The following is a 71,936-nucleotide window of genomic DNA, read 5'->3' on the forward strand; positions in this document are numbered from 1 at the left end:
TAATCTTTTTCTAGTTTTTGACTTAAAGTTAGAGATGTGCAACTTTTTCTTTCACTTGAACATTAAGATTCCATTGTAGGGTTACTAACTGACAAATTTCATTATTGTTGTGTTTGAGGGAAAAGGGGAGGTCTGAAGAAAGAGAGAGGGAAATGACAATTTGATAAGAGAAGTCAGAAAGTACACCTTTATCAATTATTTACCATCTTTTAAAAAAAAAATTCTTTAAAAAATATTTATTTATTCCTTCTTGTTGCCCTTATTGCTTTATTGTTGTAGTTATTATTGTTGTTATTGATGTCATTTTTGGATAGAGAGAAATGGAGAGAGGAGGGGAAGACAGAGGGGGAAAGAAAGATAGACACCTGCAGACCTGCTTCACCGCCTGTGAAGCAAACCCGTTGCATGTGGGGAGCCATGGGCTCAAACCTGGATCCTCACTCCAGTCCTTGTGCTTCCTGCCATGTGCACTTAACCTGCTGCGCTACCTCGCAACTCCCCGCTGTTTACCATCTTATATAGGTATGATGCATAGAGCCAATTACAATAGTAACATCAAAGATCATGGGCCATATGTCATCATAACAGATATGATAAGCATAGAAAACTTTGAAATAATGCAAAAATCACCAAAATGTAACACAGTGACATAAAGTGAACACATACTGTTGGAAAAATGGTACCAATAGACTTGCTGGATGCAGTTACCACAAACCTTCAGTTTGTATGAAACATAATATTTGCAAAGGGAAATAAAACAAAGTATGCCTGCGCTTTTTAAAAAAAATTATTTATTTATAAAAAAGAAACACTGACAAAACCACAGGATAAGAGGGGTACAACTCCACACAATTCCCACCACCAGAACTCCATATCCCATCTCCTCCCTTGATAGCTTTCCTATTCTTTAACCCTCTGGGAGTATGGACCCAAGGTCATTGTGGGATGCAGAAGGTGGAAGGTCTGGCTTCTGTAATTGCTTCCCCGATGAACAGGGGTGTTGACAGGTTGATCCATACTCCCAGCTACTTTTTCCCTCTTTTATCTTTGGGAATGATATTCATGACTTATTTATTATTTCAGATGATGAGACTGGGACTTGGAATGTGGAGCTTTCTCCAAAGAAGGAACTTTCTAAAGAAATAAAATCTCTTGTGAAAGTACCTGGTAAACTGAATAGTGAAATTATTCAAATGCCTGAATCTGGAGACACCTGTGAACGTGAAAGTAGACTAGAAAGGCAACAGGTAAGCTCTTCGGTGGAGAGACCCTATATCTGTGGTGAATGTGGGAAAAGCTTCACTCAAAATTCCATCCTTATTGAGCACCAGAGAACACACACTGGTGAGAAGCCCTATGAATGTGATGAGTGTGGGCGGGCTTTCAGTCAACGCTCAGGCCTGTTCCAGCACCAGAGACTCCATACAGGGGAGAAGCGTTATCAGTGCAATGTTTGTGGCAAAGCCTTCAGCCAGAATGCTGGGCTGTTCCATCACCTCAGGATCCACACCGGGGAAAAGCCTTACCAGTGTAATGAGTGCAGTAAGAGTTTTAGTCGACGTTCTGTTCTCATTAAGCATCAGAGAATTCACACTGGAGAAAGACCTTATGTATGTGAAGAATGTGGGAAAAACTTTATTTACCACTGCAACCTCATCCAGCATCGGAAAGTTCATCCTGTCGCTGAATCCAGCTAGCTCCTGGGAACAGGTAGGGCAGAATTTCCTGACATTAGAACACTAGGCTATATAGTAAGATTCCTGGTTCTTTATTTGTTTTTGAGGGAGTAATAGTTTAATCCTCTCGTATAGAAAGCCCCAATCAAAGTCATGAAAATTCCCTTATTTTTATGCTGAGAGAAGTGTAAGCATCTTAAACATATCCATCAAACTCTGTTTGGTCAGTGACATCCATAGTTTTAAATACTGAAGACTGTAATGTTGACTTCATCAACATAGTTTCACAAAACTTGCAATAAGATTTCTAGGTGTACTCCAGGAAAACAACTTCATCCTAGTTTTTAAACCTTTAAAAGTTTGCAGCCAGGGAGATTGCTCCATAAGCAGAGGGCAGGACTTACATACACAAAGCTCTGAATTTGATCCTGTTGGGAAACTGTGCATATGTGGTTGAGTTTGGCAGGACTCATAAACCACCATATTTCCATGTGAGTATTATTATTTACATATCAATCTTCTGCCTTGTTTTAAAAATGACTTCTCTGCCACCACATTATCCCTTCAGGGTATTGCCCATTCCCTCCAGCAAAAACTATAGCAACTGTAACTAAGGAAGTTCCCAGAATGCCTTTTTCTTTTCTCCACCCTCTTCCCTAGCCAATTCTGTCCCGACTTGCCACTTCCGTTTTTACCCTATAAAATCCACTGTTGTTCCTGGTTTTGCCCCTTCTTTTTGTCTTCTGTGTCCCGACCTGGAGACCTGGAGAAGGGCTGGTGTGCATAGCAGGAGGCAGCCATTTTGCTAGCTCCACGTGGCCTAAACCCGCTGTGCTCATACCCGACTCTGGGATGTCCGCATCAATAAAGAATTGTATTACCACACTGCCACGAGTTCCTGGTCTCTCTCTCCCATGATGCAACCCCAGCGTGATCCCTTGTTTTACTTTGGCCTCATTAAGTCCCTATCTCTCATGAAATAAATAAATCATTTAAAAAATTTTTATTTACAAAATGGAAACACAAGACAATAGAATCAAAAGTTCCTAGGGAAAGTCAGAATGTGAACCACTCCGAGCAAATAGGGCGAAGAAGACTCAGACATTATGCCAGACAATTGAATAAATTATCACACTGGATCCATATAATTTAATGAGCTAGAACAATCTTACTGTTGCACACTATCTAAGACAAAAACTTCCCACTCTACACCCACATATTATAGTTGCTTTAGGGTATTCACAGGTAAGTATGTAAAGGGTTTGACAGTTCCCACTACCACCTCTGCTTTCTCATAGTAATTCAGCATAGTTAGGAATCTGTAAACCCAAAACTTTTGTAATTAGGTTATGCAAAGGAAGTTTTTTAAAAAAATATATACTACATATGTTAATTTTTATTTATTATTTTATTGGGGGTTAATTATTTACAGAACAGTTGTTGACACATGGATACAATTTCTCATCTCCCTGTGATAGGTGTCTGCAAAATACTTCAAAAATGAGTTGCTGGGTGTTGGGTGGTAGCGCAGCAGTTTAAGTGCACGTGGCACAAAGCGCAAGGACCAGTGTAAGGATCCTGGTTCGAGCCCCTGGCTCCCCACCTGCAGGGGAGTCACTTCACAGGCGGTGAAGCAGGTCTGCAGGTGTCTATCTTTCTCTCCCCCTCTCTGTCTTCCCCTCCTCTCTCCATTTCTCTCTGTTCTATCCAACAATGAAAACAGACAATAATAGCTACAACAATAAAACAAGGGCAACAAATAAATAAAGGGAATAAATAAATATTTTTAAAACCAAAAAACAAAAAATGAGTTGCTTATAAACAGATTTCAAACAGTTGTCTCTCCTCTGGTGATGGTAACTATGTTTCTGACCTTTCAGGCATAGAAAAGGTAGCAGTAGGATCAAAGCTGTCTTAAATAACAATGAGGGTGACAGACCCAGATGACTGGAGTGCTAGAGAGCACAGGGCTTTGTGTCTTTAGTAGAAGAGAGGTGCACCCACACTGAGGTGCTATTGGACTCCAGAGATAAGAACCCCTGGTGAACTGCTCCCATGAGCCTCTGGGAGGAGGTCACTGAGCATTCAAAAGTGGCTAGTTGTTAGTCCCAACATAGCCACAGAGATGATGGATGCTCCAAGTGTTGTAGAAAAGTAGCCACAAAACTGGCTGAGACACATTGCATATTGTGATGTACTTCCGGGTCTGGTGAGAGCTGTGCTCCTAAAATTATGTCCCCAATTCTGAGTGGGATTAGGTGTGAAGGTTGGTTCTCTCTCTCCGCAGGTGCTCTGTGCCTATGCAGAACTGTTGAGACTTGGCATTAAAGGCGTTCCCCCATTTCTTCAGGCTTGATTCGGGTAGCTTTCCCTTGCATAGATCTTCATAATCCGCCTTCTTTATTCTGCACTGGTGCTTCTGGATGTTTCAGCAACTCAAGAGTTCTTAACCCAGATGTACAGCTGAGCTGGGTTTGTGCTGACCACACTTTTCAGACAGGAAGTCATTCCCAGCTGGGATACTCCTTCATAGTATATCAGCTAAGGAATCCTTAAGACTAAAAGTGATTTTCTGTTACTGTGCTGAGTTCTAAAGCCATCTTACTCAAGGTCTTTTTTTTTTTTTTTTTTTGTAGTTTTCATTAAAATCCCCTGTAGGAATGGTAAGGGTATTGCATGTGTACACTGTAAAGTTTTAGTAATTTTTAAAGTACCATTCTGAATGATTAAGTTGGACTTGGTCTCTGTTAACAATGATGTACTGTACTATACTGTACCTCAGTTCACTGTATTGGTGTATATTGTGTCAGTGTTAGCCTGAAGCACCCCTGCTGTTGTAGTGAGCCTGTCTTCAGAGTTGTTTGGCTTTGGAGTTACAGAAGAACAAAAGGCATGCTCAACAGTTTTTTTTTTTAAAGCTAGCTTCCACAGAAATGCAACTTCTGGTATGAGTTCTTCTGACAAAATAATAGGCACTTCTGCATCACTTAGGTTCAAGAGTACAACTCCAGGCTATTTGCTATCAGTGATGTAGACAAATGATAAACTCTGAGGAGCAGTTCCTGCTGATGTTGGAACAAAGATGTGCATGATCATCATCACTGAAGGCTCCTGACCTGACTGCAGGCTCAGCCAAGCCTATAGGGAAGAGCCCATTTCCATACTGGAGAGGATAGAAAGGAAGCTGGCTAATACAAGATAAAAAAATGAGATAAAGAAAAAAAAATAACCTATCAGAAAGGTTTTTTTAATCTACAGAAAACAAAAAGTTTGGATGTTCTTTCAAGTATAGTGAGAGAATGGCTAACATGTATCTACCAATTATATTCACCTGCACATTTTCTCTCCTTTTTTTTTTTTAAACCCCCTGCTCTTGCAGATTATAAATACTCTGCTTTTTTTTTTTTTTTTTTTTTTTTTTGCCTTCTCATACTGTGCTCCACGGTAGTGTTGGGATCTTAAATTCTAGCTCTCAGTAAATACCACCTCTTATCAAATGGTGTCTATCTCCAGATCCTGGTCTTCCTACAAGATAAGAAGTACATCTGTTCAGTATTCATCTAGGGTCGATCACTAGCCATTAAAAAATCAGCTTAACTCTGAATCTTGAGAGGATAAAGATGTAGAGAGTCCAATGGAGAAAAGATAGGAAATGCTGGTGTTCTTTATGCATGTTTCAAGATGAATTTATTATTATTAAAAGGGAATTGCTTTTTTAATGAGAGAATTCAACTATCAAGTATTTTTGGTGTTAGGAACTTACTGCATAATTTTTTTTTAATATTTACTTATTTATGAGAAAAGAGAGAAAATCAGAGCACTACTCTGATTACAGAGCACCTTGTGCTTGGAGAGTCCAATTATTATCATCATCATTATTATTATTTTACCAGAGCACTGCATAGCTCTGGCATATGGTAGTGCTAGGGATTGAACCTGGGACCTTGGAGCCTCAGGCATAACCATCATGCTGTCTCCCCAGCCAGTGACTCTGATTTAAAAAAATTTTTTTTTAAATATTTATTTTATTTATTTATTCCCTTTTGTTGCCCTTGTTGTTTTATTGTTGTAGTTATTGTTGTTGTCGTTATTGGATAGGACAGAGAGAAATGGAGAGAGGAGGGGAAGACAGAGAGGAGGAGAGAAAGAGAGACACCTGCAGACCTGCTTCACCGCCTGTGAAGCGACTCCCCTGCAGGTGGGGAGCCGGGGTTTGAACCGGGATCCTTATGCCGGTCCTTGTGCTTTGCGCCACCTGCGCTTAACCCGCTGCACTACAGCCCGACTCCCTGATTTTTTTTTTTAAAAGAATTTATTTATTCATGAGAAAGACGGGCGGAGAGAGAGAAAGAAGTAGACATTACTCTGATACATGTGCTGCCAGGGATTGAACTCAGGACCTCATGGTTGAGAATCCAATGCTTTATCCATTGCACCACCTACCGGACCACAAGAGAGTCTGATTCTTTATCCGTGGAGCCACCTCCCAGGTTGTTATATGTAAGTCTTGTATTTTAGTTCTGCACCACCTCCCTGACCATGAAAAGAGACCTCTTTGCTTATCTTTTACTTGATATTTAATAACTATTCAACTTTTTTACAAGCCTTTTTTATTTATTTGAGAGTAGGAGACAGGGAGGGAGGAGAAAGAGACACAGACAGACATGAGTAACATCGGCAGCACTTGTGAAGCTTTCCCCCTGCACCTGTTCTACTTTTAATTTGTTCTTCTAAGCATAATACTTTCACCTTGATTGTGACTCTTTTCTTCTATCCAATAAAATTGTTGAGGACCTTGGTAGGTGACTTTGCAGCCAAGCTCATACCTTTCATACTCAAGACCCTGAGTTCAAGCATAAAATAAAAATAGACAAAAGTATAAAGAACAGTGAGTGGAGAACAGTGCTTTTGTCTGTCATTAAGAACAGTTGTTGAAGGCTGAGGAGATGTGCAGTGGTAGTACTTCCATGCAACACAGTTTTGGTTCAACTCTTGTCACTACAGTATAGCCAGATTGATGTGATGTTCTGGTCGGAAAAAAAACAAAAAACTGCAAATTCTGGTTAACTTCTATCAAATGCTTCTATTTCTCCATTCTATCTTAATATAACCACCAATTTAATATTACACAATAGACTTATTTCCAAGAAAGCTACAAGTAATACATATAGTACAGATACATTTTTCTGTATGGGCATCAAATCATTAAATAAACTTAGTTTTTTTCCTCCCATTAAGATTATCACTGGGTTTAATGCCTGCATGACTCCACTGTTTCTGTTAGTCTTTTTTTTTTCTTTCCTCTAGTGATATGGTAAGAGAGATAGAAAAGGAGAGAGAGAGAATGGAGAGACACCACAGCACTGCTCCATCACTTGTGAAACACCTCCTCCAGGTTCTCTCATGTGGTGACCCAGATCTCAGATTCTGGTCCTTGAACATGGTAAGCCACCTGCCACCTTCCCACTTATCCACCCCCCCCCTTTTTTTAAATACTACCAACTAGTAGCCAGAAATTTTAAAATGCTTTTTTTTTTTATTATGAGAAAAATCTGAAAATCTAAACCAGTATAAAAGTGAAATTGTTCAAAATGCCAACTGAGAGCAGAGTAAATTAATGAAGGCCAACGAGAGTTATCGGTATGCTCCTTAGTGAGTGTTTTATGTCTATTTTACTTCATCTTTATGGTGACTCTTTGAGTCAAACCCAGTCACTCCTATTTCAGAGGAAGAAAGGTTAAGTGACCCATGCAGAAACTGATGAAGTACAAATTTAAACCACAACGGGACTCAGAAACCTGCACTCTAGCTCTGGTTCAGGAGGACATGAGTATCTTATGTAATACTACTACCCAGAATTTACTGGCATGGCCAGTTTTCTTTTAAAAACCATTATTTTAATGAGTGATATAGAGTGAAAGACAGGAGAGAGAGGCAGGGTGCAGGCACCAGATCACTGCTTAGTTCTGGTTTATGGTGGCAGTGGGGATTGAACCTGGGGCCTTAGAATCTCAGGCATGAAAATCTTTTCCATAGTCATTGTGCCATCTCCCTACCTCAGTACTCTTTTAATTTTAATATTCTAATAAAAACATATGCTGAACAAAGTTTGATTTTGTCAGAAGTGGCATTTATTTAGGACCGAAGAGATAACTCAGCATTAGAGAACAGGACTTAGATGTTTGAGGCTCTAGGAACCGCAAGTTTGATCCCTGGCACTGCCATATGCTAGAACTGAATAGTACTATGGTTTCTTGTCCTTTCTCATGAAAATAAATCTTTTTTTTTTTTTTTGTAACATGTGCTAAACCAGGTGTGCTACCACCTAGCCCCTATAATTTTTTTTTTTTTTGCCTCCAGGGTTATTGCTGGGGCTCAGTGCCTGCACCATGAAACCACTGCTGCTGGAGGCCATTTTCCCCCTTTTGTTGCTCTTGCTGTTGTAGCCTTGTTGTGATTATTATTGTTATTGTTGATGTCTTTCTTTGTTGGATAGGACAGAGAGGAATGGAGGGGGGAAGACAGAGAGGAGGAGAGAAAGGTAGACACCTGCAGACTTGCTTCACCGCCTGTGAAGCGACTCCCCTGCAGGTGGGGAGCGGGGGTTTCAAACCGGGATCCTTACTCTGGTCCTTGCGCTTTGCGCCACGTGCAGTTAACCCGCTGTGCTACCGCCCGACCCCCCTATAAATATATATTTTTAAAAAACACGCTATTAGTCCTATTAGATGCTAGATACTTTCTAGTTGCTTTAGAAATTGTATAATCCAGGACTTGGGACATGGCATATATTTATGTAAAGGCTCATGACTGAGGATTTGCGGTCGCAGGTTCCATCCCTGCCACCACCATAAGCTAGAGCTCAATGAGCAGTGATATGGTATATAAAAAAAAAAGGGGGACAGGGCCCTGGAGGTGGTGTGCAGAGTAAAGTGCACATGTTACCATGCTCTGGAACTCAAGTACAAGGCCCTGGCTCCCATTGGTAAGAAGGAAGCTTCACAAGCAGAATCAAGTGGCCGATGTTGTTTTCTTCTCTGCTCTATTTCTCTCTCTTAATCATAATCATAGTAAACATTAATAAGGAAGCAGGGAATTTATAATCCAGTAGTTATTCATTCATGCATATATTCGTGGGTCTGAACTCAATTTTGAAGTATCTTCCCTTTCCCTCTTCATTCCAGTGGCATACAAAGACCCTATGGGCCATTTTTAGTGATTGTTTATAAATGTCTATTTCTTAGATCCTTGGAGGTACTGTTTGGAAGCACTGTCTTCTGTTTTTATCCTGAATTTAGAAATCTAGGCAACTCATTTTTGATGAATAATAATAGTTCCTTAAAGATATCTTTATTGGAAGCTAGATAAGTGGCTCAAGTGATAGAGAATGTTTTTTATACTTTCTTTTTTTTTAAAAAAAATTATCTTTATTTATTGGATAGAGACAGCCAGAAATCGAGAGGGTAGGGGAGATAGAGAGGGAGAGAGAAAGAGCTTCACCACTTGCAAAGCTTTCCCTCCTCAGGTGGGGACTGAGGGCTCGAACATGGATCCTTGAGCACTGTAACGTGTATTCAACCAGGGGCGCCACCACCCAGTCCTGAGAACTGTATTTTCATGCCGGAGGTTCCCAGTTGTTTTCAGCACTGCATGGGTTGGAGTGATGATCTGATTTGTCTGTCTCTTTTTTCTCTGCCTCATGTGAAACTTCCTCTCTTTTTAAAAATATTTATTCATTCCCTTTTATTGCCCTTGTTGTTTTATTATTGTAGTTATTATTGTTACTATTGATGGCATCATTGTTGGATAGGACAAAGAGGAATGGAGAGAGGAGGTGAAGACAGAGGGGGAGAGAAAGATAAACACCTGCAGACCTGCTTCACCACCTGTGAAGCAACTACCCTGCAGGTGGGGAGCAGGGGGCTCAAACCGGGATTCTTAAGCCAGTCCTTGTGCTTTGCGCCGCCTGTGCTTAACCCGCTGTGCTACCGCCCGACTCCCCTCTCTCTCTCTATGTAATAAATAAAAGCTTTGCTTTTACAGAAGGAGCATGGCAGATAGGTAATTAAGGACATTGAAATGGGAGCAGTTAGTCTCAGTGAGTTCACAAGGCTCTTCTAAGAAGGAGTCTGAGGCCCAGTCTCTGAAGGAGATGGGACAGTGGAGCAGACATCAAAGATGCCGTTTCTGAAGGAGAGTCATAAACCAAGGATGCAGGCAGCCTCTGGAAGCTTGGAAGCAGGAGAACATTCCTCTAACCCCCAGAAAGGACCACAGCAATGAAAACATCTTGACCTTAACTCTGTAAGACCTATATTTAAACTTGTGACATTTTATAAATATTTTTTTTAAAAAGGAAACAAACAAAAAACTTGTGACTCCAGAATTGTAGGATATTTTTGTTTTAAGTCACTTGTATGTAATAATTTGTTATATCAGCAATAGAAAACTCAATCTCATCATTAATATTTATCATGGAATCTGAAGTTCTGTGTGACTACAAAATGAAATATAAGAGGCCAGGTGGTGGTGCACCTGGTTGAGTGCATATCTTCCCATGCATAAGAACTCAGGTTCGAGCCTCCTCTCCCCACTAGTAGAGGAGACTCTTCATGAGCTGTGAAACAAGTCTACAGGTATCTATCTTTCTCTTTAGTTTTGTCATCTTTAGTTTTTAGGGGTTTGTGATGTGTCTTGACATGGACTTTTTTGGATTTATCCTGTGTATATAGATATCTTTTCTTTCTAGAAGATATTTAGTAGCTTATCATGTATTAGTAATATTATTAATGTGAAATAAATTACATTACTCCTTTAATCTGTCTTCTTTATGGTATTATGTTATTATTTTAATTAATGATTTAATAATGATTAACAAGATTGTAGGATAAGAGTGGCACAATGCCATACGATTTCCACCACCAGAGTTCTGTATTCCATCACCTCCATTGGAAGCTTTTATTCTTTATCCCTTGGGGGGTGTGGACCAAAATTCCTCAAGGGGTGCAGAAGGTGGAAGGTCTGGCTTCTGTTATTGCTTCTCCCCTGACCGTGGATGTTGGCAGGTTGATCCATACCCACAGCTTTTGACACAGAATAGAAAAACCTGAGAGTGTACAGGTGAAAAGTACCTGGAGGCTGGGCTAAGCAAGTGTTGCAAGTAAGCAGATGAGTAATACAGAAGCAAAAATGAGTATACAGCTTTGGTTACTACAGAGGTGATTAAATACATTTACTTTCCATATTAGGCTTAGCACTTAACTATTCTTATCTGCTACTGCTGCTCAGTGAGGTTCAGTCTGGCCTTCCTTGTCTTGAATTCTTTGTTTCTACCTACTTGACCTTTCTGCCACCTGCACCTGCACAATGTTAAACTCCTGCATATTTTCACTCCCTCCTTTATTGACTCCATCATTTGGCTCTGAATCTCAAACCCACAACACTTGTCTCTAATTTTCTTTAGTGGGATAGGGTTCTGGGAAAGTTAGGTTCCAGGATACATTGGTGAGGTCGTCTGCCCAGTGAATTCAGGTTGAATCTTTATGGTACTTTTTGACGGGCAACACTTTTTTTTTTAAGCTTTGAAAATTATTTAATAGTGATTTGTAAGACTATAAAATGATGAGAGTATAGTTATTTTTTTTTAAATGTTATTTATAAAATGGAAACACTGACAAGACCATAGGATAAGAGGGGCACAATTCCCACCACCAGAACTCTGAATCCCATCCTTTCTCCTGATAGTTTTCCTATTCTTTTTTTTAAATATTTATTTATTTATTCCCTTCTGTTGCTCTTGTTGTTTTATTGTTGTAGTTATTCTTTTTGTCATCGTTGTTGGATAGGACAGAGAGAAATGGAAAGAGGAGGGGAAGACAGAGGGGGAGAGAAAGATAGACACCTGCAGACCTGCTTCACCGCCTGTGAAGCGACTCCCCTGCAGGTGGGGAGCCGGGGGCTCGAACCAGGATCCAGTTTTCCTATTCTTTAACCCTCTGGGAGTATGGACCAGGGTCATTATGGGGTGCAGAAGCTGTGGGTGAGCGAGCCTGTGCCTGGATGCTGCTGATCCTTTCGGGTCCTGAAGTGGACCGAGGTTGCCGTAGGTCTTCACCTGTCCTGCTGGATGGCGAGAAGCTCCTTCATGTCATGCACAGCTCCTCCTCCTCCCCTCCTACTCACCCAGGGCCCTGAAGCACATACTTGTGTGTGAGACCCTGGGTTTGGGCCTTGGCAACACATATGAACATCAAGGATGGCACAGAGAAAGCTTCATAGATAGTGGCCTGGTGCTGTGGTTTCTCTCCTCTTTGTCTGTCTGTCTGTCTCTAAAATAAAGAGTAGAAGTATTGGTCCCAGAAGGCTGCTCAGGGTTAGCATAGTGCAGTTGCAAAGCCCTGGATTCATTCCCTGGAGTAACATTAAAAAAAGAAGAATGAATGAAAAACTTAATTAAGCAATTTATTCTAGGTTAAGCAATATAGATTTCAATTTAGAAAGACTAATGCAGTGAGACATTCCTAACAGAGCTGAGGACTGTAGGCCAGGGGTGAGGAAGATCTGACCCATTTGGTTTGGCCTTGTCAATGCAACTGAAACTTTTATTATAGTAACATTATGTGTTAATTTTTTTAATTTAGCGATTTATGTATTAATTTTTAAGTTGATAGTTTTGTATAATCTGTGAATTATGTTATAAATACTCAAATGACCCTTGGCAGAAAACAGGTCCTCCACCCCTGCTATAGGTTTGTTCTGTCATGTACCAGACACCATTCTTTTATTTATTTATTTATTTATTTATTCTCTTTTGTTGCTTTTTGTTGTTTTATTGTCGTAGTTATTGATGTCATTGTTGTTGGATAGGACAGAGAGAAATGGAGAGAGGAGGGGAAGACAGAGAAGGGGAGAGAAAGACAGACACCTGCAGACCTACTTCACCGCCTGTGAAGCGACTCCCCTGAAGGTTGGGGAGCCGGGGGCTCGAACCGGGATCCTTAGGCCGGTCCTCGTGCTTTGTGCCGCCTGTGCTTAACCCGCTGCGCTACCGCCTGACTCCCACCAGACACCGTTCTAGACCATTCTTGACCTGAGGAATGCAGCAGTGGACAGAGCATAGAAGGTTGCTCTTATGTAGATAGATTCTAATTGACTAAGAGATAACAGATGGCAAACAAAATATCAATAAATAATATGCCAGACAGTCATACATTCTTATTTTTCTTAAATAACTAGGGTGGTCTAGGAGGTGGTGTGGGTAAAATATTTGGTCCTCAAGCATTAGTTCCTGAGTTCAGTCCCCAGCAATACATATTCCAGGGGGATACTCTGTCCTCACTTCCTTTTTCTCTCTAAAAAATAAATAAATGAAATTACAAACAAAACTTCCGTGCAAGAGCCTCCCTCCAAGGACTAAGTTTCAATCTCCAGCACTGCCATAAGCCAGAGCAGAGCAGAGTAGCACTCTGTTTAAAATAAACAAAAGGTAGCTGGTGGCCTGAGTGGTGGCACAGTGCATAAAGCACTGGACTCTCAAGCATGATGTCCCATGTTTCATCCCAGTAATGCTATGGTTCTCTCTCCATTCTCTCATGAGTAAATACAAAAATCTTTTAAAAAATAGTGAATGAAATGGAAAGTATAATATTTTTTATCACTCAGTGGGGGAAATAATGATTTACAAGGTAGTTGTCACATATATACAGTTTCTTATCTCCCAGTGATAGCTATTTGTATGCAAGAGTGTACTATTTTTTTATAGATGCATCAGGGAAGGACTTTCAGATAGAATAACATTTTTCCCCTTTTTTATTTTCTTTTTCTTTTTTTCAAGATGTTTATTTATAGTCAAGATAGAGAGGGTAAAAACTAGAACATCATTCTAGCACATGAGATGCTGAGACTCGAACTCAGAACCTCATGTTTCTAAGTCTAGTGTCTTATTTACTTTGCCATCTCCTGGGCATGTAAGATAATATTTTCATCAGAGGTCTAAAATATTTAACCACCTAGGATAGGAATATTCATAAAGAAGGAACAGTAAAGTTACTGGTCTCAAGGGGAAAATGTTCTTGTCTTGGTCAAATGCATCTATCAAGAGGTGATGAAATCAGGTAGTTATGGGGCCAGATAGTGGCGTATGAGCATACACATGATCTTACTTAGTTATGGGGCCAGGTGGTGGTGTATGAGCATACACCTGATCTTAGTTATGGGGCCAGGTGGTGGTGTATGAGCATACACATGATCTTAGTTATGGGGCCAGGTGGTGGTGTATGAGCATACACATGATCTTAGTTATGGGGCCAGGTGGTGGTGTATGAGCATACATATTACCTTACTCAAGGACTCAATTTCAGTGACGCCAGAATCACCTGCAGAGCTTCTTTAACACGTCTAAATTCCACTCAGATGTTATGTGCTTCTGGGAATGGGGTTGAGAATCTTCATTTTCACAATTACCTCTTATAAGCTAAAACTGGAGTGATACTGTTTTGAATCACAGCTGCCTTTGTGGTTGCTTGTGAATTGAGGAGTCCTGTTAATAGGGAACCACTGCAGATTTAACACAGTTGGAATGTGCCACCTCGTCTTTAGAGCTAATAGGTAACTAGACCCATACTGAGCCTCAAAACCAGGACTTTTGGTGTGGCATTTCTATCCCTTCAAATTTAAAAACATTTTTTCAAAGGGTAAGTGAGAAAGATCTACATTCCCAGGCTTCCAAGAAACTTCTAAATACATAGCTTTGGGGAGTGGTGTGTGTGTGTGTAGTGGAAGGGTACTGATGCTCTTTTTAAAAAATATTTATTCCCTTTTGTTTTTAATTGTAATTATTATAGATGTCGTCCTTATTGGATAGGACAGAGAGAAATGGAGAGAGGAGGGGAAGACAGAGAGGGGGAGAGAAAAACAGACACCTACAGACCTGCTTCACATGAAGGGACTCCCCTGCAGGTAGGGAACCGGGGCTCAAATAGGCATCCTTAGGTCAGTCCTTGTGCTTAACCTGCTGCGCTACTGCCCAGCTCCCGGTGCTGATACTCTTTTGTTTTACTCTTAACCAACCTTCCTTCCTTCCTTCCTTCTTTCCTTCCTTCCTTCCTTCCTTCCTTCCTTCCTTCCTTCCTTCCTCCCTCCCTTCCTTTCTTTTTATTTTTTTATTGATTTAATAATGATTGACAAGATCATAAACTAAGGAGTCCAATTCGCCACTAGAATTCCGTATCCCATCTCCTCCATTGGAAGCTTTCCTGTTCTTTATCCCTCTGAGAGTAGGGACCGAGGATCATTATGGGGGCAGAGGGTGGGAGATTTGGCTTCTGTAATTTCTTCTCCACTGAGCTTTGGTAGGTGGATCCATACCCCCAGTCTGCCACTGTCTCTCCTTAGTTGGGCAGGGCTTTGGAGAGGTTGGGTTCCAGACACACTGGTGAGGTTGTCTGCCCAGGGGCATCAGGTTGGTGTCATGGTAGCATCTGCAATTTGATGGCTGAAAAGCATTAAGATATAATTATAGGGGGCCCAGCGGTAGCACAGTGGGTTAAGCTCATGTGGCATGAGGACTGTTGGAAGGATCCCGGTTCGAGTCCCTGGCTCCCCATCAGCAGGGAGGGTTGCTTCACAAGCTGTGAAGTAGGTCTGCAGGTGTTTATCTTTCTCTGCCTCTTGTCTTCCTCTCCTCTATTTCTCTCTGTCCTAAACAACAACAAAGGCAACAAAATGGAAAAAATGGCCTGCAGGAGCAGTGGTTTCATAGTGCAGGCACTGAGCCCCAGCGATAACCCTGGAGGCAAAAAAAAAAGAGATAATTATAGCAGAATAAATTGTTTAATAATCAGGAACCTATAGGTAAGAATATAGCAGATGAGGGAGTCGGGCGGTAGCGCAGTGGGTTAAGCGCAGGTGGCATAAAACGGGAGGACCACCATTAGGATCCCGGTTTGAGACCCAGGCTCCCCACCTGCAGGGGAGTTGTTTCACAGGTGGTGAAGCAGGTCTGCAGGTGTCTATCTTTCTCTTTCCCCTCTCTGTCTTCCCCTCCTCTCTCCATTTCTCTCTGTTCTAACAATGACCACATCAATAACAACAATAATAGTAACTTCAACAACAATGAAAAACAACAAGGGCAACAAAAGGGAAAATAAAATTTTAAAAAAGTTGTAAAAAGAATATAGCAGATGAGAATTGGGGTCTTCATATTAGGAGGGTCTAGGAAAATCTATTTTTAGGTATATTCCAAGGGGGCCCATGACTTCACTAATTTTTGCCTAAGAGGAAAAAAGAAAGGAAAAAAACAAACAAACAAAAAACCAAAAAAAAAAAAACCCCAAAAAACTAGTATAGTCATAGGCCCTTTGGAATATAACTAAAATAGGCCTACTAACTATCTACAAAACAGAGACCCCCCAACTCTTCATTTGAACTATTCCAGCCTTTAGGTTCATGATTAGTTTCAGTTTGGCTTTATATGTTAACTCTTTTTTCAGCCACCAAGTTCCAGATGCTGATGCCAACCAGACCTCCCTGGGTAGATGACCCCACCAATGTGTCCTGGAGCTCCACTTCTCCAGAGCCCTGCCACACTAGGGAAAGAGACAAGCTGGGTGTATGGACAGATCTGTCAAAGCCCATGTTCAGTGGGGAAGTAATTACAGAAGCTAATAGTTCTGTACCCCATAATGACCCTGGGAATTGTGTGGAGTTGTAACCTTCTTACCCTATGGTTTTTGTCAGTGTTTTCTTTTTATAAATAAATATTAAAAAAATAAGTAAAAATAAAAAAAGAAAGAAAGAAAAACCCTGATAGTGTGATGACCCTGATAGTGTGATAACTTCAAGCAATAGTTGGGCTTTGGGTAAACATCAGTGAATGCATATGGGAGAGGCTCTTGTAAATGAGAGGATTGTGGATAGTTGTATGGACAGAAACCCAAGATTCAGTAACTGGGTATGTTGTATGGGAAGCGGATATTCCAAATTGCCCATTTTAGCTAGTAAAGATATTTCAGTGAATGTCTCATGTTAAGTAAAAGAAAGGTTAGAAGTTCCATGTGAAATAAGATATTAACCTTCTTCCTTGGATTTGAGATGCTATCCTCTGGATAACTATGTATTGGAGTCAGGTTCCCCATGCCCGCTTGCATCTTATATTTTAAATTCATTCAACAATAGTAGGTTATTGTCTACTATCTGATATTATTTTGTTTTATTTATGAGTCCAATAGGCTTGTTTTAAAACTTCAAGATAGAAAAAATAAGTTAAAGTAAATGTAATGAAAGGAGCTATAATTTGTGATTGTTGAACACTTTTCTAAATGTAATCTGAAACACATCTGTGTGTCTTTCAGAGGGTATGTTTTCCAATTTTGGTTTGACTTTCTTATTTTTTTTACCAGCACACAGCTCAGATCTGGCTTATGGTGGTGCCTGAGATTGAATCTGCTTTAACTTGTTTCTTAAAATTATAAATAGTAACAAGAAAGCTAGAGATATGAATTTAGAAATCAAGAAATCAGAACTGAATAGATGAATTTGGTAGTTAGAGGCAGAAATACATAATACAAATCCATAGAGGTGGATGTGATCACATAAACCATGAGTACAAAATTATAAACACAGTATTTTAGTTTCCAAGGGTCAGGAATCTAAGTATAGCTCAGTGGGCTTTCTGCTTCAGAGTCAAGACTGAAATCAAGGTGTTGGCTAGGTGTTGGCTGGTGTCTCCTCTGAAGGTGTGACTGTGAAGAATTCAGTTCTTTAGGTTTCTTGGGATGAGGGCCTCAGTTATTTGCTGACAGCAAGCGTCAGAAGTTCTTTGTCAGACACATCTCTTTAACATGGCAGCTTACTTCATGAAAAACCCCCAAAGAAAGCATCTGCTTGCAAGACAAAAGTCAAAATTTGTTGTAATTTATTCACAAAAGTAACACCCTCTCAAAAATGCTATATTCTGTTGGCTAGACACAGGGTTTTTCCACAGTAGCAGTGTTGAAGAAAATATGAATATGAAGCTTGGCATAAGTACAGAGGAATAGGATGAAGAAAATAGCAAACTGCTTTCTTTCTATTCTCCTTGCAAACAAGAAACCTGAACTCAAGCCGCTCTTGCTTATGTGTTGTTCTTAGATTCTCCCTCAGTTATGGTCACAAAAACATCTGCTTCCTGTGTTCCTGAGCAAAACAGCTTATTCTTGGTATAGATGCATTTGAACTTTTATGTGGCCATGATCCCAATCCCGGTCCCTGGACTGTACACTCACTAAATATGTACTGATGGCAGTCTTTTGAGCTAGTTTAATTAGGACGTGTGGACTTCTACCTACCTCCCCTCCCCGTTTGCACTCTTTCTTTTGCATCTTGGTCATTTTTTCCTTCTTAGTTGTGATCACACTCTCTCCAAGGCTCCCTTCTCCCTTTCAATACAGAACATCACATAGCATTATTTGAGAAGCACCATAAAAGTGGCCAGAAGTATCATAGGAATTAAGTATAATGGTGAAGAGGCAGGGTTGTCAAAAATTTATTCTGTTGGTACATATCTGCAGGAATCTTTCCCAAGGTGTATTTCTTCTCATTTATAGAGATACTTTCTCCTGCAGTGTAACTGATTTGTTTTACTAGAGAAACTGATTTGGTTTACAAAAAGAATAAAAACTAGAGAAAAAAATTAAGTGGATTTCTATCAGCCCCCAGGTCTGTATTTCTTTTTGTAAGGTTATGTGAATTTGGAAAGGATACTTAACCTATAATTATTTTACTGTTTCTAGGATGGGAGTATTAGTAACTACCATCCATACAACTCAGAATAAACAAGTAGATTTTTTAAATTTATAATTTATTATATTTATTTATTATTGGATAGAGACAGAAATTGAGAGGAGGGGAAGATAGAGAGGGAGAGAGACAGAGAGATACCTGCAGTCCTGCTTCACCACTTGTAAAGCTTTCCCCCTGCAGGTGGGGACCAGGGGCATGAACACAGATCCTTGTGCATTATAATGTGTGCACTTAACCAGGCGCACCACCACCCAGCCCCAACACTTAGATTTTTTTTCAGGTAAAGACATAGACTAAAAGGTGGGGGGAGAGAGAGACATCACAGCACTGAAACTTCCTCCAATGCTGTGCTTGGACCTGGGTTACACACAGTATGAAGCAGTGCGCTACCCAAGTGAGCTGTTTTGCCAGCCCAACATTGTTTTAGTTTGTATGTGATAACTAGGAGTCCAAAACTTATTCTCCTGTATTCAAGAGTCATCTCTTAGACTCCTGAAGATTTTGGAGATACAAAGGTCTTTGATCTAGTCTTGTGGAGTCACAGTTCACTTTTATTTTTGGCTATATTGGGGATTGAACCTGGGACCTTTTGTGCTTCAGGCATAAAAGTTTTTACATAACCACAATGCTAACACCTCAGCCCCACATCATTAAATTTTCCCCAAGTATTTCTCCTGGGGATAATATCCTGATGACTGTAATCCTGGACTCCCTTCTCTCTTTAGTTGATTTCAACATGGTTGTAATATCAACTTGATTGTTTTCCTTTCTCCTCATGATGATTTTGTTGCTCTGAATTGCTTCCTATTTCTCCAGTTTTCTTAACTTTTTTGGCTTTATGCTGCCAACTCTCTCAGTTACAAAAGGACATACCTTTCTCTTTATCTCCCCCGCCCCCACGATTTATTATCTTTTGTTTGAGTGAGAGAGACTAACACCAGGACACCATTCCAGTATATGTGGAGCCAGGGATGGAGCCTGAAGTCTCATACATGCAAGTCCTATGCATTACCAGAGCCATCTCCAGGCTACAACGCCTCTCCTTTCATTTCAATATTCAATGTTATTGAGATGTCAGGTCTCACAGTATTCTCCTTAAACATTCTCTCCAGCCCTTCACACCTACAGTCTGATCTAATTCAGCACTATCTGTGTTTAGACCATCCTTACCTCATGGGCTCTGAGTTTTAACAATGGATTAGTGTTGTTACTGCAACACTACCTCGAATTCTCAGTAGAAAAAATTACCCCAAAGGAGATGGGGAAGGATTTTATTATTTAAATATACAAAATAACCAATTCAACAAAAATGGTTTCTCATGTTTGACACCAAAACTATAGACATGAGAAAAGATACCACTTGGAGTTCAATATTTTTCACACATAATTTTAACATTATTTATTATAACAATCTTTAAAACTATATAAATGACTACTTCTAAAATTATTAATTACTTAATTTGACTACACACACCCAGTATGCTTTAGGAAGTTATATTCTGATATACAGTTGCAATTTTTCTTTCTCTCCTCTTTTTTTTTTTTTTTAGAGACATTAAGAAATTGAGGGGAAGTGGGAATAGAGAGATACCTGCTGCACTGCTTCACTGCTTCTGAAGCTTTTCTCTCATAGATGGAGGACCAAGGGCTTGAACCTGGGTCCTTGCATATGGTAATCTGTATGCTCTACAGTGTGTGCCACCACCGATAATGCTATCACCATGCCAATGGCACAAAATTATCTCATCCTTTTCTTCCACTTGGAAATCAAAAATCAAATACCCCTTCTTTGTTTTTTTCATATGTTCTGTATTCATAAAGGGACAATTTTCAGTCCTGTTTTCTTGAATTGTTCCTGTTGCTCTCACACCTTTCTTCTTCAAGGCTGACATTAATTTGACACTTGTAAAGAAGCTATTAAATCACAGGTGATAGGGATATTGACCTCTTTCTAAAAGAACATCAGCAAAATTCATAACTAGATTTCCACTTAAGCCAAGATCAAGATCCTTGTCTGTCATCATAGTTGACTGCTCTTGATAAGGCTCAAACCAAACCAGATAACCCTGTGTGGTTTTGCCATGCCACATTTTATAGCCAATTCTAATAGGTTTCCCACTTAGGAACTGGTCACTAGCAAAGCATTCACACACTGTCTTATCAAAATAAGAATATTCTTCTAGGGGAGAATACAGGAGGAAATGTTTATTTGCTTTATAAGAGGCCTCAATTTTGTAAACTTATCTCTTTGATCTAGGTGGCTATTATCTGCAAAACGCAAGTATGAAAAACATCAACTCAAACCTGTCTCTTTTAATTGCATCTCTAACCTGATTTTGATCAGCATCAGCAATATCCCAATATATCCCTCTTCTGGGATGTCTGACAATTCCACTCAAAAGCAGAACACCAAACACACACTGTATTTCCTGAACTGTGACTTCTAAATTGATATTTTTCTGAGAAGCGTAACTATTGGTTTCATTGACAATCAAGTTGAATGTCTCATCATCAAAAAATAATTCAAAGAGCTCTACTGGGTTCACCTTCTCATTCTTGAGATTCAAAAGTCCAGAATCCAATGCTGACCAGCTTGGAAAAGTTGGGTTTAATGTCTCTTTTGGCCCAGTTCTTCTCTTGGACATTTGACATCTTTAGTTTTTTCTGAGCAGGTTGGATCTCAGATTCCTTACCATCTTCCACATCTGAGTTTCCAGAAAATGTAAGGTCTTGGAGCAGTTGACTCACTCGAGTTTTGTCTTTTTTTCTCCCTTTTCAGGTAATGTCTCCTGCAGCATATTTCAAGGATGAGACATACAACCGGGCCCACAAGTCACCTTGGTGATGGTCCTTCAGAGTGTTCAAATGTACAGCTGTCCTTTCAGAAGGGACAGCAGTACTATAAGGGGCTTGGGGCATACTACCTCCAGGAAAGAAAAAGAATATATTTAATAAAAAAATAAACAAAAAAACCCCTTCAGTTTTACTCAATAGTCCATGATAAATCCAGATGCCCAAAGATTACTAAAAACATCTTATTTTTTTATGCTACTGGGACTTATTGGGCCTTTGTGCCTGTGCAATTCCATTGATCCAGGCAGACCTTATCTTTTTTCCTTTCAATCTCAAATAGAAACAGAGAGGGAGAGAGACAGACACCACAGCGCTGTTTTACCTCCTGTTGAAGCTTTCCCTGTGCATGGTACTATGGTGCTCCTACGTGGTGTTGGAGGGGCTCAAACCTGGGTTCTCATGCACCCTCCCACCACACTGGCCAGGGTTATTTTGAAGAGGTTTCTTTTTCACTTCTCACAAGTTTCCACAGGGAGGGAGGGCTTTGACTAGACCTTATATTTTTTGGTCTCTCACTTGTTTCTCATTACTTAACTACATAATTGTTGACTTCAGGAAAAGAAAGTGGGGGCTAGCCCTTCTCTCAGTTCTTCAGTAGTTAAGTCCCAAACACTTCATGCTCCTTGTAGCCCTAAGTTGTAACATGTAGGCCTAGGCTGGTCTCCTGTACTCTTTTTTTTTTTAATTTTTATATTTATTTATTCATTTATTCCCTTTTGTTCTTGTTGTTTTATTGTTGTAGTTATTATTGATGTCATCATTGTTGGATAGGACAGAGAGAAATGGAGAGAGGAGGAGAGAAAGATAGACACCTGCAGACCTGTCGCTTCACCGCCTGTGAAGCGACTCCCCTGCAGGTGGGGAGCCAGGGGCTCAAACCGGGATCCTTACTCCGGTCCTTGTGCTTTGCGCCACCTGCGCTTAACCCGCTGTGCTACCGCCCGAGTCCCCCTCCTGTACTCTTTCACCACTTTTCCCTCCTGAAGATTTTTCTATGACTGTAAACTGACAGATCACTTTCTTGGCATGGAACTTCCTATGATCACAGAAGTAAAAGTGGTACTCTTAATATCCCAGGGACAATTGGTTTTTCTGAATCTCTTCTCATTTCTTTTAACATCTGTAGGATTTACCTGACTAAGGACCAAGAATACTTACCTGTTGGCTATTCCTGAAACCTCAGCACCTTGTCCCATCTCTTCAGAGGTTTCTTGCTTTGTGTTAATCAATCTATCTTTAGTTATATTTTTTCAGCTAAAATTTACATACATGATTTAAATGGCAGTTGTTACTTGAATTTAGGGGAAAACCCCCCAACAATCACCAGGATATTTCAATTTAAAATAAACGAACAAAAAAAAATCAACAAGTATTCCAGGAGTATAATCTCAGTGTTCATATAGAACACACACATAGCATAAGAAAATATTTAAGAAGGCTAGTTAGCTAAGGAGGGGGCCTAACAAAGCAAAACATCTTCAATAAATGGACGTAGTAGTGTTTTTGGAAAGTTTAATGAATTTCTCCTTGGGTAAAAAAGAAGGATCAGGCATAGGAGATAACAGCACTTTTAGGTAGGAAGGTGTTTCAAAGTGAAACACCTCTGCATATGGAAGAAAAATGAGTGCACCCACTCTCCGAAGGGGGGCTGCCACTCCAGGAAGACTGGTACTGAATTGGGTGTAGCCTAGAATGTTCCTAGCTGTAACCATGGAATGCAAGCTCAGACCTTTAGGGATGTAGAGGTTACACAGGCTCCTGTGCTGAATATGGGCCCCAGATCAGATCAATGGGGCCTATAGTTAATGGTATTTATATACTTTTCTCATATTTGGGAGCTACTTTCTTCCTTGATTCAGCTTTCTAGTCCTATCTCCAACTCTGACACCATCACCCCAGATAATACCTTTAGCTCATCTGCATGTTAGCTCTCAGGATCAGGCAAAAATTAGTAAAGTCATGGGTCCTCTTGGAATATACCTAAAATAGATTTCCTAGAACATTCCAACATGAAGACCTCAATTTTCATCTGCTATATTCTTACCTATAAATCCCTGGTTATTAGACAATTTGTTTTGCTATAATTATATCTTTAAAAAAATTTTTTTATTTAAGAAAGGATTACTTAACAAAACCATAGGGTAGGAGGGGTACAACTCCACACAATTCCCACCACCCAATCTCCATATCCCACCCCCTCCCCTGATAGCTTTCCCATTCTCTATCCCTCTGGGAGCATGGACCCAGGGTCATTGAGGGTTGCAGAAGGTAGAAGGTCTGGCTTCTGTAATTGCTTCCCCGCTGAACATGGGCGTTGACTGGTCAGTCCATACTCCCAGTCTGCCTCTCTCTTTCCCTAGTAGGGTGGGTCTCTGGGGAAGCTTAGCTCCAGGACACATTGGTGGGGTCTTCAATCCAGGGAAGCCTGGCCAGCATCCTGATGACATCTGGAACCTGGTGACTGAAAAGAGAGTTAACATACGAAGCCAAACAAATTGTTGAGCAATCGTGGACCCAAAGCTTGGAATAGAGGAGAGGAAGTGTTAGGGGGTTACTCACTGCAAACTCTAGTGCACTTCTGCTTTCAGGCATATATTTTGCAGTAGTTTACGGATACATGTGAAGATATGCTCTCTCTCACAGAAACTGGTGTATATCTAGGTTTTGGGACTTTGTTAGAAAGTGAACCACCTGAGATGAAATTAGAGTATACTATGAAAGGAAGGTCTCACCCGAGTAATGAAGTTGAAGGGTTGTCATTCCACATGTGAAGTCTCTGGACACAGTCTGAAGTGAAGCATGTTGAGGTGGCAATCGTTGTGTTGGTTAGGTTGTGATCGGCAGATGCAATATTATTTGATATGGATTGGGAGAGGCATATGGGAAAGTGGGCCCTATCCAATGGTTCCAGGACTGGGGGAAGTAGAGGCTCCATAGTGGAGATGTGAGGTTCCTGCTGTCTTAGGGTTCAAAAAGACAATCGATAGTTAATATTATCATCACATTATTTGGTAATTGGGTTAACTTTGAAAAGTCCTTTTGTTAGGGTTTGCTGTACAGTACCCAGTATCTTGTATATAGCTGTGCTATTGGATGCTTCTTATCTACTTGGTCTAGGCTTTTGAGAGAGTCTGTATATCAATTATACAGCCTATATATTGAAGATTCAGTTTGTGTTTTGAAAAACTTTGAGACATACAATTAATTTTCCCCCTCTCGTATTAATTAACTAGTGATTTATATGACTACATTTTACTAGGTGTGTACATAAACACCATTCCCACCACCAAAAGACTGTGACCCATCCCTCCCACCGACTCCCTCCCCCCCCACTGGCCCAGGAAGCTGCATGTCTACCCCTCACCACAGGGTTTTTACTTTGGTGCCCTACTTATAATTTGGTCAGGTCCTGCTTTTAGTTTCCCTTTCAGATCTTCTTAGTCAACTTCTGCTGATGAGTGGGATCATCCCATACTCATCTTTATCTTTCTGACTTAGCTCACTTAACATAATTCCTTCTAGCTCTGTCCAAGATGGGTCAGTGAAGGTGGGTTCATTGTTCTTGATAGCTGCATAGTATTCCATTGTGTATATATACCACAGCTTTCTCAGCCACTCATCTGTTGTTGGGCACCTGGGTTGCTTCCAGGTTTTAGCTATTATGACGAGTGGAACAGAATTGAAAGCCCAGAAATAAATCCCCACACCTATGGACATCTAATCTTTGATAAGGGAGCCCAAAGTATTAAATGGAAAAAGGAGGCTCTCTTCAATAAATGGTGCTGGGAAAACTGGGTTGAAACATGCAGAAGAATGAAATTGAACCACTTTATCTCACCAGAAACAAAAATCAACTCCAAATGGATCAAAGACCTACATGTCAGACCAGAAACAATCAAATACTTAGAGGAAAACATTGGTAAAACACTTTCCCACCTACACCTCAAGGACATCTTTGATGAATCAAACCCAATTGCAAGGAAGACTAAAGCAGAAACAAACCAATGGGACTACATCAAATTGAAAAGCTTCTACACATCCAAAGAAACTATTAAACAAACAAAGAGACCCCTCACAGAATGGGAGAAGATCTTCACATGCCATACATCAGACAAGAAACTAATCACCAAAATATATAAAGAGCTCAGCAAACTTAGCACCAAAAAAGCAAATGACCCCATCCAAAAATGGGCAGAGGATATGAACAAAACATTCACCTCAGAGGAGATCCAAAAGGCTAACAAACATATGAGAAACTGCTCTAGGTCACTGATTGTCAGAGAAATGCAAATTAAGACAACACTAAGATATCACCTCACTCCTGTGAGAATGGCATACATCAAAAAGGACAGCAGCAACAAATGCTGGAGAGGTTGTGGGGACAGAGGAACCCTTTTACATTGCTGGTGGGAATGTAAATTGGCCCAGCCTCTGTGGAGAGCAGTCTGGAAAATTCTCAGAAGGCTAGACATGGACCTTCCATATGATCCAGTAATTCCTCTCCTGGTGTTATACCCCAAGGACTCCATAACACCCAACCAAAAAGAGGTGTGTACTCCTATGTTCATAGCAGCACAATTCATAATAGCTAAAACCTGGAAGCAACCCAGGTGCCCAACAACAGATGAGTGGCTGAAAAAGCTGTGGTATATATACACAATGGAATACTATGCAGCTATCAAGAACAATGAACCCACCTTCTCTGACCCATCTTGGACAGAACTAGAAGGAATTATGTTAAGTGAGCTAAATCAGAAAGATAAAGATGGGCATGGGATGATCCCACTCATCAACAGAAGTTGACTAAGAAGATCTGAAAGGGAAACTAAAAGCAGGACCTGACTAAATTGTAAGTAGGGCACCAAAGTAAAAACCCTGTGGTAAGGGGTAGACATGCAGCTTCCTGGGCCAGTGGGGGGAGGGAGTCGGTGGGAGGGATGGGTCACAGTCTTTTGGTGGTGGGAATGGTGTTTATGTACACTCCTAGTAAAATGTAGTCATATAAATCACTAATTAATTAATTTGAGAGGGGTAAAATTCATTGTATGTCTCAAAGTTTTTCAAAACACAAACTAAATCTTTTTAATACATAGGCTGTGTATTTGATATTCGGACTCTCTCAAAAGCCTAGACCAAGTAGATCAGAAGCATCCAATAGCACAGCTATATACAAGATACTGGGTACTGTACAGCAAACCCTAACAAAAGGACTTTTCAAAGTTAACCCAATTACCAAATAATGTGATGATAATATTAACTATCGATTGTCTTTTTGAACCCTAAGACAGCAGGAACCTCACATCTCCACTATAGAGCCTCTACTTCCCCCAGTCCTGGAACCTTTGGATAGGGCCCACTTTCCTGTATGCCTCTTCTATTCCATATCAAATAATATTGCATCCGCCGATCACAACCTAGCCAACGCAACGATTGCCACCTCAACATGCTTCACTTCAGACTGTGTCCAGAGACTTCATGTGGAATGACAACCCTTCAACTTCATTACTCAGGTGAGACCTTCCTTTCATAGTATACTCTAATTTCATCTCAGGTGGTTCACTTTCTAACAAAGTCCCAAAACCTAGATATACACCAGTTTCTGTGAGAGAGAGCATATCTTCACATGTATCCATAAACTACTGCAAAATATATGCCTGAAAGCAGAAGTGCACTAGAGTTTGCAGTGAGTACCCCCCTAACACTTCCTCTCCTCTATTCCAAGCTTTGGGTCCACGATTGCTCAACAATTTGTTTGGCTTCGTATGTTAACTCTCTTTTCAGTCACCAGGTTCCAGATGTCATCAGGATGCTGGCCAGGCTTCCCTGGATTGAAGACCCCACCAATGTGTCCTGGAGCTAAGCTTCCCCAGAGACCCACCCTACTAGGGAAAGAGAGAGGCAGACTGGGAGTATGGACTGACCAGTCAACGCCCATGTTCAGCGGGGAAGCAATTACAGAAGCCAGACCTTCTACCTTCTGCAACCCTCAATGACCCTGGGTCCATGCTCCCAGAGGGATAGAGAATGGGAAAGCTATCAGGGGAGGGGGTGGGATATGGAGATTGGGTGGTGGGAATTGTGTGGAGTTGTACCCCTCCTACCCTATGGTTTTGTTGATTGATCCTTTCTTAAGTAAATAATAAAATAAAATAAAATAATAAATAAAGATTCAAAAAAAATTTTAAAACTACCTTTATTTTACTTATTGGATAGACATCCAGAAATCGAGAGGGAAGGGTGTTGTAGAGAGGGAGAGACAGAGAGACACCTGCAACACAGCTTCACCACTTGCAAAGTATTCTACCTGCAGGTGGGGACTGAGGGCTCAAACCCGGCTCCTTTCATTGTAACATGTGTTCAACCAGGTGTGCCACCACCTGTACCCAAATAAATAAATATCTTTAAAAGGAAGATTATTTCCAATACTTACAATGATAATGAAAGTTCCAATTATCATCTCTTTCTATCCTAGGTAGACTCATAGTGATTGGAGTCAGAGAAGTATTGACTGCACAACTGAATGACATATTAATAACTTGTTCAAGATCACACTGTTAAGAGTGGCAGTGTTGTGGATCAAGCTTTTTTTTTTTTTGTTATAATTTTTCTTTCCCTCCTACCCTGGAGTTTGGGGAGATAATGCTTTTCTTAGCTGCAGGATGGCATTATGGGTCACAAAGGGCCTCTTTTCAGGTTCCCAGTTTACACATTCTTTATGTGCTTTTTGGTTTCTACCATGAAGAACAATTCTAAGATTTGGGAAATTGTCTTCAGTTCACTTGGTCTCAAGTAACCTCGAGAAATGTATTAGACGTATAAGTAATAGGCTAAATTACTTAGAATTATTGAGGCTTGATATCTGAAATCTCAAATGGTTCAAGAAAAAATGTGTACAAGTGTACATATGCATACAGAAAGTATTTGTTTTTTGAAGTGTATTTTTATTTTAATTTATTTATAAAACAAAACATTGTCAAAACCATAGGATAAGAAGGATACAACTTCACGCAATTCTCACTACCAGAACTCCATATCCCATCCCCTCCCCCGGCAGCTTTCGTATTCTTTAACCCTCTGGGAGTATGGACCCAAGGTCATCGTGGAATGCAGAAGGTGGAAGGTCTGGCTTCTGTAACTGCTTCCCCAATGAACATGGGCATTGACAGGTCAATCCATACTCCCAGCCTGCCAAGAGATCACATAAGAGTGGAGTACACTAGAAGTAAATGTGAACAATTGTGTATCTGTGCACTACTCTCCCAATACTTCAAGTAATAAATTATTTTGAAACAAAAAGTTAAAAATTAAGGGTGGTGTTAGATAGCATTATGGTTATGCAAAAAGACTCTCAGGCTTTAGGCTTCAAAGCCCCAGGTTCAGTCCCCCACACCATAATAAATTAGAACTAAGCAGTGCTCTGGTTAAAAAAAAAAGTTTAAAATTAATAAACAGGGTGGAGAAGGTAGCATAATGGTTATGCAAAAAGATTCTCCTACCTGAGACTCAGGGCCCACGTTCAACCCCATATACCACCACAAGCCAGAGCTAACCAGTGCTTTGGTAAATAAATAAAATTAAGAAATGTCCCCCACTTCTACTCCCATACACCACATACATTCTCTTATCACCTGCTGTCTTGTGTCTCCAATATTTGTCCCTAGATTCTCCAGCACTGTCACTACCTCCTCTCCATTATCCAGCAGATAAGCTGGCTCCTGGGTCCGCAGCTCCTCAGGCAGAATGGTCAGGAACTGTTCCAACACCAGCAACTCCAAGATTTGTTTCTTGGTGTGAGCCATTGATGGCAAAGTTCTTGGAGTTGGATCAGAGCCTCCTGATAGCAGAACTGTCTGAAATGCAGGCGACAAAGCTCCCTAGTGCGCTTGCTACTCTCCTGTGAGCTGCCCATCTGCTCCCATTTAGGATCTTCCTCCTTCACTTTCACAAGGCCATCTTTATTTTCAGGAAAGGGATCCAGCAAAGCTTCATCCCTGTTGGGCTTAAAGGTCAGGAAAAAGTTCAGTTAGTGTGTGGGGGGAGAGTCTGTGTTTCAGGCATGCTTTTCCAAATGTACAAGTGCAAGCATAAAGATTGACTGGTGATAGGAAAATTATAAGAGCTCAAAACTTTATGTAACATATTATCTTGTACCCATTAAAGTCATGCTAAAGGAAAAAAAAAAGACCAAAAAAAGACCCCCCCCCAATAAAACCAAACAACAAAAAACCAAAAAAACCGGAGACTGATTGCTTATATCAGAAGTATATCCTGATAATCAGAAGTATATCCTGAATTAATCAGAAGTATATCCTGAATCAGAAGTATATCCTGAATCAGAAGTATATCCTGAATCAGAAGTATATCCTGAATCCTAAGGGGAGAGGGGCTAGTGTTGAGATAAAGGATAAGAGGGAAGAAGATTAACAATAAGGATGTTTGAGCATCTTGTACTTTAGCTGGGGAGAAAGAACAATTGCACTAGTGGTGGAGCTCAATGGCTGGCTGCCTTTATGGACAGATAAAGGTAATCTGTCTTTGGGACATCTTACTGATTAGTCTACCTTCAATGTAAATTTGGTGAACTGTTCCTGAAGCGTCCTGTTCAAATACCTGATCTTATTTTTCTCATCAAGCAATGAAAAATTAGTGTTTTTTTAATTTAAATTTTATTTTTATTAATTTTTTAATATTTATTTTCCCTTTTGTTGCCCCTTTTTTTTTTCCATTGTTGTTGTAGTTATTACTGTTGTTGTTATTGATGTTGTTGGATAGGACAGAGAAAAATGGAGAGAGGAGGGGAAGACAGAGAGGGGTAGAGAAAAACAGACACCTGCAGACTTGCTTCATTGCCTGTGAAGTGACTCCCCTGCAGCTGGCTCAAACCAGGATCCTTAAGCTGGTCCTTGCGCTTTGCGTGGTCACGTGTGCTTAACCCACTGTGGTACCACCTGACTCCCAAAATCAGTGTTTTCTTTCCATTAAAACTATGCTAGCCTTCATTTGCAAAACTTGTTTTGCTTGACAGAAAAAAACAAAACATAAATACTGTAAAGTACTAATCCCCAATAAAGAAATTAATAAAAAAAAAAAAAAAAAAGAAAGAAAAGAAAAAAGCAGAAATAGCACAGTGGCTTACACTGCCATGCTGTGAGCCAGTTATGCAGGAAGGTCATGTGGATGAGAAAATCCAGTTACTTAAGACTTCTTTTTTTTTTTTTTTTTGACCGAGATACACGCAGCGTTTATTTTGGGGGGGTGGGGTGGGGGCTCAGTCCTTCTTGGCTGCAGCCTTGCGCATGGCGGCCAGCACTTTGCTCAGCTCCTCGCGCTTCCTCTTGGCGCGAATGTGGGTCCCGACCCGCTTCTTTGATGAACTTGGGCGCGCGCTTGTCCTTGGAGACCTTGAGCAGCTCCCTGGCGCGGCGCTCTTACGGGGCGAAGCCGCAAACCTCGCGGATCATGTCCCGCACGAACTTGGTGTGCTTGGTGAGGCGCCCGCGCTGGCGGCTGTGCCTCGGCTGGCTCACGTTCTTGGTCACCTTGTGGCCCTTGTGGAAGCCGACGGCCATCCGGTAGCGCACGGCCATGGCTGCCACTCTGCTCGGACTGCCTGGGCGGTACTTAAGACTTCTTTGGGTCTAGTTTCTAGATGACTCATCACAAAAATGTAGTCACATGAATAACTCCAGGTAAGACCAAGAGTAGAACTGCCTAGTACCCACAGAATTATAAGAATTACACCCCTCTTACACCAAAATCTTTTCAATCATTATTGAATCACTAATAAAAATAATAATAGTAAAATAACAACCAGAGGATGAAGGAGATAATATTATGGTTATGCAAAGACTTTCATGCCTGAGGCTCCAAAGTCCTAGGTTGAATCCCAGCACCATCATATAAGTCAAGTTGAACAGTGCTTTGGTGAAGAAAGACAGACCTGAAATTGTTTTAAGCTTGCACAAAGCTTGAGATTTTTATTTATTTTATCTTTAATTTAACAATAGGTATTTGAAACAGCAGGCATAGTTACATTTTATTGTTATTGCTGTGTTGTTTTTGTTTTTAAGTTTCAATATATATATATTTTAGCTTATCCTTTTTGAAATGTCTTTATTGGAGGATTAATGGTTTACAGTCAACAGTAAAATACAATAGCTTGTACATGTGTAACATTTCTCGGTTTTCCATATAACAATTCAACCACCACTAGGTCCTCCTCCACCATCATGTTCCAAGACCTGAAGCCTTCCCCAACCCAGAGTCTTTTATTTTGTTGCAATACACCAACTCCAGTCCAAGTTCTACTTTGTGCTTTCCTCTGTTCATAGTTTTTTCAACTACTGTCTATGAGTGAGATCATCCCATATTCTTCCTTCTCTTTCTGGCTGATCTCACTTAACATAATTCAGCCAAGCTCCATCCAAGATGAAGTGTAGAAGGTGAATTCACCATTTTAATAGCTCAGTAGTATTCCATTGTGTATATATACCTGACTTACTCAGCCACTCATCTGTTGTTGGTCACCTGGGTTGCTTCCAGGTTTTGGCTATTACAAATTGTGCTGCTATGAACACAGGCATACACAAATATTTTTGGATGGTTGTGTTTGGTTAAGTTTCAATATATCTTTATTCTAAAGACACTCAAATCTCTGGCTCCAGTGTGCCTTTCACATTTTAAACTCACTTCTTGAAATGCCTCCAGCTTTCAGTCCCATTAATCTCTTTCTGTTGAAACCTATCACAATTTCAACACATCTCAAAAATGAAATCAGAGTCCCCTTAAAGCTGAGCTCAGTCTGTATATCCTCATTTCTATTCACACCACCATCTTCCAGGCATTAGTTTTAAATTAGCCCTATATGTGATCACTCTCCGTCCAATCAATTTTTCCTCCAACATGCCACATGGGGACATTCTTTCTTTCCCTCCCATCACCCCTTTATAAAAATTTACACAAACCAGTATAGTATTTTTGTGTGTGGTAGTTCTTTCATCATCTATCATCATTAGATTACAATTTCCTAAACATAATTCGAACCATATTCAGAAAAATCTACAAAACCCCCACTTTTCTCAAAGCTGGCTGAGGTTTCAGTTTACTGAAATTCCTCACGTCTGATTTTTTTTTTTTTTTAATCACCGACTTGTTACTTAAACAATTTGGGCCTGGTTATTATCTTACAATCATTACATGAATTCTGGAATTAAAGACAATCCCTCTCTTCAAGAATGTCAGGGTCTTCCCAAATCCATCATGCCACTGCTATGCTGATTACTCATTTTTTGTTTGTTTTGTTATTGGTGCTTGGTACCGAACGTGACCCTTTAACTACTTACTCAACTGGTCTGACCTTCTAACGGAATAAATTCCGAAGGCCCAGAGTAAATACTATCCCAAACCTCATGTACTGACAGGGAAAACTCTTCTGTCCTTTAAGCCACAAGGGTGGAGGTGGGTGTTCCTGTGGAAATGAAAGCTGAAGTCAACAGCCACTATTCCCTTCCCTCTCGGGAGATCAGTATTTCAGATCATGTACCTCCATCGCACCCAATAACCCCACCATTATTCCAGTTCCTAAAGGACTGAGCCTGGTACGTACCCAATATTCACCAAATAGCTGCAGGCTTTCTGGATGCGAGCATGCAAAATGTACCTGAGATGCCAGCAGCCAGGATGCTCTGGAGCGACCAGGACATTTATTTCCGAGACTGCACCCCATGAAAGTGGCTCACTGCCAATTAAGGGACCAAAAGTTCAGGACAAGTGGACAACAAAGACTTGGCCATCCTTGAAAAAAGCTCCTGCCTGGCTGCCTGGGTCCCAAAGACAAATTACCCACCATAACGTAGCCAGCCTTCTAAGCATCTGGGGGTCGCAGTGCCTCTCGGGATACATGAGTCTTGCAAGCGCTTCTGGAAAAGAACTGGAAAAGACCTAGAATTGCCAAAACAATCTTGAGTAAAAAGAACAGAACCGGAGTCATCACACCCAGGTCTCAAATTGTATTATAGGTCCATTGTCATCAAAACTGCTTGGCCTGGAACATGAATAGACACACTGACCAGTGGAATAGAAATGAGAGCCCAGAAGTAAGCCCCCACACCTATGGACATTTAATCTTTGACAAAGGTGCTCAGACTATTAAATGGGGAAAGCAGAGTCTCTTCAACAAATGGTGTTGGAACAAATGGGTTAAAACATGCAGAAGAATGAAACTGAACCACTCTGTTTCACCAAATACAAAAGTAAATTCCAAGTGGATCAAGGACTTGGATGTTAGACCACAAACTATCAGATACTTAGAGGAAAGTATTGGCAGAACTCTTTCTGCATAAATTTTAAAGACATCTTCAGTGAAACAAATCCAATTACAAAGAAGACTAAGACAAGCATAAACCTATGGGACTACATAAAATTAAAAAGCTTCTGCACAGCTATAGAAACTACTACCCCGCTGCTGGTTTTTCAAAGACTGATCCACACTAGTTCATGAACTTTACAGCCTGTTGCCTTGAGAGCTATACAATGACAAATAGCACCTCCACTTGGCAGGTCATGCCCTCCCGCCTACAGGTCCTGACCTTTGAGGTAGGAAACGCCCTCATTACGAAGCCTTGCCCCCCCCCACAGGAGATGCCCTGAGGCAGAACCCCCCACCTCATTACTAAGCCCTGGCCCAGAGGCAAGGGAACGCCCCCAGAGACAGGAAATGCCCCTTTGCACACCAAGCCTCCCCTTGGCATCACACTGGCTCTTACTGCTCCCCTACTTGTCCCTTCCTGTTTTGTTATAGCATTCAGGTTTATGCCCAGAAGGTTTCTGCTCACCCCTACACTACTATTCCTCTGTCACAGGTAGAGTCTTTTACAGACATCTTAATGCGATGACTAGATAAAAAGATAGAAAAAGATGTAAAGAAAAATTGTGAGGAGATCGGTGGAGCCTGGCAGAGCTTAACCTATGAGATGAGTCCCTCCAGGTAAGTCTCTCTCTCTAAAGAGGGGTTGAGCACGGGGGGGGGGGCACATGAATCTCACAAGGTTGGCGGCCATGTAAGTCTTCCTCCCCCACAAAACATCCTACATCTTACCACCTGAGCACCGCATTCCTTAAAAATATTTAAGCCTGCTCCACTCTATATTTCTGATACTGCGTCCATTAGATATAAAGGAAAAGGGGGAGAAGCTGGGGAATTATGCAGATGCAGTCACATCTGCCAAGCTGTCCCCTCAGGCTTTGCCACTTTCCGCGATATTCTCACAGTGCCTTTTTCAACCAATTCTGTCCCGACACGTCACTCCTAGTTGTTGCCCTATAAAGCCCTTCTCCTTCCGCCCCTCGTCTCTCTTGCCCACTTTTCACTTTGGCAAACGGATGCAAGGTACGGTGCTGCACGTAGCAGGAGGCGGCCATTTTTGCTACCTCCTTGTGGCCCGAACCACTGTGCTCTCATCCAACTCTGAGGTGTCCATGCGAATAAAGATTTGTGTTCCCTCTTCGCTCCGGATCTCCTCTCTCTCTTCTCCATGGCACAGCTAACACTACCCAAACCAAGAGACCCCTCACAGAATGGGAGAAGATTTTTACATGCCATACATCAGACAAGTTTAATAACCAACATATATAAAGAGCTTGCCAAACCCAACAACAAGACAACAAATAACCCCACCCAAAAATGGGGGGAAGACATGGGCAGAATATTCACCACAGAAGAGATCCAAAAGGCCGAGAAACACATGAAAAAATGTTCCAAATCTCTGTCAGAGAAATGCAAATCAAGACAACAGTGAGATACCACTTCACTCCTGTGAGAATGTCATACATCAGAAAGGTAACAGCAGCAAATGCTGGAGAGGGTGTGGGGTCAAAGGAACCCTCCTACACTGCTGGTGGGAATGTAAATTGGTCCAAGCTCTGTGGAGAATAGTCTTGAGAACTCTCAGAAGGCTAGAAATAGACCTACCCTATGTTCCTGCAATTTCTCTCCTGGAGATATATTCTAAGGAACCCAACACACCCATCCAAAAAGACCTGTGTACACATATGCTTTTAGCAGCACAATTTGTAATAGCCAAAACCTGGAAGCAACCCAGGTGTCCAACAACAGATGAGTGGCTGAGCAAGTTGTGGCATATATATATCTATATATCTATATCTCTGTATCTCTATCTATATATATACAATGGAATACTACTCAGCTATAAAATATGGTGATTTCACTGTTTTCAGCCGATCTTGGATGGAGCTTGAAGAAATCATGTTAAGTAAAATAAGTCAGAAACAGAAGGATGAATATGGGATGATCTCACTCTCAGGCAGAAGTTGAAAAACAAGATCAGAAAAGAAAACACAAGTAGAACCTGAACTGGAATTGGCATATGGCCCCAAAGTAAAAGACTCTGGTTGGGTGGGGAGAATACAGATCCAAGAATGACAGAGGACCTAGTGGGGGTTGTATTGTTATATGGAAAACTGGGAAATGTTATGCATGTACAAACTATTGTATTTACTGTTGAATGTAAAACATTAATTCCCCAATAAAGAAATTTAAAAAAAAAGTTAAAAAAAAAAGAATAGGAAAGCTACCAGGGGAGGGGATGGGATATGAAGATCTGGTGGTCAGAATTGTGTGGAGTTGTACCCCTCTTGTCCTATGGTTTTGTTAATATCTCCTTTTATAAATAAATTAATTAATAAAATTTAAAAATTAAAAATGTAAAAAAGAAAAAATCATTATTCTTTCTACAAAATCCAATAAGAAAAGGGCACTATGTTTAATCACTCTCTTGCCTCTGATGGTGCTTACTTTCTATTTATTTTTATGTTCACAACACCGTGCAATAAAGAATATTTTTTTATTAAGAAAAAATCAGCCAGGGGTTAAGTGGGCGCTGGGGCATTTGTCTTGTGTGGTCTATTTCACTACTTTGTTTCTAGTTAAAAAAAGGGTTGATGGGAGTCGGGCTGTAGCGCAGCGGGTTAAGCGCAGGTGGCGCAAAGCACAAGGACCGGCATAAGGATCCCAGTTCGAACCCCAGCTCCCCACCTGCAGGGGAGTCGCTTCACAGGCGGTGAAGCAGGTCTGGAGGTGTCTATCTTTCTCTCCTCCTCTCTGTCTTCCCCTCCTCTCTCCATTTCTCTCTGTCCTATCCAACAATGACAACAACAATAATAATAACTACAACAATAAAACAACAAGGGCAACAAAAGGGAATAAATAAATAAAATAAATATTAAAAAAAGGATTGAGTCACACAAATTATAGAAATAATTTGCCTTTTTTATTTTTATTTTTATTTATTTATTTTTTTACCAGAGCACTGCTCAGCTCTGGCTTATGGTGGTGCAGGGGATTAAACCTGGGACTTTGGAGCCTCAGGCATGAGAGACTGTTTGCATAACCATTATGCTATCTACCCCTGTCAAATTATAGAAATAATTTATACACCATAAGACTCAAGTTGTATAGAGACTGTATAATGTCTTATCTCCCCACACCCCCAGTTAGCCGTTGTTCATATCTTGTGTGTACCTTCCTAGGACAGTCATAGCAGCATGGCAAAAAAAAATTTCTTTAGTGAGTTTTTAATCCTTTAAAGTATGCAGTGTCAAAGTTCAGTTGCTTGCCACCTGAAGGACAGTATTCAAGAGACAAGATAAGTGGGAAAATAGGTTAATCAATAGCCTGAGAACATGGCAGACTCACAGTTCCACCCCCCCACCACACTGAGAATTAGGGTTTTTTTTTTTTCATTTCTTAAATTTTAACCGATGTTTAATAGTTATTTAAAAATCGCTTACATATGTTTTTCCTTTTTTAAAATGTTTATTTATAAAATAGAAACACTGACAAAAAACATAGGGTAAGAGGGGTACAATTCCCACCACTCTGTATCCCATCCCCTCCCCTGATAGCTTTCCTATTCTTTATCCCTCTGGGAGTATGGACCCAAGGTCATTGTGGGATGCAGAAGGTGGGAGGTCTGGCTTCTGTAATTGCTTCCCCTCTGAAGTGGGCATTGACAGGTCAATCCATACTCCCAGCCTGTCTCTCTCTTTTCCTAGTGGGACGGGGCTCTGGGGAATTGGGGCTCCAGGACATATTGGTGGGATTGTCTGCCCAGGGAAGTCCGGTTGGCATTATCTGGAACTTGGTGGCTAAAAAAGAGTTAATACATAAAGCAGAACAAATTGTTGACTCATCATGAACCTAAAGGCTGGAATATTGCAGATGAAGATTTGGGGTCTCCATTTTGGAAATAGCTAGTTAGGTCTATTTTAGGTATATTCCAAAAGGCCCCATGACTTTATTAGTTTTTGCCTGATCCTGGCATCTGATATGCAGGTGGACATAAGTTATTGTCTGGGGAGATGATGATGTCATTTCTTGGAAAAAGGGCTAGAAAGCTGGATCAAGGAAGAGAGTAGCTTCCAAATATGGGAAAAGTGTATAAATATTGTTGACTGTAGACCCCATCAATTTGCATTGTAAAGTTCAGTTGCTTGCCACCTGAAAGACAGTATTCAAGAGATAAGATTAGTGGAAAATAGGTTAACCAGGTGCTAATAGCCAAAGAAGGCCGACTCACAACTGCATTCTCCACCCCTGCCACACATCCTCCATCCCCCTCGAGCTCAGGAATTAGGTTTTTTAAAGGTAAGGAGCAGACAGTTGGAGTTAGGGAGAGTTTGAGACAGAGATGAGGTGAGAATATTTCAGAATCTGATGCACAATGACTGGTGCATGTGGGTTTGTTTATTCAGCAGGCCATGCTGATTTTTCTGAGTTACTATAAATTCTTTATTTTTAAAATTGTTGTGGCTATTATTGATGTTGTTGTTGGATAGGACAGAGAGAAATGGAGAGAGGAGGGGAAGACAGAGAGGGGAAGAGAAAGATAGACACCTGCAGATCTGCTTCTCCGATTGTGAAGCAACTCCACTGCAGGTGGAGAGCTGGGGGCTCCAACCGGGATCCCTAATTATGCTGGTCCTTATGCTTTGTGCCATGTGCACTTAACCGGCTGCGCTTATTATAAATTCTTACCATACAGTTTCAGTTAAACATTTGTAAACATAAGGAAGCATAAGGATGAGACAAAAGTGCAAAAGGAAGAGAACTATGCACAGAACAGTATAGTCAGCTCAATCTTAAATTTTGATACATAGTGGTCTGGTCAATGTCATCCCATCCTCAGGGGTGGGTTCAGTTCCACAATTAATATATTAGCTTCCACCTGGAATTCCATTCACCACCATCATTATCACCACATTCTCCTCTTCCTCCTTCTTCAAATTTTTTTATTGAGTTAATGCTTCTTTTTATGAGACAAGCTCCTGAATTCTTAATCAAACATCATTCCTTTGTAAGTGAATCATTATTTATTTATTTTCTTTTAAAAAATTTCCTTATTGGGGGATTAATGGTTACAGCTGAAAGACAGTAAAATCCAATATGTTTGTACATGCGCAACACTGCCCAGTTTTCCACATGACAGTTCAACCCCCACTAGGTCCTCCTCTGCCATCATGTTCCAGGACCTGAACCCTCCCCCCACCACCCCAGAGTCTTTTACTCAGATGCAGTACACCAACTCCAGTCTGACTGCTGCTTAGTATTTCCCCCTCTTCCTGTTTTTGAACTTCTATGAGTGAGATCATCCCATAGTCATCCTTTTGTTTCTGACTTAATCTCACTTCATACGGTTCCTTCAAGCTCCATCCAAGATAGGGTGAAGAAGGTGAAATCACTACCATACAGAGTATTTTTGCCAAAAGAAGTATTCATTGTAACAAAGATATATAATGATAGTTTGATTCTGAAAATTCTTGAAGGAAACAGAGACTAGATACTGTAAAGTCTACGGTATAGGCGAGGCAATACAACTCCATAGAATAGCAGCAGCTATATGTAACTTCTGTGTGTGAGCTGGCTGGTGATCATTATTCATTATTTTTATTTAATGATTTATTCCCTTTTATTGCCCTTGTTTTATTGTTGTAGTTATTATGTTGTTGTTGGACAAGACAGAGAGAAATGGAGAGAAGAGGGGAAGACAGAGAGGGGGAAAGAAAGATAGACACCTGCAGACCTGCTTCACTGCTTGTGAAGCGACTCCCCTGCAGGTGGGGAGCCGGGGGCTCCAACTAGATCCTTACGCTGGTCCTTGTGCTTTGCACCACATGCGCTTAACCTGCTGCTCTATCACCCGACTCCCAGTGAATCATTATTTAATAGTTAAAGGTTATAACAAAGTCAGCATTCACAGTGGTTAAGTACAAATTGGAAAGTGTAGGTGGTATTTGTTTTTTCACAAAATGGAGTTTCATGTGTTTGGTTCCAACAGAGTCACAGTATAATGTGCACGTTAGTTTTCTTCAGTTAGAATAACTCGGAGATGTGTTTATTCTAGCTTATTCTCTAAAACCAAACTACGGCATGACAATCTGTTGTGCTAGTAATGGTACTAATATGGTAGCAAGATCCTATTCTCATTCTTTTACATGGTTATTACTACTGTAGATAGTATGTTGAAATTGACTTGTCAAGTGGTGTGAACACTTAAACTTTTATGGTTCCCTCATTTAAAAAATTTTTTGCTACCTCAGCTTTGGTGGGACTCTGCACCTGAGTAATTCCGTTGTTCTTGGGAGATCATTTTTTCTCTTTTTCTTTTCTTTTTTTGCCTCCCGGGTTATTGCTGGAGCTCAGTGCCTGCACCATGAATTCACTGATCCTGGAGGCCATCCCCCCTTTTTTTTGCCCTTATTGTGGTTATTATTGTTGTTGATGCTGTTTGTTGCTGGACAGGACAGAGAGAAATCGAGAGAGGATGGGAAGACAGGGAGGGGGAGAGAAAGATAAACACCTGCAGGCCTTCTCTACCACCTGCAGGAACCCCGATCCCTATGCTGGTCCTTGCACTTTGCGCCACGTGCGCTTAACCCGCTACCTCCCGTCACCCCTATTTTTTCTCTTTTTCTAAATAGATGGTGAGAGACAGAGGGTCAAAGAGGCTGAGAGGAGAGACACCCAGCTTTACGCCACCACTTGTGAAGTTTCCTCTTTGTGTAATCCTCCCATGTGGTGGCCAGGGGCTAGAAGTTAGGTTCTTGCACATGGTAAAATGTGTACTTTATGGGTGAGCTATCTCCCTGGCTGCCCGCTTTGAATTTTATTTCTTTACTTACTTGTTTATTTATTTTGAATAGATGCACAGAGAAAGAGTGAAAGAGGCCACAACATCAACACCTCTTTCAGTGCAGTGGAAGCACGACTTGAACCTGGGTCATACCCATGCCAAAGTAACGCACTGTCCAAGTGAGCTATTTCACCAGTCTTCTCTTTAATTTTGAAAGGTACTTGCTTAAGAATGCAAGGAGAATTGAACAGAAATTTGAGTAAAAATGAACATGACTATTCACAAAATCAGGGTTATAAATGACCAATTAAAGTATGGAAAGATGTTTAACTTTGATAGTAAAAATTTAAAAAAAAAACATCCATTTTTATACATATCAAATTGTCAAAAGAACAACAAATGTGTATATTTGTATAATGTATGTGTACATGCAGTACAGAACTGCCGTGAAGAATGTCCGGAAACATTTTTCAGATATTTAATGGTGCACTGTTCTTTAAACTTTGAATCCTCTTGCGTCGCCCCATCACGAACGTCAGGGAGCCTGACATGGTCATCTCCTCTGGACCTGCATTCAGAATTCAAGGAAGCTGGGCAGGAGGACAAGAATGGGTCGACGCATTCTCCCCCCCGTTATTGCTACAAATAATTATACTGTCACAATTGATTAATAGTGCTTTGGCAGTGCCTGGTGGGAATGGATAGTCAGAAGCACCCCCTCTCCCTTACACAGGGGCATATTTGAAAGTTACATTATGAAAGTGGGGAAGGTGGGTCAACATAAGAGGACGGACAAAACAAGTCATGTTATGACCTGCCCCTCAAAGAAAGAATGCAGAGATTGAGGCCTCCCTGGTACAAGTTGACATATTGAAACAAAGAAAGATTAATAGTTAAACTGTACCAGACCTAGATGAGCAGTGGTCCACGACTAGGCAAAGATCTGTATGCCCCCCATAGAAGATTAATGATAGAAATAGCCCTCTGCAAAAGTCAAAAACAATTCTGGGTATGACCTCCCCTGAGAACAGGGTGATATTAAATATTGTACCATTCTTTACAGTTATAGGGGAGTAACATGTAGCCTGCCAAAGCCACAAGACTAAGCTGGTTGTTTAGGCAACCTAAATGTAACCTGAAAAAAGTATAAAAGCTAAAGCAGTTTAACTATTAAAATGAGTCCAGGTTCACCCTCCAATAGAGTGTGGTGTCTATCTGTTCTCCCTCGCGCCGACTCCTGACCCACCGGGGAGGTTGCCTTCAAGACCCCTGACCCTCCTGCTGCTCATCCACTGTGGATTGTTATTATTCTTTAGCAAGAATAAGGAAGACATTCTATTCTCTTTCCCTCTTCAGTATCATAGTCAATTATATGAAATTATGACTTGGGAGCTAAATGGTTAGGTACCGAGTTAAGCTCAGATCTCAGAATACTGGGGGAAAAAATTCCTGGTGTCAAATTTGATGTAATCATAAGGGCAGAAGAAAACACACAAATGAACTAAATCCTTAGCAAAATATAAACATTCACCAACTGTGCCATAATGGTAATCTTTTTAAATTTTATTATTCTTATAACATATCCATCAGCAGACTTAATTACATTTACTATTTTATTTACATTTAACTAAATATTATATTTAATATTTAAAATCAATATCATGACCTTTTGGTATTTACAGCATAAAAATCACAATTTCCTTCAAGATAACTTTATTTTTAAAGACTTCCCAAAGAAGCAACAGTTACAAATCACATCATTAGTGTTACAGAGGAAAAGTCTAATTTCAATCTTCCAGACATTTACTGAACAGGTGTGTGCAGCAGTCACTACATGGCACTGGAGTATTAGAGTTACCAAAACAGACCATTGCCACTTGTATAAACTAAGCACAGTTCACCCTAATGACTAGAAGTCTCTTCCACAATCTGAATAAAATCTTGAATTCTAAGCCGAATTAAAGCAGTACTGTGCAAAGATGGGGGGTGTAAAAAATAGATCATCTTTGCTTTCCAAAACACTTATGCTGACTGGGAGTGAAAGGAGATAGGTGATATTACCAGAAAGGGATCCTGGGCATTAGTGTGGCATGTTTCTAAATATCCTGAGTTTTATGGTATAGGAGTCTGTTGCTATAGCGCATACTAAAATAACCAGCTCTCATTTTGGTTAACCCTCTAAAGCTACAAATATTTGATTCGATGCTATTTCCAAAGCTACCTGGAGCTAGATACCATGTATTTGCCATGTTAAAGGCTTTCAATACGCAGGAAAGAATGGTGCTTACCTTTCATTCTACAGTCACATCTAGGGCCAAATGACTGTGGTTCAGACTGACTTCAAGGAAAACAAAGAAGAGAGGATGAAGGTAGACAGCAAGCAGTGTGGCCCTCAAGAGTTCTTTCATGCAAGAGTTGTGACTTTTCTTAAAATGATGATTGTTGGCTAACGCACTATCTCTGATGTACCATAAGAAATAGACACTTTAAGCCAGTTTATCTTTGTGGTGATATCTTTGATGTTGAAACAAACCCGACCTTTGCCTGAAGGCTTCTCCACATATATTACACTCATAGGATTTTTCTTCATTGTGTATTCTTACATGCTGAGATAGGTGTGAGTTCAGTCGGAAGGCTTTCTGGCATATACTACACTTGAAAGGTTTTTCTCCAGTGTGAATCCTGTGATGTCGAATAAGGTCTGAGGTCAAACTGAAGGACTTCCCACATTCATTACATAGGTGGCTTTTGGAATGACTGTGGATTCTCTGGTGGTGGGTGAGGAGGAGGGCCTGACTAAAAGTTTTTCCACAATCCTTGCATTCACAGGGCTCCTCTTGACTGTGAATTCTCTGATGTCTATTGAGGTGAGAGCTGCGCCGAAAGTTCTTTCCACAGTGAATACACAGATAAGGTTTCTCTCCAGTATGAATTCTGAGATGTTCTAAGAGGCCAGCATTCTGGCTAAAGACTTTTCCACATTCCTTGCACTGATAAGGCTTCTCACCAAGATGAATTTTCTGATGTCTGACAAGGTGTGAACTTCTCTGAAAGGCTTTTCCACACTCTTGACACTTATGACCTTTTTCTCCAGAGCAGATTTTTTTATGTCCAGTATGACAAGAATTCTGACCAATTTGGGATTCACAGAGCTTTTGCCCTGTGTGTACATCTTCATGCTTTACCAGATCTGAGTGCTGAACGAATTCCTCCCCACATTCTGAGCACTTATAGTAATTCTTCTCCTTGGGCTTGGTCTGCTGCCTTTCCAAGTTAGAGTCCTCACAATGAGCCTTTATGGGTTTGGATACCTTCCCAGATGACTCCACCCCTCTATCAGAAGCTGTCTCTGCAACCAGCTTTCCATTATCAATCCTTGCCTCCTCACCTGAAACATTAGACATTACACTAGTTACATTCCTTTTCATTGTGTGTGTGTGTGTGTGTGTGTAGAAAGAATATGTATTTAAGAAAAAACATTTATATCAGCCCATGTATACAAAGTGGAAATGTTGCCAGATGCTTTGGCTTGTACAAAACATATATAAAATAATATGTAAGACATTTTTTTTGTTTTTCTTATACTTATTTATTTTCCCTTTTTGTTGCCCTTGTTTTTCATTGTTGTTGTTGATGTTGTTCTTGTTAGATAGGACAGAGAGGAATGGAAAGAGGAGGGGAAGACAGAGAGGGGGAGAGAAAGATAGACACCTGCAGACCTAATTCACCGCCTGTGAAGTGACTTCCCTGTAGGTAGAGAGCCGGGGGCTTGAACTGGGATTCTTACACCAGTACTTGCACTTTGCGCCACGTGCGCTTAACTGGCTGCACTACCACCGGACTCCCATGTAAGACATTTTTAGCAGTGGCTGACTTTGGTAAAGAATGGGGGAGTGTGGCAGGAGATCACTTATTTTAAACAGTTTGAATTTTATCATGTGACACACACATACACAAGTAAGCAAGCAAGCCAACTGTCTTTTAAAGGGCATATCTATATGTTATAGTAGGATATTTTCTGACTTGCATATTAAAATTCATCTAGCAAATAGGATTCATCTCTCATAAAGCCAACTGAGACTAGAAACAGTTTTATACTGGTGAGCAGGAACAGGTCTGAATCTTTTATTTAAAATAAATACCTCATTTAATTTAAATTAATAAATGGCATAGTTATATGTTCTTGAAAATGATTTGTCATGCAGGAAAGCAGAATACTAGGTTATTTGAGGATTGGGGGTGTTATAAAAAAAAGAATTTTAACTGGAAGTTAAGAAATGTAGATATCATTGCCAATTTTGCCATTGACTATCTATGCAATCTTAGAAAGGTAATTAAAACCCTTTGGGCTCGGGCTGGGAAGACAGCATAATGGTTATGCAAAAAAAATTTCATGCCTGAGGTTCTGAGGTCCTAGTTTCAATCCCTAGCACCATCATAAGCCAGAGCTGAGCAGTGCTCTGGTCTCTCTCTTTCTTTCTTTCATTAAAAATAAGTACATAAAATATTAAAAAATAGTTAAAAACCAAAAACTCTTTGGGCTTAGTAGACTCACAAATAAGTCCATTGGATAACAAGTCCTTGAAAGTAACATGAAGTTCACAAAAGCATCTAAGCCTTTGTGCTTGGTTCAACAGGTTTGTTATACCAGCGCTGGACTTATTTGTTCACATATTATTCTTCCTCCTGCCCTTAATGTTCCAAGAGATTGTAAGTGCATGTACAGAAGAGTTTGTTTTCTCTACATAGGAGACAATAAACAGTATTTGTTGAATAAAATCTAAGTTCAGACATTCAGGCAGAAAGGTGAGAAGGAAGGATAGATAGGATATCTCTGTAGGTCAACTACATGAATGGGGGTGCGAAGTCAGAATGAGTGAAAGGAGAAGCAAATTTGAAAACAGAAAAGGAAGAACCCAAGTAGCACCATTAATGAAAAAAATGAAGGTTACTCAGTGTGAACAAGATAAAGGTACTTGGGACAGGGAAGGTGGCTATCAGTAGAGTACATTGTGTAAGGTGTCAAGCAAGCCCTAGCAACCCCCAGGATCACCATGGAAAGCACAAAGGGGAACTCCATGAATGGTTGAGTGGTGCTTTGGGAAGTTGCTTGGCATTATAGTGTATGTATTAGGCCCTCAGTTTATTCCAAGTACTACATTAAAAAAAAAACGGCAAAGTGGTGTACTGATTTCTCTCTCTTAATTAAACTAAATAATAAAGTTATTGGATAGTTAAAAATGAGAAAATAGAAAAAGTATAGAAAGTAAAATCAAAGGTGAAATTGGTGAGGAGACACAAGAAAACGTAAAGATATATGTGTGATACTGTGTGTGCATGTGTGTGATTGTCAAAACACGGTAAAGAGTGTACTGTGTATAAAAGCCCTGTGCAAAGAATGAATAGTGAATGAGGGAATACAAGAGGAGTGATTCTTTTTCAGCAGTAATTAATAAAGGGAGTTGGGGGAAAAGGTGTCTAGGAAACCAAAAAACAATCTTACTATTATTTTATATTGAATATAAAATAACATTTTCAACAGACTTGGAGAATATGAGTAAGATTTAGAGGATAAGGAATAGTCTGTACATATACTTACTTTCTGTTAAAATATATTTTATTTATTTATTAATGAGAGGAGTAGGAGGAGAGAGAGAGAAAGAACCAGATGTCACTCTGCTATATATGCTGTTAGGAATCAAACTCAGCACCTCATGTGTGAGAGTCCAACACTTTATCCACTGTACCACCTCCCAGACAACTGTACATTTACTTTCTAAATGTAAAATATATACCTATAACTGATTATGCTACAAAATTTACTTCTACAAGACTATTTAGAAAAGGGAAGACCCTCTTTTTTATTGCTTCCTCTCTAGCTGCAAATATTTATTTATTTACTACTATAGAGAAAGACAGAACAGATTAGATCATCACTCAGTTATGGTGTCTCTAGTACAAGGGTTTGAACCTGAGACTTCACACATGCAAGTCCTGTGCTCTATCACCCAGTATCTCCCCATCCCCATTTATAATCTTTGATAGAGACATGAAAAAAAAAAATAGTGTAGCTAGGATTCTTTGTCTTGGGTTAGAAACCGCTGTCCCTTTCTTAATTTTCCACTAGCAGAAAGAAAAAAGAAGTGTAAAGGGCTTCGGGCGAGAAGATAGCATAATGGCTTACAAAAGCTTTTTCATACCTGAGGCTCTGAGGCTGAGGCTGCAATCCTGGTTCAGTCCCTGACACCATCATAAGCCAGAGCTGATCAGTGCTCTGGTGAAGGAGAGGAAGGTGGTAGTGGTGTGTGTGTGTGTGTGTGTGTGTGTGTGTGTGTAAGACTTTGATTTTAGTTAAAATATCAAGGAAAAGATACAGAGAAATGTTCAAGGCTTCTATATTCTGATTGTGGCAGTGGGTAGATGACTATCATTTCTTACCTTCCTCTTCTTTCTCAGGCCTTGCAATTTCATACTTTTGCAGGGCCTGTGGGGGCTGTGCTGCTTTTTCGGGGACTGAGTCCTCTACATGCAGTTTCTGCTTCTTTTTTTGGTCTGGGTCCTAGAGAGAATAAAATATATGCAGGGACAAATAAGTATTAGTATGAGGGTTTAGAAGGAATTTGCTGTTCAGGAAAAAAAAAAGGTTAAGATAGAAAGAGAAGGGGCTGGGCAGTGGTATACTTAGTACAGTGTTGATGCTAGAATGTTCAAGGAACTGTGTTTGAGTCTCTAGTCCCCACCTGCAAGGGGGAAAGCTTCACTAGGGGTGGAGTAGTGCTGCAGGTGTGTCTCTTTCTCCATTTCTATTTCCCCATTCCCTCTCAGGTTCTCCCTGTCTCTTTTAAAAATAAATAAGTTTAAAAAAGATAGAGAAGAGAAACTCCAGAGAAGCAAATAAGAAAGCTGGGGGACTCTGGGATGCATTCTGCTTCCTCCCAGCATAGAATAGGTCAGGTTGGGCTAAGACCTATAGCAGTGATCAACTAGCTAGCTAGAATAGACTAGCAATTCTCTTCTGTCTATGCATTTCTGGCTAGAGGCCTCAACTTCTATTTTTCTGCAAAAGAGCACATCTACCCCTTATCACCTGTTGTTCTGTTTCTCCCAGTTTTGACTGCAAATCTTCCAGCATAACAACCACTTCCTCCCCACTTGCTGGGTGATGCTCCCGCACCCGTGCCTGTAGCTCTCCAGGGAGGATGGTCAGGAACTGCTCCAGCACCAGCAGCTCTAAGATCTGCTCCTTGGTGTGGGTCTCAGGCTGCAGCCAAAGTCGGCAGAGCTCTTGGAGCTGATTCCATGCACCCCGAGGTCCTGTAGTCTCTTCATAGCGCAGCTGCCTGAACTGTTTGCACAGCAACTCCAGTCTGAGGCCTTTGCTGTTCCCTTGCAGCTTGATTCCTCGTAGGCCAGGTGAGGTGGGATCCTCTCTCACAACCGGAAACACCTCCTTCTTTAGATTCAGAGGAGCTGGCGAGTGAGCCTTTTCTAATGCTGCGGCCATCACTAGCTCCAGACAGCTCTGTCTGGGAGAATGTTCTTTTGACTGTATTCCAGGGATACTCCTGCAAATTTAATAACAAGAATCACAGAAGCGGGAGTCGGGCTGTAGCGCAGCGGGTTAAGCGCAGGTGGCGCAAAGCGCAAGGACTGGCCTAAGGATCGCGGTTCGAGCCCCAGGCTCCCCACAAGGGGTGAAACAGGTCTGCAGGTGTCCATCTTTCTCTCCCTTTCTCTGTCTTCCCCTCCTCTCTCCATTTCTCTCTGTCCTATTCAACAATGAAGCACAAGTGGTGAAGCAGGTATGCAGGTGTCTATCTTTCTCTCCCCTTGTCTGTCTTCCCCTCCTCTCTCCATTTCTCTCTGTCCTATTCAACAATGAAGCAGTTCTGCAGGTGTCTATCTTTCTCTCCCCCTCTCTGTCTTCCCCCTCCTCTCTCCATTTCTCTCTGTCCTATTCAACAATGATGACAACAATAATAACTACAACAATAAAACAAGGGCAACAAAAAAGAATAAATAAATAAATATTTTTTAAAAAATTTTGAAAAAAGAATCACAGAAGCAGAAGAGTTGTAATTATAATCCTAACAACAGGAAATAATATCCCTTTGCAGAGTTTACACATTTCTAATAGTGACTTTTTTCCTTACCTGAAACTTCTATTTCCCAGAAGAAACATGTAAAAAATGAAAAACTCTGCTTTGCAGAAGACTTCCTGTTAGCATAACAGAGATAACATATTTATAAACAAAAACAAGTGATTTACTCAAGTGATTTACCACAAATGAGGGAAAGGAAATCTGTATAAACTCAAAGAATCTGCTTTTGATCAGAAAAGAGAAAGTAGAACTAATCAAGCCAGTTAACCAGCTAACCAACCAACCAATATCAACATTACGACAACTCATCTTTTTTTTTTTTTTTTTTAATTTTTTATTTAAGAAAGGATTAGTGAACAAAAGCATAAGGTAGGAGGGGTACAACTCCACACAATTCCCAACACCCAATCCCCATAACCCACCCCCTCCCCTGATAGCTTTCCCATTCTCTATCCCTCTGGGAGCATGGACCCAGGGTCGTTGAGGGATGCAGAAGGTAGAAGGTCAACCCTTCAGCTTCATTACTCGGGTGAGACCTTTCCTTTAATAGTACACTCTAATTTCATCTCAGGTAGTTCACTTTCTATGACAACTCATCTTATGCTTTCCAAACTTTCTAGTATTTTTACTAAATATGTTCTCCATGAATATAAAGAAACTTTCAGATAAATCCAGAATCTAGTTACTTACAACAGGCATGGACTGAAATAACTTCATAAAAGCAAAAAAAGATGTGAGAAAGATACTGTTATAGATTAAAAAGACAGCAAAATGCACTGTGTAAAATTTGCTCTTGAGTTACCTAAAAGCATATATATTTGAGGTCTGCATAAATCTGAACGCAAATAACACATAAACAAACTATAGTTTATCAGATGAAGAGAGCCTAACACCTGTTTTCATTGATTAGACACTGGAATATACTTCTCATTTAGATATTGTCAAATCTTCCCCCTAAGTAATGGAACTATCCTTCTCTAATCACCTTCACTTGGGATATTGGCTTTCCCTAATTGCAGACTCCAAATGGGAGGATCAATTCTTTCTGGGTCTCAAGCTTGTTGGCTTTATAACTGTAAGGACACCATCAGGCCTCTCAGTTCTCAGGTATTTGGACTTGAAATAGAACTAAAACATAGGCATTCTTTGGTTTCTGTCTTGTGGAATTCTATCTGGGGACTTGCCAGTCTCTGTAATTATGTGAGCCAACCTATTCCTTACAACAAATCTATGTGTTTATATGTCTATGTTTATTTTCTGTGGCTATATATTTCTTTTAAATCTTATTATATTCATTTATTTATTGGATAGAGCCAGTCAGAAATCAGGAGGGAAAGGGGAGATAGAGAGGAAGAGAGGCAGAGACACCTGAAGTGCTGCTTCACCACTTTCAAAGCTTTCCCTCTGCAGGTAGGGACTGGGGGCTTGAAGCCGGGTCCTTGTATATTGTAACATGTGCGCTCAACCAGGTATGCCACCACCCAGCCCTAGCTATTATCTCTTACTGGTTCCGCTTCTCTGGAGAACCCTGTCTATTATAGGTCTATAATATATTATATTATATTATATTAATTCAGACTGCTGAATTAATGGTGGCTCATTCCTATGATGTGACTAAAACTATCAAACACAATGTTGATAAACCAGCCCTTTCATTTTCAAAATATAAAAGGTTAGAGAAAGACATATGTCATCTTCTGCTCAGATGTCTCAGTTAGAACGTGATCTCAGCTAGCTTGTACAAAGAGCTTATCAAACTGCAGTTTCTGAAAAATAATTCTTTGCCTCCCCCATCCCCAGCTGCTTAATCCCAGATTAGAAGGCTAATAAGGACCCTCTGATAGCTATGTCAGAGGGGTCACATCTACATGAGACTACATGCTTCAGAACATGGGTCCCTAACCTTGAAAGGAAAGAGTTTCCTTCCAGTTGCTAAGTGCCACTAAAACAAAACTGTTAACCTGCTAAGTATCCAAATATTGGGGGACTGGAGGAGGGATATTTTACATTGTGATCTCAAGTCTGAATGGCCCTTTTGCAGGACTGCCAGGATAGCATCCAATTTTGCAAAATCGAATAAAATCCCACTTCCTGCCTTTCTAGTCAATTGTTGAGTTTGGATAGGTAGGCTTATCTCCAACACTTTCTAGTCTTTTTTCATATCTCATGCCCCAGATCATTACAATTCTATTATTATTGCCTATCTCTCAAGTTCACTCAATTCTTTTCATCCACTTTGCCACCGTGTTTTTGTATCCAGACTACTGAAACTGGGCTTTCTAACGCAATCTATTTTTCCACACGGAAAGAGTGCCCTTTCTAAAAAGGAAATAGGACTATGTCTCTTCTGTGCATATTGCACATAATGGCTCATCAGAACTCTGAGGGATCAAATTTGAAATATTTAATATGGCTTACATTTTTCTTATGATGTAATGAATTTTTAGTTGCTCAAACTAACAATATTCTTCCCTGCTCCTAGGTCTTTCCACATCTTATTCCTTCTTCCAAGAATACTCTTGATCCCTTCAACTTTCTTGAAATGTTAATGTTTCAGCACAATAAACTAGCTCCACTATGTTTTTAATATGTTTTAATGGATTTAGTTCTCACACAAGAATAGGAAGATATTATTAATAAACTCATTGTACAAAATAGGGAACAGACATAGTTAAATAATTTATACATAATATCCCAAAGCTGAACCTTGCATCTTTCCTTCAATATCTCTGTAAACCCTAGATTTATCTTTATTTTATCTCTTAATCTCATTCCACTTCAAAGCCAATACCAAATCCTACCTTTAAAGCAGCTCTCTACTCAGACTACTACTAGCCAGTAGTACTAGTCCAAAATAACCTTATCTCCTACCAGATTACTTACAACAGCCTCCTTTTATGTTCCTTTGATCTCATCCTTGCCTTTTAACTGTTTATTCATATCAGGAGTTCCTATCGATAAATTAGACAGATCATGCTTTTTCTTTGTTGAGTTTTTTTCTCAAAAAATTCCTTTCACACTAAGAAGTCACCAAATTTCTGGGCTGGCATGATAGTATAATGGTTATGCAAAAAGACTCATTTCTAAAGCACCAAAGGTCCCAGGTTAAATCCCCAGCGCCACCATAAACCAGAGCTGAGCCGTGTCCTGGTTTAAACAACAACAAATATCTTATATAATTATTCCCATTTATTCTACAAGCCTCCTTCCACTCCCCTTCTCCCAGTTTCTCCTATACCATGCTCTACAAACTCCACCTTTGTTCTCTATGCTTCATCCAACCTGGTCTTCCTGCTAGTCCTTGAATACATCAAATGAGCAACCACTCTAGAGCCTCTGTACTTTACTTCTCCTGCCTAGGAAGTTCATGCCTCCAAAAGTCACAAAAGTCTTTTCACCTCCTTCAGTTTCCACTCAAGTATTAGCTTCCAGCGCTTACCTTTGATACATATTTGAATGTGCCTTCAGTGGATGAAAAATACACAGCAGAAAGATGGTCCTGTTACCTAGTAACAAACTATAGAAATGATCACTGAAAGTACAGTCTGTCTAGTCCCGTTACCCAGTCACAGTTTTCTCGCTGATAGGCCCCAAGACTGACACCGCCCACCCCGCCCCCATTCCTGTTGTAGGTGGCGTCTAGGCATCGCCTCCACCCCCCCACAGCCCTGCAACCAGTTGCTCCATCCATGATTGCGATGCCTCCCTAACCCGTAGTACAGTTACTACTCACCCCACTAAAGACTCGCAAGAGCAGCCAGACCTCTCATCACCCTCTTACCACTTGGTGGAATGCCAGCCCCCACCCTCGCTATCCACCCCCAGTCCCTTGAGCACTTTCGTCTCCGCTCTAGGAATGCGGGAGGACCAGGGCTCAATGGTTTCCTAGACCTTGGGGCCCGAAGGGCGCGGAGCTAGTTCGCTTGGTACCCACGAAGGGTTTTGCCCGTGACAGTTCATTTTTTCATAATTAAGTCGAACTTTATTCAAGTAAAAATAAGCCAGCTCACTATGGGGTTATCACAAACTGACAGCATTTCCACTCTACTTAGTCACATATTTACAACACGGAATATACTTACCATTCCTAATATAGAGAGAATAAAAATTAGGCTGGGAGTTCTCCAGATTGCTCTCCACAACGGTTGGGCCAATTCACATTCCCACCAGCAATGCAGGAGGATTCTTTTTACTCCTGCAACTTCTCTTACATTTGTCGTTACTATCCTGATATAACACATTCTCACAGGAATGAAATGACATCTCAACTGTCTCACTGTTGTCTTTCTTTGCATTTCTCTGATAACCAGTGACTTAAAGCATTCCTTTTTTTTTTTTTTTTACACATATCTGTTGATCCTTTGGTGCTCTTCTTTAATTTTTTTTTTATTATCCTTATTTATTTATTTATTGGATAGAGGCAGTCAGAAATCAAGAGGGAAAGGGAAGGTAGGTTGAGAGACAGAGAGACACCTGCAGTACTGCCTCACCACTTGTGAAGCTCAGCTCTCCCCCTGCAGGTGGGGACTGGGGACTCGAACCTGGGTTCTTGTGCATTGTAACATGTGCGCTACCACCCTGGAGCTCTTCTTTGATAAATATTCTCTCTCTCTCTCTCTCTCTCTCTCTATATATATATATATATATATATATATATATATATATATACATATATATATATATATATATTCTCTCCACTTATGGATGGAGTAATTTGTTTTTTGTTAGTTTGGTGAGCTCTATTATACTTAGCCTTTTGCCTGACATATGACATAAAAATATCTTCTCCCTGGAAAAGGGCAAAACACAGACTCACTTAATGATGGCCTTTTTGGTCACTACCTTGCCATCCTTTTCCCTGGGGCCCAAGTCAGGGAGTCCTAGTATTCCCCCAAAGATATGATGAGCCTAGACCTCTAATAGACTCCTCTTCCCACCATCACTTATCACTTTCATCAGGAACATCATCATAAGCCCTTTTAAGGGCTTCTCTGGACCCTTGCTTCACTATAAAGCAGCAATGGTAGGGACTACCCCACTCCCGAAGGGAGGCTGGATCCTTTTATTCTGCCACTTGAGGAAGACTGGTCCTGAAATGAGTGCACCTAGAATGTTTCCAGCTGTGACCATAGAACGCCAGCTCAGTCTGACAGGGTCTTGGAGATTATACAGGCTCCTATGCTAAATATGAATATACATGAACCCTGGGTCAAATTGATGTGATAAACAGTTAATTGTATTTATATATCTTCTTCAGGCTTGGGAGCTACTCTTTGTCCTAATTCAGCTTTCTAATCCCATTCTTAACTCTGATACCATCTTCCCAGACAATATTTTTAGCCCACTTCCATGTTAACTATCAAACTCAAGAAAAAATTAATTAAGACATGGGCCCCTAGAAACATACCTTAAATAGATTTTGGGCACCCTAAAATCCCTATTCTCACCTGCTCTATTTCTACTTTCGGGTTCCTATTTACTAGATGTTTTGTCCTGCCTCAAAACTTACTGCCTTTTAGACATCAAATTTCAGATAATGTTATGATTCTATCCTGAACTCAATGGGAACCCCACCTCTCCAGAGCCCTACTCCACTAGGGAAAGATAGAAATAGGCTGGGGGTATAAACTGACATGCCAATGCCCATGTCCAGCAGAGAGGCAATTACAGAAGCCAGAACTCCCACCTTCTGTACCCCAAAAAGAATTTTGGTCCATACTCCCAAAGGCAGAGACATGTTAGGGCAAGATGACTACAGGGCTCTGAAACCCGGTTCCATCAGGACCCAGAAAGAGAAGAGGAAAAAAGGAAAAAAAAAAAAAAAAAGAAAACATTTGGAAGTAGTAATAGGTCTCGTAGGTGTGACTTAAAAAGGAAGAGAAGACAGAACTGTAGAAAAAAATGAGCAAAATGTAAGTAGACAGATAGTTATTTTTATATATTGGATAGAGACAGCCAGAAATGGAGAGGGAAGGTGGTAATAGAGAGACTCCTGCAATACTGCTTCATCACTCGCAAAGGTTTCTCCTTGCAGGTGTCTCAAACCCAGGCCCTTGTGCATTGTAACATATGTACTTAACCCAGTTCACCACCACCCAGCCCCAGATAGATATAGAAATAATAGTCAAGGGAGTCAGGTGGTGACGCAGCAGGTTAAGTGCACGTGGCTCAAAGCAATAGGACCAGCATAAGGATCCAGGTTCGAGCCCCCATCTCCCCACCTGCAGGGGAGTTGCTTCACAGGCAGTGAAGCAGGTCTACAAGTGTCTTATCTTTCTCTACCCCTCTCTGTCTTCCCCTCCTCTCTCCATTTCTCTCTGTCCTATCCACCAGCAATGACATCAATAACCACAACAATGTTAAACAACAAGGGCAACAAAAGGGAAAATAAATTAAATATATGTCCCGTCTCATGGGACCTCCAACGTGGGTTAACCTAGGAGAGGGAGTGAGGACAAGGAAAGAAGGGAGAGGGAAGGGGACAAGACACGCGAGAGGAATGAGACAAGTCAAGATTCTGATCAAGTCTGTTTATTAGCACCAAAGATGCTGTTTTTAAGGCTGGGGCAAGGGGGGAGTTAGCAGCTGGGGACTGTTGATTGAAGTGGTGTGTTGTTATGGTAATCAGCCTTATCTGGAAGGTCCTGGGTGATTCATGGGGAAGTGGAATTGGGAGACAGGAACTTATCTTGTCTGTGAACAAAGACTCTAAGGTGTAAAGAAGCAGGAACTTAACTTTTAAGCAAGGCCAGTCTGTGAACAAAGACTCTGTGGTCATGCCAATAGCAACCTTGAGGACACATGTGGCTCCCCACAAATATATATAAAAAAGAAAGAAATAATAGTCAACTCATATCTATGACCTTGGGAGAATCACTGCAGTTTCCATTGGAGGGGAATGAGGACACAGTACTCTAGTGGTGGGAACAGTGTGGAATTGTACCTGTGTTATTTTGTAGTTTTGTAAAACACTAATAAAGAAAAATCTTCTCAGGAGTTGGGCTATAGCACAGCAGGTTAAGTGCACGTGGCTCAGAGCGCAAGGACCAGTGTAAGGATCCTGGTTTGAGCCCTCTGGCTCCCCACCTGCAGGGGAGTCGCTTCACAGGCAGTGAAGCAGGTCTGCAGGTGTCTGTCTTTCTCTCCTCCTCTCTGTCTTCCCCTCCTCTCTCCATTTCTCTCTGTCCTATCCAACAATGACGACATCAATAACAACAATAATAACTACAACAATAAAAACCAAGGACAACAAAAGGGAAATAAATGAATATAAAAAAACAATGAGAAAAAAAAGAAAATCAAATCCTGTCAGTTAAGTAAAACTGGAGCAAGTCTTGTCAACCCAAAGTTACTTTAAATATATTTTCTGTCAAGCTCAGATCCTGTGTAATGTGGAATCTTGCCACTCTGGGCCACTTTTTCAACCAGAGAGAGGAAGAAAAAAGAAAGAAAAAAAAAAGAAAGAAAACAAACAAACAAACAAAAAACTTCTCCAGTCCCATAAGGGTATTTGGGTAGTGTTTTCATTTGGAGAACTCCCAGTATGCTAGAAATGAACATACCTTATGACCCAGCAGTTCCTCTCCTAGAGCTATAACCTAAGGAAACAAACACATCCATCAAAGCAATCTACGTATACCCATGTTCATAGCAGCACAAACTGTAATAGCAATCTAGGTGTCCAACAACAACAGATGAGTGGCCAAGAAAGTTGTGACATATATACACAGTGGAGTCCTACTCAGCTACTAAGAATTATGAAGTGACCTTTTTCACCTCATCTTGGATAGAACTTGAAGGAATCATACTGAGATAAACTAAAAAGAGAAGGATGAATATGGGATGATCTCACTCATATACAGAATAGAATAGAAAAGGGGAACTCAAAGTAAAACTTGGACTCATTTGGTGATTGTACCAAAGCAAAGGATTCTGGAGAAGGCGGATAGGGAGATGCCTGGGAATTGGGTTTGGGGAGCTTTGAGGTTCTTGTCCATAATGATGTAAAAGAACCCAAGTTGAGGGTGAGAGTGTTTTTGCAAACATGTATCATGGTAAGATGATAAATTGTGCCCATGTGTCAACAACTGTAATGTGAAGCACTAACCTCCTCCAAATAAATAAATAAATAAATGATCTGGAGAGGTGGGTCAGTGGTGTCATGTTTCTGTTAGGTCTTGGCTATTTTCCCCTAACACCACATTTAAAAAAATGCTAGAGATGGCACCTCAGGTGGTGGCACAATGAATAAAATACTAGGCTCTCAAGCATAAGGTCCCCAGTTCCATCCCTTGCATCTGAATGGTACTTTTATCTCTCTCATAATAAAGGAAATGTTATAATATTTTTAAATCATCAAAGCACACAGAGTAATATTCTGGTTTGCTTTTCTCTCTCATTAACAAATATGCTAGGAAGCAGGGGTAGATAGCATAATGGTCATGCAAAGAGACTCTCATGCCTGAGTCTCCAAGGTCCTGGGTTCAATCCCCCACACCACCATAAGCAGAGCCGAGTGGTGAGTACTCTGGTAAAAAAAAAAAAACCAAAGAAAAAAAAGGACTTGCATGTGTGAGGATCCACATCAGAGCACAATGGCACATGTCAGCTCTGAATGGTATCCTCATGTCTCTCATAAAAAAGGAAATGTTATAATATTTTAAAATTATCAAAGCACACAGAGCTTAAATGAGACATTCATAGGCTTTCCTTGACTATCCTCTTCTCTCATGTTATCTTCCCAGGATACTACAATATATAACTACTTGTCAGTTCACTTTTTTAAAAAAAGATTTTATTTATTTATAAGAAAGACAGGAGGAGAGAGAAAGAACCAGACATCACTCTGGTACATGTGCTGACGGGGATCAAACTCAGGATCTCATGCTTGAGAGTCCAAAGCTTTATCACTGCACTACCTCCTGGACCACATCAGTTCACTTTTAAAAGTCTATCAGCCTCAGCAGAATATAAAATTTTGTGATGTTAGGGCTCAAGTCTAACTTATTCGCTGGTTTATTTATTTTCTGGGGGTTCAGTGTTTTACAGTCAACAGTAAATACAATAGTTTGTACAAGCATAACATTTCCCAGTTTTCCACATAACAATACAACCCTCACTAGGTCATCTGCTATCATGTTCCAGAACCTGAAACCTTCTCCCAACCCACCCCAGCGCTGTTTTATTTTTAACAGCTGCCATAGGGCCTAGCACATAGAAAACAATAGGGTTGGTTCTCTTTCCACAGCTATACAGCTTTCATTCTGAGATGCCTGTTACCATTCATGATATAACCTGAACATTCCAATGAAGCAATCTCTTTACTTGTGAGGCCAATTTCACCTTTTCACGGGATGCTCTTTCTAGCTTTGACATACTCAGCCATCGATGCACCTTCATCTGAGAGCAGAGCATGACCACAGTTTAGAGGTTTCTTGTGAGTTAGGTATTTTATAGGTGCTTCTGGACCTACTAAACCCATTGTATCTGTTACGTGTGATTGTGCAATCCAGATATCTTCTGGAAACTCTCTATCTGAATACTTTACTGCTTTAGTCACTAGATTCTTTTCTTCTTTAGTTCTCTCTCTCTCTCTCCCTCTCTGTCTCTCTCTCTCTGTGTGTGTTCCATGCTTATTCTTTTTTGCTTACCATTTCTCTCCCTAACACTTTTGTTTCTCTTTTTATCATCACCAGAGCTAGAATTAGTGTCAGAGTCTGACGTCTGATTACTGTCACTACTAGAGTCTTTCCCCTTTCATGTTCATCAGAATCTAAAACTTAGAGACAGTCCCCACAATTCAAGAGTTCCCAACAACCCAATCCTCTCTCTTTCAGTCTCCTGATAGCTCTCCTGCTTATCCTTTTTCACAATCTTCTGTTCACTGTCAGTTGTCTGACTGGTGGTGATGATGGTAGTGAAATGAAAAGTCCATAGACTGCTAGAGGACCCCCACTTCCACATTCCAGTATCCCGAGTGGTGGGCTCTAATTATAGTCAACCTGCTTTCACCTTCACTTTTTTTTATTATTTATTTTTTTACCAGAGCACTGCTCAGCTCTGGTTTATGGTGGTGTGGGGGATTGAACCTGGGACTTGAGAGCCTCAGGCACGAAAGTCTCTTTGCATAACCATTATGCTATATCTCCACCCCGCTCTCACCTTTATTGTCAGACTCTTGATGGACTCTGTAACCAATCAGCTTGTGCCATGCCAAATTTGAAACTGATAAAAGCTGGGTACTACAGTACAAGCATGTGCAGGTCTGGCAGGAATCGGCCTGTAACCCGTTAACGTGAAATGTAACTCCTTGCCCTCCATGTGGCCCCAGATCTCATTCTTTCATCACTTTTGAGCTATAATACGGAATTTCTACTACAGTAGTGGTAACTTCCATGACAGATGCCAGAGGAATATTTTGGTTTGCCTTTCTCTCTCATTAATAAATATACTAGGAGGCGGGGCCATTTTTTAATGGCCACCCCATGGGAAGTGTCCTCCCTGAAAAGGTAGTGGAAGTCTCCCTGATGAGCAATGACATCTAGAGCTCAGGTTGTCCTCAGGATGGTATCACCTCAGGATGGTGATACTGGAGCTACTAAATGGCTACTAGATTACTAGAGAGATCCTGGTGAGGCTATTAATCTGCCCGCTCAGACAAGCTGCCACAGCCCAGTACACGACTTCCATTTCCAGCAAGTTGCTAGGTGAAGAGCCAAGAAGTTCATGGGCAAGAAGCATCTGCTTGGACTGAGATTAGTAGGAGGCTTACAGTGGGGAGTAGGTAGAGGGGCACAGCTCCACCTGTATTTAGTATTTACAGTCCTTACCGCCACCTGAGTCCCATAGAATCATGTAAAGAATAATGTGCACCAGTGAATCCCCTCTAGTGTTCAAACACCCTTTTGTCCAGTTGATATTTACCATTAGTCATCTTGATACTTGCCCTACATTTCCCAGTCCCATTCTCATTTCCTCCCTCTATCTTTTGTTACCATTGGTTGAGGGCTCTTAACGTCCTCTCTCCTCCTCCTTTCTCCCTCTTCCTGTCCTTTAAAAGGAACTTGCTCGTCTACCGTCTGCATGGTAGAAATAGTTATTAATGACTTCCAAATCCTGCTTGTTCCTACCCTTAGCAGGAATCAGAACTTCTTTCGGAATCAAAATTTAAATGACCTTGGGGTCACAATTTTAATTACTCCTCTCTCTCTCTTTTAAACTAATAATTTAACAAAATTTTACAAAATTATAAGAGTTTGGGGTATAATGTCACACTTATACATATCAAGTGCAAATTACCATACCCTCCATATGATTTTAATGATTAAATCTGAGACAGAATAGGATTAGGGTTTGTACTACTGCTAGTCAAAATAAAGTAGTTACATAGGCATCATTTCCTTTCAAGTCAAAATGAGGGCTTTTCTGCAGGAAACTTGTACATAGGTACCATCAGAAGGCATAACAGGCATAACAAAATTATTCTACCATAAGTCAGTCTTGTGAAAAAGACCAAAAAAACAAAAAAAGGCAGCCAAAGTAGCTGCTCAGGTTGATGTCTGCTAACTCACTCGGGGTTGTTCCTAGTTGATGAGCACAATTGACTCACTGTCTCCCATAGGACTTCAGAAATTCCTAAGGAAAAATTTTAAATGTGATAAATCTTTAGCTATCTTTAAATATTTTTTTATTGAGGGTGAACTATTAGTTTATAAACAGTAAATACAGTTGTTGCTACATGTGTAACATTTCTCAGTTTTCTGCAAAATACTCTCACCTCCAGCCTAGGTCCTCCTCCAATCACACACCAGGATCTTTACTTGGTGCAATATACCAAACCTAGTCCAAGTTATGTTTTCTGTTTCCCCTTCTTTTCTTATTTCTCAACTTTTTTTAATTTAATTTTTTATTTATAAAAAGAAAACATTGACTAAACCATAGGATAAGAGGGGTACAACTTCACACAATTCCCACCACCAGAACTCCATATCCCATCCCCTTCCTTGACAGTTTTCCTACTCTTCAACCTTCTGGGAGTATGGACCCAAGGTCACTGTGGGATGCAGAAGGTGGAAGGTCTGGCTTCTGTAATTGCTTCCCCACTGAACATGGGTGTTCATAGGTCGATCCATACTCCCAGCCTGTCTCTCTCTTTCCCTAGTGGGGAAGAGCTCTGGGGAAGCGGCGCTCCAGGACATATTGGTGGGGTTGTCTGTCCAGGGAAGTCTGGTAGGCATCATGCTAGCATCTGGAACCTGGTGGTTAAAGTGAGAGTTAACATACAAAGCCAAACAAATTGTTGACCAATCATGGACCTAAAGGCTGGAATAGTGCAGATGAAGAGTTGGGGGGGGGTCCCTCCATTTTGTAGATAGCTAGTAGGCATATTTTAGTTATATTCCAAAGGGCCCATGACTATATTAGTTTTTTCTCTTTTTGCCTGAGCCTGAAATCTGATATGCAAGTGGACCCTAATTATTACCTGGGGAGGTGATGTTATAGCTGGCAGAAGGACCAGAAAGCTGGATCAGGGAAGGAGTAGCTCCCAAATATGGGAAAGGTGTATAAATATTGTTGACTATAAACCCCACTGATTTGATGTAATCCAGGGCCCATATTCATCTTAGCAGCCTATGTGACCTCTGAATCCCTGTAGATCTGAGCTCACATTCTGTGGTCATAAGTAGGAACGTTTCAAGCTACCCCAATATCAGGATCTATCTATCTAAGGTGTAGCATAGAGTATATTGTCCAGCCTCCTTTCGGAGGATGGGACATTCTCTGCCATTGTTGATCCAAGTTGAGGGCAAGGTCCTATGGGGGCCCACAAAGGGGTCTATTGTGTTGTTCCTGATAGAGATGACCAGTAACAATGGAGAGAGGGATTTATTCAAGGTCTAGGCCCATCATGTCTGTTTGGGAATCTCAGGATTCCCCAAATAGGGCCCCAGCTGATGGGGTGGCCTGATAGTGACTAAAGATTCATTGTTAAAGTATACCAGTCTCTTGCCCTTATTCAGCTTTTGCAGTCCTTGCTTTGATGAGGTTAGCTTTGGAGTGAGTGAGAGAATTGTAATAGGAAGTAGGTGAGGAGGGTATTAAGTTTAAGTAGACACTATTTCATTATGAACTTTATACTGGCTCACTATAGACTATTGTGTATTTTTGCTGTCAGGTATATATTTTGCCCTAATTTATGGATACATGTGAACATATGCTCTATCTCACGGGACCTGGTCTATATCTAGGTTTTGGGATTTTTGTTAGGAAGTGAACCTCCTGGAATGGAATTTGAGTATACTATGAAAGGAAAGGTTTCAACTGAGTAATGAGGGTGAAGGATTGACATTCTATGCCTGACGTCTCTGGAAACAATCTGAAGTGAGGCATGCTGAGGTGTTACTCCTTGTGTTGATTATGCTGGGATCAGCAGATGCAGTATCAGTTGATAGGAATTGAGAGAAGCATGCAGGAAAGTGAGCCCCACCCTAGAGATTCCAGGGTGGGAGGATCCTGCTGTCTTAGGGTTTAAGAAGACAATAGATAGTTATTGCTATAATCACATTATTTAGCAATTGGGTTAACTTTGAAATACCCCATTGTTAGGATTTGCTGTATCATACACAACATCAATTATTTCTCAACTTCTATGAGTGAGATCATCTCATTTTCATTCTTCTCTTTCTGGCTTATTGTAACATGATTCCTTCAAGCTCCACCCAGGATGTGATGAAGTTGACTTCATAATTTTTAATTTTAATCCAGTGTGTATATATACCATAACTTTATGTATATATACCATAACTTTCTTAGTCATTCATCTGTTGTTGGATACCTAGGTTGCTTCCAGGTTTTGGCTGTAAGAAATTGTGCTGCTACCCTAGAGCCCTACAATTCTTCTTTACTTTTGTAGAAATAATCTCAATGGCTTTGTGATAGCTCACTGTCTGCAGTCTGCCAAGAATGAATGGAAGGGGAGGACTAGAGTCAGGGACAGGAGGGTTTTTTCCTTCTTTGGTGGCTTTAAAGGGGAAGCAAGGCAAAGGAACTTCCACTATCCTCTCTAAGGATTTGTCTTGAGACAGAATAGAAAATGAAGTTTGGATAGTTCCTTCCTAAACACCCATATAGTTTAAATCAAGATAGATACGTCTCTGGCCACCCATTTCACATTAAGCCAAACTGAGGAGGGCTTCCCAGCTAAAGTCAGTGCATAAACTCTACTGCTGACCCTCCCTCCTAGATAGGCATACTAAGACCCACCCCCACCTGAGCCAAGCCATCTAAGCTTTGATCCTGTTGTGCCAGCTTGTAAACTAACTCCAAGACAAATAACCTTATCACAAGTGGTATGCAGTGAATGGAGGATCTTTCTTGAGCACACATGCAGTCTATGTGCTAACTGAAAGATCATGCTCTTGCACACCTTATACTGTAATATGGAATCAGGTTGAGCTGTCTGGTGCTGGCTCCCCTATGTTTCAACTTAGACCCTTAATAAAAATTTTGTCTGGGAATTAACTGACCTGCTGTCAATTTCTACTTGCATGAGAGCCTGGGAACCTATGGCTTGTAACAGCTTTCTCAGAACTTCTGAGAGCTTACCTAGAATTCTACAAACTTTGAGATAGCCCCACTTTATTCTGAATTTTGGTGTTAATTTTTATGCCACTTGTCTAGTCAAGCTTGCATCAGAGAAATGGATATCCCATCACTATCCTACCAGGCTGTAAAAATTTAGTTTTATTTCTTATGACCTGTCACCCTTTTTTTCTCATCCCAATCACTGCCTTCCTTTGAGTGCAAGGTCACGGTTGCTAATGCGTTAACTAGTGCACAACCACAGAGAGCGTTTTCCTAGAGAGCACAGGAAGTGGCTTTGATTCCCACTGAGGCTTCCCGTGCTCTATACTCACTCCAGTCCCCCCAATTTGTAAATTTATTGTGCCATTCAGAGTGAGGGTGCACAGGGATACCCTGCAAAGGCACTGATGTAGGGAGAAATTTGCGCAGTTGCACCCCAGGAGTGTCCTGGATCAGTGGGCACGTGGAGACCGCTTGCAGTTTTCTTGGTTATTGGCGAGTTCACCCCTCTCAAGAATTTTCTGCACAACTATAGTTCCCAGCTGGCTTAAGTGTTACCTTGGCCTAGGATGGCGAGAGAATCAAAAGAAAACGAAACCCTAGAATCACATCCTGCAGAGGATCAGGCTGGGATCCTCATGGTGAAGGTGGAGGAGGAGGACGCCTCCACTCTGGCTGCAGAGACTGGAGCGACCCACAGCCTCTCTCCAGGTCCGGAGCGCTTACGTCAGCGCTTCAGAGGCTTTCGCTACCCGGAGGCGGAGGGTCCCCGCGAAGCACTGAGCCAGCTCAGTGAGCGCTGCAGACTGTGGCTGTGACCGGAGATGCATAGCAAGGAGCAGATCCTGGAGCTGCTGGTACTGGAGCAGTTCCTGACCATCCTGCCCGGGGTGCTGCAGAGGTGGGTGCGGAAGCAGCATCCAGAGAGCGGGGAGGAGGCTGTGGTGCTACTGGAATATTTGGAGAGGCATCTGGACCAGCAGATGTCACAGGTAGAAAGAACAGGTTTAGTATCTAAGAGTTTCTATCTACCTGAAATCTAAAGACTTTAAGATCTAGAACTTCTCAAGTGTCTCATACCATGATTCTCCACAACAGTGAAGTCCTTGAAATCTGTCTCATAATATCTTTTAAACAAATATATACAGAAAAAAGTGTAAAGGGTTACAAAAATCCCTCAATTATATTATTATATAATTAGCAAAGTATGAGACAAATTTGTCATAATTTTTTTTTATATATATCTGTGCTTTTGACGGGTGAGGTAGCCCACCTGTTTGGCCATTGGATTGTTAATTTTATTCTTTTTCAAATATTTATTTATTTCCTTTTGTTGCAGTTATTATTACTGTTGTTACTGATGTCGTCGTTGTTGGATAGGACAGAGAGAAATGGAGAGAGGAGGGGAAGACAAAGACACCTGCAGACCTGCTTCACCGCCTGTGAAGCGACTCTGCTGCAGGTAGGGAGTCGGGAAGTCCTTCCGCTGGTCCTTGCGCTTTGCGCCACTTGCACTTAACCGGGGGCGCTACCGCCCGACTCCCTGTTAATTTTATTCTTATATTTTCCCTTCTAATTTTTATTAGATAGGACAGTGAAAAATTGAGAGAGGAAGGGAAGATAGGGAGAGAGACAGACAGACACCTGTAGACCTGCTTCATTGCTTGTGAAGCGTACTAAGGGCTCAGACCCCAGTGCCTGCACGTGGTAATATATGCACTTAATTGGGTAGGACACTTCCCAACCCTGTTTGGCCATCGGCACAATCCAGGTTCAAGCTCCTTCCCCAGCCCAATATAGAAATAATATGTACTGGAGGAAGTTTAGGTACTATGGTGTCTTTCCCTTCCTCCCTTTCTGCATCCCTGTCTCTCCATCTCAAAAAGTCACTCAGATATGGTTATAGAAATGATAGTAATGGCGGTGGTGCACCCGGTTAAGCACACCTAGTACTATGCGAAAGGACGGGAGTAAGGACCCGGGTTTGAGCCCCTACTTCCCATCTACAAGCGGGGACGCTTCATGAACAGTGAAGCAGGTTTTAAGTGTTTCTTCTCTCTCCCTCCCTATTTTCCCTTCCCTCTCAGTTTCTCTCTGTCCTATTGAATTAAAAAACATTATCAACCTGTATCTGTGATCTTGGGAGAACTACTACAGTTTCCAAAGAAGGGAATGAGGACACAGAACTCTGGTGGTGGGAAAAATGTGCAATTATATCCCTGTTCTTATAATTTTGTAAGTCAATATTAAATCATTTTTTTCTGTAAATCACCCCGAGTGGTGAAATTCTAGTGATAAACAAATTACTCCAACTTCAGTGCACTAGGTAGTGACATAGGGATAGGTCTGATAACTCCCATAGTTTTTTCTTCTTTGCTAGATTACTACCCAGCTCTAACTTATAGTAGTGTGTCTGTATGTCGGGTTGGGTTGGGGTGGGGAGGGTGAGGTGTTGAACCTGGGAACTCTGGTGTTGCAGGAGTGAAAGTCTGTTGTGTAACTGTACTATTTCTTCAGGCACTCCCATGAAAAATTTTAAAGTGGTGATAAGTGACTTTGACAATATTTGGATGTAAAGTGATGTGAAAAAACTTGCTTTTCTATTTGGTAACAAAGCCCTGGGTAATGTTAAGCCATATTGGTTTGTTGTTTTCATTCATAATTGAAAGATATGCTAAATTTCACTTGAGGGTAGTGATAATCTTTCTGTCTGTCTGTCTGTCTATCTATCACAATTTCTTTTTTCATATTCATTGGATACTTGGGAGTCCGTAGATCCCTGGGTTCATTTGCATCTCTTTGTTCCTGCCTGGCCTATGAGATCATTTTTCCTTTGTATTCTCCTGTGCTCTTGCGGTCTCTTTTTAGGGAATATAAACTAAGGACTTCTGATGATTGGGAGTCTGCTCTTGAATTGGCTTTAGTGCTTCCTAGCCTTGCGACTTGAAAACTCATTTCAAGTTTTTTAGCTTCAGCTCTTCATTCTTTATAGGAAAATTGGGAAATTTATAGGACATACTGTGTTCCATACTCTGTGTTAACAGTGACTTTACATACTGTGATCATCTACTAGTTCCCCAAACCCTTTAAACTGGAAATTATATATATATACTCCCAGATAAAGGTATTAGTATTCTTTTTTTTTTTTATATCCAAGGTTATTGCTGGGGCTTGGTGCCTGCACTATGAGTCCACTGCTCCTAGAGGCTATTTTTCCCTTTTGTTGCCCTTGTTGTTTATTGTTGTTATTATTGTTGTTGCTATTGCTAGATAGGATAGAGAGAAATCAAGGGAGGACAGGAAGAAAGAGAGGGGGGAGAGAAAGACAGACATCTGCAGACCTGTTTCACCACCTGTGAAGCGAATCCCTGCAGGTGGGGAGCCAGGGGCTCCAACCCTGATCCTTATGCTAGTCCTTGCGCTTTACACCACATGCGCTTAACCTGCTGCGCTACCTCCCTGCCCCCAGGTATTAGTATTCTGTAAGAATTAGCACCAGTACTCAAGTTTTTTTTCTTTTTCTTTTTCCTTTTCTTTCCTCTCCTCTCCTCTCTTTTTCTTTCTTTCCTTCCTTCCTTCTTTCTTTCTTTCTTTCCTACAAAACCACAAATCTTTAATGGAAGAATGCAGAATAATAAAAAGCATGGGTCCTGGACTCATTCTGCCTAATCTCCAGCCTAGCATTGCAATTTATTAGCAAATGAAAGTTTGAATAGATTAAGCTTGGTCAAACTGCTTAAAATCACTGTCTGTGCTTCAGTTCCACAATACATACTGCATACTGCTGGTACCACTTCCACGACAGAGTTGTCTGCATTTTGATGATATTTGTAAAACTCATAGAAACAGTTCCTAGAAAATAGAAAATGACTACACAGAAAAAAATTAAATGTTTTTAATGAGTAAACAGATAAATGACTTCCAGGTCCCAACCAGGGACCAGGGTCAAGAACTACTTTCTTGCAATATGGCAATGTGGACACCAGCTGGGTCACAAAATACCCAGTTCCAATTGATGAAGTCTTTACTCAAACATGACTTTCTGGAGCCCCAGCCTTTACCAGAAAGAGGTGAGGATTTGCTTTTCTCAGTATAAATTCTGCAAACTTCATCCAATTTTAAAGATTAAAAGACAAATCTTTTACAGTTGTTTTGTTTGCCAAAAACACTTCTGCCTTTCTTTGAAACTGAAACTAAAGGCAAAATTTAACACAATGGTTGAAAGTTTTTCTAACTAAACTCAGATGTAGTAAATAAGACTTTATTAAAATTGGTGTTTGGGCCGCTGGGGAGGTGGCACATTGGATAAGTCATGTCCCAGAATCAATGACCAGTATTGCATGTGTCAAAGTGATGCTCTGGTTCTATCTACTTCCTCACTCATAAGTAAAATAATTAAATCTTAAAAAGAAGGTGCTTGTCAGGTTTGGGTAGTAGCTTACCTGACAGAGCATACCAGTTAACCATGCCCAAAAACCCAGGTTCAAATTCCTGGTCTCTACTTACAGGAGGGAAACTTCACGAGTGCCGGAGCACTGCTTCAGGTGTCTCTCTCCCTCTCTCTCTCTCTTTCTTGTCTCTTGTTCTCAAAAAGAAAAAGATAAAAATGGCCTCTGGAAGCAGTGGAACAATGCAGGCACTGATCCCCAAATAACCCTGGTGGAAAATAATAAATAAAAATGGCATTCAGAATTGCTTTTTAAAAACAGTATGGTGACATTTATTAAATCAATATGTATTTGTGAAAGTGCCAATGTAGTTGTAGGCGCCAGGAATAGATTTGTCAGTAAGATAGTTTTCTTGCTTCAGTAGGACTGACATTCTAGTTAGGGAAATTAGCAAATAAATTACCATGCAATTTTAGATATTGTTAAGTTCTTTGGAGAATATAAGTTAAAATACATAGAGCTAGTGAGAGTATTCCAGATATTGTAGGTCTGTGACAAATTGATGAGTATAAATCTTTGAAACCATTGGTCTGCAACTAACAAGCTAGAAATCACTCAGTGGAATACTACCTTCAGTTCCCTTGTGCTGTCCAATGTACTGTGAGAATTTGAGATTTCCATGACATACAACATTGGACATGCCAGCCAACAATCTTTATTTACCACTTGAAGTTACAGGCTGAACTAGTTTGTTTTCTGCTTTTTGTAAGGTTGACCTTTTATAGGAATATTTGAAGTTCTTTACTTCTTTGGAATCTGAGTGAGTTCTAGATATGCAGATAGTTGTCTGGATCCAATGTCAACTGATTTTTTTTTTTTTAAAGATTAATTACTAGTGAGAGAGGAAGAAAAAGAGATAACCAGAGCATCACTCTGGTACATCTGATGCTGGGAATTGAATGCAATGGGATCCTGGCATTTTGGCCACTATAACACTTCTTTGGCCACTTATTTTAGTATTTTAAAAAATATTTAATAGGACAGAAAGAGATTGAGGGGGAAGGTGAGAGAGAAAGGGATATACCTGCACCTCTGCTTTGCTGCTCATGAAGTTTCCCCCTGCAGGTGGGGACTTGGAGCTTGAATTTGGGTCCTTGAGCATGGTAATGTGTGCACACAACTGTGTGCATCACTGCCCAGACCTTTTAGTATTTTAAAATGAAAGTAGAAAGTCTCCTAACAGATACTAAGGAGATTTTAAGAATAACAAAATCCATTCTTATCCCCTCACTGAAAAAATGTAAGACTAAACGGTTTATAGGGGGTCAGGCAGTGGCACACCTGGCTAAGTGCTCACATTTAGAGTGTACAAGGACCCATGTTCAAGCCCCTGGTCCCCATCTGAAGGGGGAAAGCTTCATGGGTGGTGAAGCAGGGCTGCAGGTGTCTTTGTTTCTCTCCTTATCTCCTCCTCCCCTCTCAATTCTGTCTCTAGGAATAAATAGAAAAAATTGTTTTATGTCACTTTCATGAGACTATTCTACTAAGCATCTTGCCCTTTTATATAGTTTTTGCATGTGTACAGAGCATGCCATGTCCTGTTTAGATTTTAGGAATGAAGCTGGTAGAAATCAAGCTTTTTGAAAGTTTATACAGAGCTTATAAAGTTTTTTGTAGGAGGGAGTCAGGCAGTAACGCAGTGGGTTAAGCACAGGTGACACAAAGCTCAAGGACCGGTGGAAGGATCCTGGTTCGAGCCCCTGACTCCCCCACCTGCAGGGGAGTCGCTTCACAGGCAGTGAAGCAGGTCTCCAGTTGTCTTTCTCTCCCTGTCTTCCCCTCCTCTCTCCATTTCTCTCTGTCCTACCCAACAACGATGACAGCAATAATAACTATAATAATAAAACAACAAAGGTAGCAAAAGGGAATAAGTAAATACTTAAAAAATTATAAAGTTCTTCGTAGGACTTTATTAATCTAGACTTTGAACTTGGATTTTTTAGGACAGGGAAGTTGAATGGCAGGACAATCTCATCCAGACCTTTTCTTCTTAGTTCTCCAGGTATCTGAACTTACCCCAGGACAGCATTGCGGAGAAGGTGGGATGATAGCTGCCAGCTTCACCTCTGATCCCCAGGTAAGCTGGAGCTCTCCATCCTCAAGCCCAACATTCCCTAGCACCAGTGTGCCTCCCACTAGATCTCTTTACTCTTATGCCCTTATCTCTGAGTTTTCTTATGGATCCCAAGATTGTTTATCATTGTTTGCCTCCTTTGGTGCCCACTTAAAATTTTTCTGTTTTACTCCAATATGGACACTTATTCCTTTCCTCAATCTGACTGGCCTATTCCTTTGGCAATGGAATTTTCTACTTCAATAAGGGAAATTTAGCAAACAGAAAACATTCTTATGATGTAATTCTATTAAAATATGTCATATAGTTAACATGAATGTAAAGTCACAATTTCTGCTCTCTCAGAACTTAGATTTGAAAAGAATGAGTTAAAGCATGCTCTTTTCTTTTTTTTGTTACTGAGGCTTCATTATGGTAGACCAACCTTGACAAGGGAGAGAGGAAAAAAGGGAGAGGGGGAGGAGGAGGGGGAGGAGGAGAGAGGAAGAGAAACACAGATCATAGTACAGAAACTTTCTCCAGGGGCTCCAACCTGGGTAAGTGCACACAACAAAACAGACACCTTCCCAGGTGAGCTAGCTTGCTGACTGATCCAAAACATGTTCTTTTAGTCTAAAGTTTGATATTGGGCTGGGGAGATAGCATAATGATTATGCAAATGACTTTCATACCTGAGGCTCTGAGCTCCCAGGTTCACTCCCCAGCACCACCAAAAGCCAGAGCTGAGCAGTGCTCTGGTTTCTCTCTCTCTCTTTTATGAAAATAAATATAAAAAAAATATAATGTTTAATATTTTAGTTTGGATAAGTTTTACATCACTTGTATTTTAATTTCTTACCCAGTTTTTCATGCTGTACTTGGGAGATTTTGGTGTTTAATAAGGCTCTGTAGTGGTAACATTTCTTCTATTTTTCTTACTCATACCTAAATTTCATTGTATTTTTAAAACAATTAATATATATATATATATAAATATAAATATTAGTCAACCCATATCTGTCATCGAGGGAGAACTAATAAAGTTTCCACTAGAGGGAATGGGGACACAGATATCTGGTGGTGGGATTTCCCTGTTACCTTATAATTTTGTAAATCAATATTAAATCACTATTAAAATACTTAATATAAATGAGGTCCCTCCCCAGATTTGGCGAAATACACCACAAATATATTATTTATTTATTATTGGATAGAGACAGCCAAAAATCAAGAGGGAAGGGGAGATAGAGAGGGAGAGAGACAGAGAGACACTTGTAGCACTGCTTCACCACTTGTGAAGCTTTGCCCCTACAGGTGGGGACCAGGGCTTGAACCAGGGTCCTTGTGCACTGTAATGTGTGCGTTTAACCAGGTGTACCACCACCTGGCCCCAAAAAATATTTTAAAAGGTTTTGATATGGTTTCATTTCTTTCACTATTTTAACCCTTATTTTTCTGTGATTCATTTTTCTGGACTATAGTTAAAAGAAAGTATTTATTTTAGCATACATATTATTTCATTCTTTTAGTGGTGTTGTTTTGGACAACAGTGCTATTTGAAGTAAAGATAAGTAGGTACAAGTGTTTCATACTTGGTGTTTTGTATAAAGAGTTTCATGAGAGGGAATGCTCCCAGCATATACCCATTTTGGGGAGAGGTTTTAGGGAAGAACAACAAGGCAGAATTATTCATTGTTTTAGGGACTGCTGAAAATGGAAGATGAGATACTGACTCTCTCTTCTGGATGGACACAGTTGGATTCATCTCAGTTGAACTTCTACAAGGGTGAAAGGCAGGAGAAATGTGGCAGCCTCATCTCTCTAGGTAAGACTGAGGGGCACAGATTCCTCATAAGCTTTCTTGGCTTCCTTTGTATATTCAAGCCCTTTGGATTGTTAGACATGGTTTTGATTTTGAAATTTTTTTTTTTTAATTCCATGAGAATACTGCTCAGCTCTATTTATTGGTGAGTGAAACTGGCATCTCTCTTGTGAAGACCCTGTGAGCTACCGCTGAACTATCTGATTTGCCCAGAAGTGGTTTGAATTTTGATTGAACTCCAGTCACTACTTCTGAACTCCAGCTATGATCCCTCTATGCGACTGGTTTATTAACTGTGTGGGCCTTGCTCTGCTAGCTGTCTGGCTAGTGTTCTGCTCAGAGTAACTAACCAGAGGTAGCTTCAACCCTAGTAGAGATTTGGCTAATATTAGGTGCTCAGTGAATATTGATTCTTTCCCTGTTGCTGGCCTGATGTAGAAGGAAAACTAAGGGATCTACTAGGAACTGTGCC

General features: G+C 40.7%; 4 protein-coding genes and 1 pseudogene across 8 annotated transcripts in view; 2 read left to right on the forward strand and 3 right to left on the reverse strand.

The window, feature by feature from the left end:
• The window catches only part of LOC103125601 (zinc finger and SCAN domain-containing protein 23), an 11,730-nt gene extending 9,149 nt beyond the window's left edge, over nt 1-2,581 (forward strand). For 2 of the 3 annotated variants that reach the window (XM_007536409.3, XM_060189242.1), the window contains exon 4: nt 1,084-2,579. In XM_007536409.3, the coding sequence (XP_007536471.1) occupies nt 1,084-1,697 (614 nt within the window). In that variant the 3' untranslated portion in view covers nt 1,698-2,579. Of the gene's footprint in view, nt 1-1,083 lie in introns of all 3 variants that reach the window. The other variant, XM_060189243.1, reaches the window with a different exon arrangement.
• A 17,796-nt stretch (nt 2,582-20,377) lies between these two features.
• Nucleotides 20,378-30,452, reverse strand: PGBD1 (piggyBac transposable element derived 1). Its single transcript, XM_060190793.1, is given in 8 exon segments — nt 20,378-20,664; nt 20,667-20,745; nt 20,747-21,055; nt 21,057-21,375; nt 22,467-22,542; nt 28,924-29,103; nt 29,106-29,299; nt 30,445-30,452. Coding segments are annotated over 8 exon segments (1,452 nt in total).
• Nucleotides 30,453-30,576: 124 nt separating this feature from the next.
• LOC103127472 (large ribosomal subunit protein eL36-like) lies at nt 30,577-30,923 on the reverse strand (annotated as a pseudogene).
• An 11,075-nt stretch (nt 30,924-41,998) lies between these two features.
• Nucleotides 41,999-52,359, reverse strand: ZSCAN26 (zinc finger and SCAN domain containing 26). 3 transcript variants are annotated; one of them, XM_060189228.1, is made up of 5 exons: nt 52,292-52,359; nt 51,998-52,075; nt 47,544-48,021; nt 46,895-47,015; nt 41,999-43,844 (listed from the first exon to the last, which is right to left on the reverse strand). In XM_060189228.1, exons 2-5 carry the CDS (start codon nt 52,006-52,008, stop codon nt 42,943-42,945), a joined length of 1,512 nt encoding a protein of 503 aa, XP_060045211.1. In that variant the 5' UTR covers nt 52,009-52,075; nt 52,292-52,359; the 3' UTR covers nt 41,999-42,942. The 3 variants fall into 3 exon arrangements, with proteins under 3 accessions (XP_060045211.1, XP_007538434.1, XP_060045209.1); XM_007538372.3 differs by lacking the exon at nt 51,998-52,075 and having other exon boundaries at nt 52,292-52,357; XM_060189226.1 differs by lacking the exon at nt 52,292-52,359 and having other exon boundaries at nt 51,998-52,137.
• Nucleotides 52,360-63,528: 11,169 nt separating this feature from the next.
• ZKSCAN4 (zinc finger with KRAB and SCAN domains 4) overlaps nt 63,529-71,936 on the forward strand; it is an 11,632-nt gene continuing 3,224 nt past the window's right edge. Inside the window, 2 exon segments of the mRNA XM_016194914.2 lie at nt 63,529-64,133; nt 67,067-67,211. Of these exon segments, the coding sequence (XP_016050400.2) occupies nt 63,711-64,133; nt 67,067-67,211 (568 nt within the window). The 5' untranslated portion in view covers nt 63,529-63,710.

Source organism: Erinaceus europaeus, chromosome 4, assembly GCF_950295315.1.
Source record: "Erinaceus europaeus chromosome 4, mEriEur2.1, whole genome shotgun sequence".
NCBI lineage: Eukaryota > Metazoa > Chordata > Mammalia > Eulipotyphla > Erinaceidae > Erinaceus > Erinaceus europaeus.

Bases quoted from the DNA above. Each gene is read 5' to 3' on its own strand.
- ZSCAN26 (XM_060189228.1), bottom strand. The intron at 47,016-47,543 runs GTGATAAGGGGT...TATTCTCTCTAG, and splicing joins TGGGAGAAACAGAACAACAG to GACCCAGACCAAAAAAAGAA. The intron at 43,845-46,894 runs GTAAGAAATGAT...CTAATGTTTCAG, and splicing joins GCCTGAGAAAGAAGAGGAAG to GTGAGGAGGCAAGGATTGAT.